Source organism: Mastigoproctus giganteus, chromosome 7, assembly GCF_048544385.1.
Source record: "Mastigoproctus giganteus isolate SK-2022 chromosome 7, ASM4854438v1, whole genome shotgun sequence".
Taxonomy (NCBI): Eukaryota; Metazoa; Arthropoda; class Arachnida; order Uropygi; family Thelyphonidae; genus Mastigoproctus; species Mastigoproctus giganteus.
Window position 1 is genome coordinate 5057596 of NC_143581.1, and position 60948 is coordinate 5118543.

Here is a 60948-nt window from a genome sequence, read left to right on the forward strand (position 1 = left end):
AGGCAATGGACGAAATCTTAAGGTGGAGTGTGGAATAAAGTATTTCATCACCATGAGAATAATTTGGCCCACGCGATCTGAGCGAACATAGACACCAGAAGAGTTAAACCAGTAATCCGGCCAAGGAAAAGAAGAATGGAAATCTCACATATCATTCTATTTCGCAATTCAAACAGAACGAGGTTGAAAGCGCGCCACAAGAGAAAGGCTCCATTGGACAGGAGACCATCACTAAACTGCGATTTATGCCTAGACCTGTTGACCATGCTCTGCGTTTCCCCATTCCCGAGAGTTTTATAGAAAAAAATTTCAGAAACTTTTCTGAATGTACATTTAAAGAGATTAAGGACTCGCTCCAACGTCAATGTCCGAATATCTTTTTATGCTGTTTGATCGACAACAACCCAATGAAAGACGAGTGTATTTTATGCAGAACAGTCTGTGCGGCCCTTAGCTCTCTATTTATGCTGGAAGCACTGAATAGATTCTTTTTTAATTCCATTAATCAATCAGATTCATTTTTCTCACTCTCAAACTGAGTGTTGCGACTTACCTAAAAAAATATTTATTTATATTTTGTAGCGTAATGATTCTCAAGTTAGATAAGAAATGTATTCAACTGGGAAAACAAAATGAAACAGGCCTACCTAAAAATACTAAAAACATCATGGAAACAGGCAGCCTATGTTGAAGGCTGGAGTGTATAGATACATGACACGAAGAACATAATTCAGTGTTTCCTCTGAGTGGAGAGTGCAGAGGTGCTTTGCTGTTCCAAAGGCCAACGGTTCGTCTCCTCTTTTAGCAACACCCTAACATATTTTGTTGTTGTGTCTCGGATGCTGACGTACGTGAAGTGACAAGGTCCTTTTACTTATGCTGCCTTAGTGTATTTACAATGACTTGTCAAAAGTATCTTTTGTGTTATTAGCTGCCATGTGTCGGCATCTAAGTACATACCAGGAAGAAATAGGTTAGTGAGTGTGTTACAAAATCACTTCCGCCAACTCCAGTGGCTCTTGTTATCTTCATATCTGTCATACGAGCTGTCCGGCCGTTCCAAATTACCCCTTTCTCTCGCTCCTATTGGTATAACGGTCGACAGCACTCACACGGCTGACATCACCCAGCTGGGAGCAAATTAATTGGGATTTCTCGCTGACCCTGTGTTCAAGTAGCGTGCAGTTCCTTCTCCGAAGCTCCTACGTGCAGTCCCAGCGTCTGATTTCCAGAAACCATACATGGATGTGACATATACGATACTCTCCTTGTCTTATGAAAGAGAAAGAAAAGGAATTTTTATTGCTCATAGTTTTACAGATGCCCATGTCGGCACAGTGGCTTCGTCACTTGCAGGAGTTTTGAAAGGTGTGGATTCGTAAACAAGTCAACTGGTATACAAGTTGCGAGGTTTTCATCCCGCAAATATGCAACCTGACTATTGAACTTGAAATTTAGAGAAAACTTAGCTAGACCGTGTCCATTAACTAGACCGTTCAACGATGGTGCTGTCAGTCTCAAATAGTTTTAGGCCTACTACAGAACTCGACTTTAATAAACTTTTACAAAACTCGCATTTGGGATCAGTGCGCATTTGAGGGAAGCAATTGTTTTTCTCTACAGACAAGGAATCGAACATTGTTCTTTAAAACAAGTTTTTTTTTTTTTTTTTGTAGTCCTTAGACAACTTACGCGGATATGGGTACGTCACATTACGAGTTCAAGTCTGTACGTTGCCTTTAAAATTGCATAACCCGTTGTTAACTGTGTGATTGATCGACTGCAATGAAGCATTTACAAAGAATTTTGGAAAAGCATACCAAAGGAACCTCGTGAGGTACAGAAATGATGAAGGAAACAACACCGACACAACAACCCAAACAAAACGGAACAGAGGGATTTTATTCAAAAATGGCAACATAGCACTGGCTGCCATGATACAGATGCATCACTACCAAAGATGGCACAAAGGGAAGGGGTGGTCCTCAGTAGGATATATGGCCACCCCTAACGTCGATGCAGGCTGTGCACCTCCTGTCCATACTTAGCACAATGTTGTTGATAAGTTCTGCGGTAACATCGTCCATTCCTCTGTGAGGGCCATCTTCAGCTGGTGAACATTTTCTGGTGGGTGTGGACGTACCGCTAGGCGTCTCCCCAAAGCGTCCCGTATGAGTTTGATGGGATTTACATCTGTGGAATGGGCAGGCTAATCCATACGAACAATGTCCCCACTTTCCAAAAGATATCAATAGTTGCAGTGCGATGGAGTGTCACATTATCATCCATAAACACGAACTCGGGGCCAATGGCACCTCGGAACAGACGCACATGGGGAAGGATTACCTCAGTACAGTAGCATTGTGTACGTCCATCCAAGATAACGCCTCCCCTGACGAGAACACCCCGACCGCCATATCGATCTCTTTCAGTGATGTCTGCTGAGTGATACCGTGTGGCAACCTCTCGCCAGATTAGCTGACGTCCAGAATCGCTGCTGAGACTGAATCTATTCTCACCAGTAAAGAATACCTAACCCCATTGCGCTGCCATTCAGTCCTTGTGTTCGATGCACCACTGTAAACGGTGTCTCCGATGGGCAGGTGTTAAAGGGACACAGCGTAGTGGCCGTCGGGCAAACAGTCCACCTTTGTGGAGTTACCTGGTCACAGTAAACCGCGATATTTTGTGTCCTGTGCTATTGTGCAGCTGATTTGCAATGGATCCGACTGTCTGGTGTCGGTCCCTCTTGGCCTGTAGGAGTTGGGCGTTGTTTTTGTTGGATGACCATCACTGATCCTTCGAACAGCTTTACCTGTCGTTCTGAAGGCGGACCATGCACCTGAGACGATGCTATGCTCGACAAGCGTAAGACGCAGAGGGAGACAGGAGTCGGGGTGCTCCCGTCTTTCCCTCTTTGGGCCTGAGATTAATGTGGATACCAATGAGCATCAATTCGCCCCGTTAGAAGCCGTTCAAGTGTGAAGACATTTTTTGTCATGATGATATGTCTCCAGGGAGTGGCGCCCAGATTTGCTTGTAAGCTCGATCTGGAGATAGTTAGATGGTGGCCTACCACCCTGTTCATCCGTCTAAGCAACCAGTATTCTAAATTGAGATACTTGTGAAGGTATGAATCAGAGGCAGATGGGCAAATTTCTGATGTACAGACAGTGATCGGCGAAATACATCTCAGGATGTGCCGAACAAGGAGCGCTGACTGAGGTACATCAACGAGCTCCTGACGCACTGCCCAAAGGGCCGCGTATGTCTTCTGCCTCATCCGGACAAAGTGAGGCTGAAGGGTAAGTCCAAAATCGCAGGTGATGCCAAGGTCAGTATGGGAAGTCACTTTTTGCACCGGCTCCCCACTAACAAAGATTTGGATATTATTTTTGAATCTCTTCTTGGTTATCGGCAGTTGTGCTGATTTCGAAGGGCTCACATGTAATGGATCCTCTCATCTAGGGAAAGAGATGTCACTATCCCTTTGTATAAGATAGTGAGAACGCATTTAGAATACTGCAAAGACAGAGAACTTCTAGAATGGATTCAAAGAAGAGCAACGATTAGTGAGGATCTCTGCCCGACGTCCATATGAAGAACGTCATTAAAAATACCGGCCATATAGTGTTAAATTAACAGCTTAGGGCGGATCTGATATAAGGTCCTTAAGAGAATCATTAAAATGATTTTCACTGACAAAAGCGAGAAGAAGCAGAGGAAACAAATACAACATTTTGGGCAGTAACAGGTTGGATTTCATGAAAGTTAGGGTTCGAGGAAAGGTTCGTAACCTTACCTCGAATGCCATAGAACCTTATAGAAACCCTTATATGGTTCACGCTATGAGGCCCGTTTATCCTTTGGATCATTCGCCATACTGATGTCATGTGAGCATGTTTTCGAGCATCTTGTATCTACTTGTGTAATGTGACCTTTTTGGTAATTCTCATACAACCCCTACGAAGTTTCTCGCTGTTTCCTCCTTTCATCGTTATTCTTTGGCACACCACAATACCAAATTTTTTCCAGCTTCATCGCAAGTTACACCACGTTTTCTACGTGTGCTGTTAATTTTGTCCAGCAGTGTATTAGAAAGTGCCTGTGTGATGCGAATTCGGAGGAGGGCAGGCTCTCTGCATAAAGCACACTCATACTTCTAAAAAGAAATTTTAAAACTGAAATGAAATACAAGCCAAGGAATATAAACAGAGTGACGAATGCAGAGACAGTGGACAAATAAGGAATAAATATATATTTATTGTGACAGCGGAGAAAGGACAGCAGTTTATGACTTAAGAGTGTGCTGAGAGAAGTATGAGTCAACAGAGAAGTGTGGAGAAATATCCGCTTTCGCAGAAACGATCTTAAAAAGAGTGCAATAAGGCAATTGGAACAGGAAATTCCACGTAATTATCACATCAGCTGAGAGACATTCAGAACGACATTAACTGAAGCAGCGAGAAGACGGAACTAAAGAGTTCCAGTTTTAGCGACATTGGTAACTCGTTAAATTATTGTTTTTTAAACCATCTTACTTGCAACATCCATAGGATTTCCAGTTACCTGGCATTGGCACGAGTTTTGAGTGTTCACTGAGATAACAAATTCCAGAACGTATTTCAATTTTGCGTTGTGACCTTTGACATGGGAGCCTGTCGTGATAATCAAAATTTTTAATTAGCCAGCTTTGTATAGCTTCTGGGCAAAAATACCTTCTGTCATCAGTGAAGACGGATATCTAGCCTTGACAAACCCTAGAAATGGCGAAGAGACTCAGGCATAGAGCCAAAAGGTAGTAGTGCTTAACGAGATAAGAGTCCAAGTCCTACAGCAATCAAAATAAACAAATTAAAGTATCGCGAGCAGTTAATCAATATATATTAAATCGATTACTTGCTTATGGTTACAGTTAATAGATATATATATATATAATCGATTAATTGTAAGTTTAATTCACCATTCACTTTCAAATCTTTAATTGAGTCGTGTAGAATGCTGTTTAATTACGAGGAATCCATTTTTCTTTACAAGGAAAGTCTGCAAAATTGAATTCGTGAAACCATTAAAATAGGACCAACTTGTTTACCAATTTTTATTAAAATATTTTCTATTATGTATGTAAAAATCAAAATACTGAAATAATATTTAAGAATTTTATAGAATATTCTGGAAAGGTACAGACGATTCCTATATGTGGTAGAACTTTGTAGATTATTCTAGAATATTCTATAAAGTGGGAGTATTATTTCAATATTATGGAAGATTGTAGATGACTCTAGTGTCTTGCAATAATATAAATTGAGGAGTAAAAACTATAACTTATAAAATCGAACAGCTGCCATTCAGAAAGAGTGTTTGGTGTAAGTTTTATGTGTTTCGAGTAACATGGTAAGAAATAAGGAACTGAGTGCTGAAAGAAGAAGAAGTGCTATTACAACTCTGTATAAAGAAAGTTATTCCATGAGAAGTATTGTCAAAAAATCAGGTGTTTCATTTCAGGGAGTAGAAACGGCGATTGAAAGGGACTGGCAGATTAAAGGACAGACCAGGATCAGGTTTACCTCGGGTAACAACGGAAGCACCAGTTAAGGCCATAGCATTTGTAAACTCAATCGACGATTCACTCCACTTAAACAAGCAGGACTTCATGGTCGTGTAGCAGTCCGGAAACACTTATTTAAACAGAAAAATTGAAAGAAACAGTGGGCTTGGACTGAGAGCTATCAGCATTGGACAAGTGAAGAGTGACAATACGTACTGTGGAGAGATGAATCCAAATTTGAAATTTTTGGATCTAAGCGTAGTTTGTGTGAGATGACCAACTGAAGAAAAAATGGTGCCACATCGTTAAGTGTCTACAGTTAAGCATGGTGGTGGTGCCATCATGATATTGAGTTGCTTCTGTTTTTTGGAGTGGGTGACAACGTCAGAATTGAAGGAATTTTAAGAAAAGAAGATTATAAAAACATTGAACATAATGCAATATCCTCTGGACTTTTGTGTAATAAATTTTATATTACAAGACAATGACCCGAAGCAAAGCACTACGCTGTGCAGAGACTTTCAAACAACTAAACAACAGGGAGGGGATATTGCAAATTATGGTGTGGTCACTCCAATCGTCTGAATTAAATAGGGACTTTATTGGGTCATCTAGGGCGTCAAGTTCACAAAATGTATGAGAAAACTTGCAGTTCGCTTTGAATAATGTTAGCGAAGACACTGTTATAAAATTAATCGCCAGAGTTCCACGTCTGTATAAGGTAGCGATAAAATCTCGTGGAGGATATTTTGATGAAAAATCAGTACAGTATATTAATCATTTCAATATTTTTTGCTGTAAATTTTTCAGTGCTTAATAAAAAATCTTAAAATATTTTGTACGGTGTTTTTAGCAATTATTCTTTCCCTTCTTCGAGTAGTAATTGAATATAGCCATCTGCTTATCACCAGAAGTACCTTGTTAGCATTTTGTCATTACGGAAAGTAGAACTTGACCCTGAATAGGTTGGAGGCCAGTGCAGTGTATATATAGAAGTATAGGTCGAAGATAAGCTTCACTTGACCGATAAGCCAAGCACAGTCCGATTGGTCTTTGATTTCTGAGTTGTCCACTTAACAAATGAATTATGGGCACACATTTCATTTGTTAAGTACACCATTATCTATGAAAAATTGGAAGAACTTATGTTCATATAATGAGCTGCGAGACAACCAGTTCTGTTTTAGGAGAGTTAATAAAAGTTCTTGATTTTTTATGAATAATTACGAAGATCATTTGGAGTCACTTTCCTGGCATCGTTACAAATTACGGCAATAAATATGTTTTTTTATCTTACTTTCATCTAAGGAAAGACGAGTTCTCAGCATGACCTTAATGACATCTCGGAAAAACATTCCCCAAAACTTTTCTCCGAAAACGTTTCCCTGATCAGTTGATTACGTCAGAAAAAGTGGTAAATCTGCAAGCTTGTCTCAGTGGTTTCTGATGACCCAGTTGATGAAATGACAAACACTGTGACGGAAGAAAAGCTTGTGAAAGTAAATTTTTATCACGTAATAACTGTGCCTCCAAAGGACAATTTGTTTGTATAAAAATTTGGACAATTTCCGATATCCGGTTTTTGTTATGGTAACCAAACGAAGATGAAGTTATAGAAACTACAAACAAAGGTCTTTTCAGAGGTCTTCTTGTAGGGTTTTATGCGTATCTGTAAATTGCTGTGTTCTGTGGCTGATTTGCTTATTTGCCGAATGAAAAACCCCAGTTTTTGGAAGGAAAACCGTGCTGCCCTCTCCCAAGAACAACTAACTCAGCCAGGTTGTGAAAATGGCACATAAAAATTCTTAAAGGGCTTTTTAATCACAGCTGGGAAGCCGATCTCAGATAGAGGGAGTAGGCAATCCCAAGACTTATTTTATTTTATTTTTCATACCCCAAACATTTCATTATTCATTATTTATTATTATTATTGTTGATTATCTTATATTATTTCTCCCTGATTGGGTGGATTCCACTCCGTGATGGGTACTGCTACCAACTACACAGGGTGGTTGTAATGTCTGGTGTTACTGTCGGTCGAGGAAATCTCTGACTATCCTACAGGTGTTAAGGATTGCTACTTTCTGAAGTTCCTTGTAGGTATTCTCTGGGAGACCTATTGTTGCTAGGCTGCTATGTAGAGTCTTTGACACGATGATTGGGTTGGTTGATACTTCTTCCATATGCCACATGTCCTTGATCTCATGTCTCAAGTTCGTGTACTTCCTAATTTTTTCCTCATTGGTTTTCTGGACATTGCTAGTGTTCGGCACCGCTATGTCAATCAGGTAGGTAGCCTTTTTCATCTTGTCCACAAGGGTTATGTCCGGTCTGTTGTGCGGGATGGTCTTATCCGTTATTATGGCTCGGTCCCCGTACAGCTTGTGGATTCGGGTCTCTAGTACTGCCTGGGGTTCGTGTTTGTAGTATGGTACAGTTTCTTTGGTCAACTGGTATTTCCTCGCTAGCTTCTGATGTATTATCGTGGTTATCTGGTCGTGTCAATGAGTGTACTCAGTCTGGGTGACCTTGCACTCCGCGATGATGTGTTGGATCGTTTCTGAGACCAGGTGGCATCGTCGACATGTGTCATCTGATATTCCGGGCTCCTTTGCGATGTATTTTCTATAGTTTCTGGTGTTGATTACCTGGTCTTGGATGGTCAGCATGAATCCTTCAGTCTCGGGGAAGAGCGTCCCGCTTGTGAGCTATGCATTGGAAGCACTATTATCGATGTGATGTTGATGGAAGTCATTGTAGTGTCTGCCATGGAGTGTCTTCTTTGCCCATCTTTCTAACTTAGTTTCTTGTACCGTCTGGGCGGGAGGGATTTCCTCGCTTAGGTTGAGTGGGGCATACCACTTATCTATCTTCCTATGGACTGATGGAGTTGTGCTGTGTTGTTCTCGAAGTAATCCTTCAGATTAACTATCGCTATTTTCTGTTGTTCTATCATGGCTATCAGGCCCTTTCCTCCCTCTTTCCGAGGTATTGTTATTCTCTCCACTGCTGACTTCGGGTGGTGTTGGCGACTCTTGGTCATCATTGTCCTTTTCTTTCGCATGATATCTTCCAACTCGGTGTTAGTCCAATCTATGACCCCGAATGTGTATGTTAGTACTAGAGCTGCATAGGTGTTTATGGCTTTAATGGCTTTAGTGTACTTGGTAGCAGTACCCATCACGGAGTGGAATTCCCCAATCAGGGAGAAATAATATAAGAGAAACAACATGTACATCAGGTGGGTGAGGGTGTACAGGTTCTTTCTTCCTTCTTTGATGTTATATCCATACTTGCTGCCGTTGAGCATGGTGTATAGCGGGTTGAGTACTAGACAGAACCATAGTGGGCTCAGAGCATCTCCCTGAAAGATTCCTCTTCTAATGGGGATTGGCCTGGTTGTGAAGTTCTCGACCTGAATGGTGGTACTCCATTTCGCCATTGTTGCTCCTAGGAAGTTTGTCACTATCGGATTGACCTTGTAGATCTTCAGGTTCTCTATTAGCCAGCTATGAGGAACGGAGTGGAAGGGCTTGCGGTAATCGATGTAGGCCATGTATAGGTTGCAGTGCTTCTTGAAGGCTTGCTCCATAACTGCAGCACCTATGGTTAATTGCTCCTTGCATCCTTTGCCCCTCCGCTTGCATCCTTTCTGCTGTTCGGCCATTATGTTCTGACTCTCTAAGTGGTCTGATATCTTCTTAGTTACGCAACTGGTCAGGATCTTGTACATCGTTGGGAGGCATGTGATTGGCCTGTATTTCGCCGGGTTTCTTGTATCTTCATCTTTAGGCTTCAGATATGTGACTCCTTCAGTGAGAAACTTCGGGATAATCTCCGGGTGCCTTATCATTCGAGTGAACTGCTCTGCTAGGTGCATGGGTGTGCAGGTGAGCTTCTTGTACCAGTAGTTGTGGATGTTATTAATTCCTATTATTATTATTATTAGCTATATAGTGCAAGGAAGCCTGAGGCTTATGCTGCACCAGCCAAAAAAAATTTCTGTGTTACCCAGAGAGAGAGAGAGAGAGAGAGAGAGAGAAAGAGAGAGAGAGAGAGAGAGAGAGAGAGAGAGAGAGAGAGAGAGAGAGAACAAGAGTCAGAAGTAGAAGGGAATCACCAAGAAAGAATGATGATATCCAGCTCAGGACCCTGGGTGTGCCAAGCCTATACTCACCGGATGTGAGCCCCTGGGGTTAAATCAAATGGAAGTGCACAAGTGGATGCATCCATTGCATGTAGTGCAATACCAATGGATGCAATTACTTCCACAGGCTGCCCAACCTGCAGAATAAAAAAAATATATATATAATAATAATAATAAAATAAAAAAATAAAAATAAATAAATAAATTAATTAATTAAAAAAAAAAAACTAGTGTTGAACATCTCTCGCAAATAATACACATCTATCAATAGCAAGTCCTATACATTATTAGATTAAACAACAATAACATCCCCAGAACCAAGGGAAGGCCAAAACATGCAGGTCTCTATCTGAAATAGTTTAAGATATATTTAAGCTGAAACTAACATAATCTCAAATTAAAATAATAATAATAAATAAATAAATAAAAATTAACAAGATAACTCTAGTTTAATTAGACTCTAGTCTAATTATACAACTACTTTCAAAGAAGTTGAAAAACAGATACATATCGAGAAATAGACAAAAAATAAATAAATAAAATAAAAAAGCCTTGCGGCATCCTTGAAAAGTAAATTTTCGATTTATACCTGAACAAGATCGAAATTCTGGAGAATATATACCTGAGTTGGCATTGCGTTAGCAACGCCTGCCTAACACCTCGTGGGGATAGCTTTTGCTCATAATATAGCCGTACACTTTGGCATGAACTCCACAAGGTACTGAAGAGTATCCTGTGGTAGTGTTACTCATGCTTTGCACAATATTTTCATTAATGTTTACACATTGTCCAGTGAATGGTCGTAGCATAGAATGTCCTTTTCCAGCTGGTTCTACACTTGCTCTATTGGGTTGTCATCGGATGAGCTGGGTGGCCATGGGGACACAAAGAATTCATTGTCATATTTCTGAAACCAATTAGCAATCTTCCGTGGTTTGTGGCATGACGCGTTGTCCTTTTGATAAACGCCGGAGTTGTCTGGTTACAGTCATCATGAAAGGGTGTACTTGGTCGTCGACGATAGAAAGGTAGGCGTTTCCATCGAGTCGTTGATTAATGGTGATCACAGGACCTAGTTGCTGCTGTGGATAAAGGTATTATTGAGTAGGAGAAGACAGAAAGTGGTGATCAAAGGACACTGTTCTTCGTTGTCTAATATTATCAGTGGAGTCCCCCAGGATTCGATGTTACGCCCATTGTTGTTTTCTATATTTATCAAGGCATTTTATCAGGCTTAATGTCCAAGTTTGCAGATGATACAAAGGTTGCCAGGGAGGTATGCTACTGTAACAGAATCGAGAAAAGTTAGGCAGATTGGCTGAGAAATGGCAATTGAAGTAGCAGTAACTCAAGAGTAACGTACCATTTTCTGCACCCTGAGTGTGGAACTACGCTCAGGGTAGCAGAAAATGAAAAAGACCTGGGCATGGTTGTGCAGTCAGATCCGCCAATCGACTTTGAAGTTCTCTGAGAGTGTAAACAGGCTGCCAGAGCCAGCCGGTCATGGGATTTTGTCAATGATATTCAGCAATTTTTCTTGTAGGGATAATGAGATGATTACCCCCTTTGTATAAGGCCATGGTCAGGCCACACCTTGAGTACTGTATACAGGTCTGGAGGACTCATTTTATGAAGTATGTAGGGCTGCTGGAAGGAGTACAGAGAAGAGCAATGAGATTGGTGAGGTGACAAAAGGCCGTTCTTACTAAGAAAGGCTTCAATTCTTCAAATTGCAGCGTCTGAAGACTGGGCACCTGCGAGGTGATCTGATTGAGGTGTCGAAAGCTTTGCATGGATTGATAAAGCTCAATGCCGATGACATTCTTGTTCTTTCTTAGACTATACACATGAGAGGACATAAATTCAAATGGAGGAAGACCGGTTGCACAATAGGTTTGCATAAGCTTGCCTTTAGCTATCGGACTGATTGGCAGAAGAAACATTCATCTGTTGTTGTTGTTGTTGTTGTTGTGGAAGTTGACTGTTTAAATAAATCCAAGGAAGAAGTGAAGAAACTATTAAAGGCTATGAATAGGTGAAATGAGAAATGTCGGTTTTTTTCTTTTTTTTCTTTTTTTTTTTTTTTTGCCGGTTCTGTTTAAGTTTGCTTTCTTGCATCATTTGCCACTACTAATGATAATGTCTCCTGCATGTTCCATGTCGATATTGGGCCACCGTGCTGAGTAGCTGCTGTTACAAGATGAGACAAGACAAGCGACGCTCAGTTCGGACGTCAACCACACGGTTCCTACATGTGACCTTTGGCTGCCTGTTTGACCGCTGTTGAACCAGTCATGGTAGATTCCTGACACCACAAAAAGAGAGCACTTAACCTGTTGGGAATTGTTCGAAATTTGAAAGATCTCACGCCCACCTATTCTTCCTCACACACGCACTCAAATAGTGATTGCCAAGTGTGCAAAGTACAATCTTTTATCAGCCGTTTCCGACTTTGAACCCTCATCAGCGTCACAGTCAATTCCTACACAAGGGGGGGGGGGGTTGTAAATGCAACGTCAACTCAATGTATATATATATATATATACGTCTACAATCCATGAAAATATTCAGGGATCTAGCTGATGGCTAATTGTGGAGAATAAATGAAATGCGACTTGTTTAAAAAATGAAATAATGCAGAAGAAAAGAAACAGTAGGCCGGATTTTAGTAGGTATTGATAGTGAGTCAAGAGATACGCAGGTGTATTCCCAGTAGGCTCGCAGACTTAAAGATTAGCGATAGTCCAAGAGTTATAACACCCCTCCCCCTTTCTTGGGTAGCACAATTGGTAAAATCACCCTCTTTCCTACATCGGGTATAAAAGACCTGGGTTCGAATGCCGTCAATGAAGCGAAGAATTTTTATGAGCCTTTTCCTGCTTATAAAAAGCCTTTTTCGCAACGTGGTTCAGTTAGTTGGTCTCAGGCGAGGGCGGTATGGTTATTTTCTTCCGGAAACTCCGTTTTTTTTTTTTTTTTTTTTATTTCCAGCAAAGCAAATCAACCACAGAACAAGCGAAATTTACAGACATATTATATACGGAGCAATATCGCCTCACTTTCTGATATGCCTAAAACTTTTCAGCAACAAGAACATAAAAATACTTCGAAACGCCCTTCAGGTTATCCGCGTGGGGATAATAATCTTCACATTATCAATGGGAGCGCCATGGTGTTGCACCTTCCGATGTTGGTTATGTCAACAGATCACCAAGAGCAAGGGTGGATCGCCCTCTCTCCCTATTGATAATTGTGCTCAGGGAACAGAAGTCGAAGGTGGAGGATTTCGATTCCTACACACAAAGAAATACGCCGGAAGTTGCACCATTCCCTCCCTGGGGCTGCTCTGATATATGCGCGTGATGTTCACGAGGGCGCTGCGGTGTGAACGGTTTAAAGAGGTTACGAGGTAAGGTCATACGCTACTTAAAAGGCACGTGGCAAAATTTCTCGTCTACTCCGATAGAAAGTGTTGTTCCTTCAGTCTACTCAGTGCACCAAGTAAGTATCTTTCACTTACGTGGGTTTCCAGTGATTTGCGATTAACCTGTTGAACTTAAATGCGGGCAATCTGCACGGGTTTGACAAGTACGCTCCCGTTGTGCCCTAAACAACAGGGATATGATTTCAATACATATTTCGCTGTTTTTTTGTATATGAATTTTGTGTGTGTCTCATTTTCTTTTCCCTAGTATCAAGGTTTTATGCTTTTATGAGCTTTTCACCCACCGTGGCCGAGTTAGTGGGTCTCGTTGAGGGCAGTAATATATATATATATATAAAAAATTTTTTTATCCCCTCAGTTGTTGTAGTAGAGTTTTAGGAGCATTAGCGACTAAGGATATATTGCTCCGTGTATACTATCTGCGAACTGCGGGTGTTCTGAGGTCGATTTTCTGTTTGCTGGACGAAGAACACGAGTTTCCGGGAGAAAAAACCATGCTGCCATCGCCTAAGACCGACTAACTCAGCCAACCACGTGTGTGAAAAGGCCCATAAAAATTCCTCCCGTCATCGATGGAACTCGAACTCAGGTCTTTTCCACCCGATGTGGGGATGACGACGATCCACCAACTGTGCTATTCATTTTTTCTCAGAAATTCTCGGTTTTCTTCTAGAAAAACAGGTAAACTACCAGAGAATACACGCAATTTATAGATCTAATATATCTAAAACTAATATGACTAATTTTTTTTTGTTTTTTATGACTACCAAAAGAGGTGCAATTTATCTCCAGACTCATATGCATAAAAATGAAGCATAAAAATCTTTTGCACTGCAAAACTTCATTTGCTCCATCTTTTGTGTTCTTAGTATGAAGATACTCTTCACTGCGACGTCTTGCTACATTATATCAAACATTTTAAAATGCCTTTGATTTAAATTTTTTTTTGTTGTTTTTAAACAATTCGAAAGCGTTTTTATACATTTGAAGTTATACACCCACCTGTTGTGCGCTATATTCATATTAAGAAAGACAACGGAAATGTGGAGCACATATTAATGTTCAAGTGCGATCAGTAAAAATGGAATGTTTGTGGGAATAAAAACTTCTCTGCTTGCAAGGATGTATATTCAATAAGTTCTCTTTCTGTATCAGCTACCGGAACAAGAACATGGTCTCCGAGAATTCAGTTACAGCTTGGTTCACACAATATAGTAAACAGTCCCTTGTTTCCGAGGGAAAAAGGCCTCGTGGGTTGCACAGTTGGTATAATCATCATGTTATCCACATCGGGTAGAAAAGACATTTTATCAAACATTTTAAAATGCCTTTAATTCAAATATATATATTTTTTCTTTTTAAAAAATTCGAAAGCGTTTTTATGCATTTGAAGTTATACACCCACCAATACACCCATTCACTGGTTAAAGAAGCATTGCAAAATAATCTAAACAAGACTGCAGTAATAGTCAAGACACAGCATGGGTTTGTTAAAGGGAGGTCTTTTCTGCCAATTTCATTGGATACTATGATATGGTCATAAAGGAACTGAATGCAAAAAATAATTTTGATATCATTTACTGTACTTGGATTTCAGGAAAGCTTTTGATACTGTTGCACATGGAAGACTGCTGTACAAATTGGAGAGGTATAGCATTAAGGGTAAGTTGCTACAATGGATAAAGGGACGGCTGAGTGGGAGAAGACAGAGAATGGTAATCAATGGACACTGCTTTTCGTGGATAAATGTTATTATTGGAATTCCCCAGGGTTCGGTGTTGGGCCCATTGTTGTTTTATATATTTATAAATGATATTGATGAAGGTGTATCAGATTTATTGTCTAAGTTTGCAGATGATACAAAGGTTGGCAGGGTTGTTAACGACGGTAAAGACAGTATGCTACTCCAACTGGATCTAGATAAGTTGGGTAAATGGGCTGAGAAGTGGCAACTGAAGTTTAACATTAACAAATGCAAAGTACTGCATCTGGGTAGCAATAACCGAAGAGAAACGTACCAGCTGTGTGGTACTACACTTAGGGAAGTGGAAAGTGAAAAAGACCTGGGGGTAATTGTGCAATCAAATATCAAGTTCGATGAGCAGTGCAGATGGGCTGCCAGGGCAGGTCATGGAATCTTGTCAATGATAAATACGAATTTTGCTAGAAGGGACAGGGAGGTAGTTATCCCGTTATACAAGGCAATGGTCAGGCCACACCTAGAGTACCATGTACAGGTCTGGAGGCTTCATTTTAGGAAGATGTAGAGTTGCTAGAACGAGTACAAAGAGCAACAAGATTGGCGAGAAGAACAAGATCCTTTTACCAAGAAAGACTTAAGTTCTGAAAATTGCAGCGCCTGGAGAATAGGTACCTGTCAGGTGATCTGATTGGTGTATACGGCCTTGAATGCGTTGAGCAAGCTGAATGCTGATGGGTGGGATTCTTCCTCTTGCTCAGATTAAGCACCTGAGGGGGCACAGTTTCAACTTGAGGAAAGACAGTTGTAGAATAAATGTACGGAAATTTGCCTTTAGCCAGCGGGTAGTTAATTGGTGGAACAGACTTCCATCTTTCGTTGTGGAAGTTGATAGCCTAAATAAATTTAAGGCTGAGCTGGACAGGCATTTGGAACGAATGGAGGGTTTTTTTTTTTTTTTTTTTTGGCTGATGCTGCATGAGCTTGCTTTCTTGCATCTTATGCCTCTACTAATGCTAATGCTAAGACCTGATTTCGAATCCAGTCAGTGATGCGAACCATTTTATGGATATTTCTTACAATGATTTTTTTTATGCACTTGGACGAAAACTCGGGTTTTTATCCAGAAAATAGAAAACTGACCATAGAACACACATAATTTACAGACATTTTATATGGCCTAAGTTGCTAATACGCCTAAAACGCTACAACAACCAACCAAGAAACAATAGTCTTGTTTCCCCTCTGCATCAAGTTGGAACTGGTCTAGCAATTTGTTGAAGTATAGGAATCTCCAGCTAACAATTTCAGGCACATAAAATCCATGTTTTCAAAATTGTCTGATGCAAAATCCCTCGCAGATAAGAAATAGATATATCTATATATCTTACACGCACCATGTGGAAAATGCCTATGTTCGAATCCCATCCATGACGTGACGAATTTTTATGGGTTTCTTTCATAACGAGGATGAGAAGATCTTATATTTGATATGTCAAAAACTCTGGTTTTTCGTCCATCAAACAAGCAAATAGACGAGAGAATACACGCAATTCACTAACACAATACACCATTGCCCCCCATAGTTACTTTGGCGCTTTATGCACACTAACGCACACTGTGAAAAGAGGCGTGTTTATTCACACACTTACGCACAAAAGTGAAAAGAAGCAATAATTAAGTAATATTTATTCTTAAAGAATTTAAGCTGCTGTTGCTGCGCGCCTCAGTAACTTAGGCCATATTGCACCGTACTTATGCCTGTAAATTGCGTACTGTGTTCGGTTTTCTGGAGGAGAAACCCAATTTTCTGGGAGAAAAACCGTGCTACCCTCATCTGAGACCGACTCACTCAGCCACATTGTGAAAAAGATCCATAAAAATTGCTCTCCTCATTGATGGGTATTCGAACTCAGGTCTTTCCCACGCGGTGTAGTGATGATGGCGATTATGCTAACTGTGCTACCCACGAGGATAACAGTTAGCATTAGCATTAGCATTAGTAGAGGCATATGATGCAAGAAAGCAAGCCAATGCAGCATCACCCAAAAAATAAAAAATAAAAATAAAGCTCAGCTGGACAGGTGTTTCGTTCGAAACACCTGTCCAGCTGAGCCTTAAATTTATTTAGGCTATCAACTTCCACAACAAGGGATGGAAGTCTGTTCCACCAACCAACTACCCGCGGGCTAAAGGCAAATTTCCGTACATCTATCCTACATCTGTCTTTCCTCGATCGGAATTTATGCCCTTTCAGGTGATGTGGACATGTGGACATGTGTTTTTGTAAAGGGCGACTCCTAGAACGTCAGTTCATCTCCGCCTCGTATCTCTGTGAAGAACAGTATCACTACAAACGGGCCAGATGTGTGTGTGTGACGTCGGTTTGTGTGTATTATGTGTGTGTTCTGTTCTTCTGTTCTGGCCTCTTGGCTACCCAGAAGCATGTCACCTGGACAGATGATTCTGGGTACTCGCCCACACCGGAATCACCTGTCAGGTGATTATTCTGAGCAAGAGGAAGAATCCCATCGGCATTGAGCATGCTCAAACCATTCAAGGCTTTATACACCTCTATCAGATCACCTCGCCAGTGCCTAGTTTCCAGACACTGTAATTTGCAAAATTTAAGCCTTTCTTCGTAAGAGCAACCCTTTGTTCCATTCACTAATCTTGTTGCCCTTCTCTGTACTCGTTCCAGTAGCTCTACATCCTTCTTGAAATGAGGCCTCCAGACCTGCATACAGTACTTAAGGTGTGGCCTGACCATTTCCTTATACAAGGGAATAATCACTCCTTATCCCTGCTAGAAAAATTCCTGTATATCATTGATAAGACACCATGAGCTATTCTTGCAGCCCGTCTGCACTGTCAGAGAACTTCATATCTGCCTGCACAATTACCTCCAGGTCCTTTTCATTCTCTACCATTATCAGTGTAGTAGCACAGAGTTGATACGTTGCTCTGAAGTTGCTGTTTTCCATATGTAATACTTTACATTTGTCAACGTTAAACTTCATTTGCCACCTCTCAGCCCATCTGCTCCTTTCCAGATCCTGTTGCAGCAGCATAGCGTCAGTAGTGTCCTTAACAACCCTACCAACCTTTGTATCGTCTGCAAACTTGGACATTAAGCTTGACATACCATCATCAATATCATTTATAAATACAGAAAATAATAATGGACCCAACACTGAACCCTGAGGGACTTCACTAATAACACTAGTCCACGATGCAGTGTCCATTGATTACCACTCTCTGTCTTCTCCCTCTTAACCATCCCTTTATCCATAGCAGCAATTTGCCTCCGATGCCACACTGCTCCAATTTGTGCAGCACGTCTTCCATGTGCAACAGTATCAAACCCTTTCTAAGATCCAAATATATATTCCCTGCATCCAATTCCCTACATCCAATTCCTTTGTGACCACATCATAGTATACAATCAAATTGGTCAGGCAAGACTTTTCCTTAAAAAAACCATGCTGTGTCCGAGCTATAACTGAAGTCTCATCTAGATGATCCTGCAGTGCTTCGTTAACCAGTGCCTCCATTAATTTTCCTGGGACAGAAGTTAAACTAACAGGTATATAATTATTTGTGTTGCCTTTTGATCCTTCTTTGTGAATTGGGGTCACATTTGCACATCTCCAATCTATGGGTATCTCCCCTGAGTCCAAAGAAGCTCTCATAATTATGGATAAGGGTTTGCTTACTTCCTTTGCCGCCTCCTTTAATATAACTGGATAGATCCCATCCACCCCAGGTGCGTGTTTTATGTTTAAAAAATTTTCTCCTCCGCCTCCTCTCAGTTATTACAAAATCATCTAGCTCACTGCCAGAGTTTACTTCACCTCTGGCATTCCCCTTCCTGAATAAATCCTCATGTGTGAATGTAGATGCAAAATACTCGTTTAATTTGTTAGCCACCTGAGCAGGATCCTCAACAGTTGAACCATCAATATCCAGTGGACCAATCTGATTCATCCCTTTCCTTCTAGAGTTTACATAGGTAAAGAACTCTTTTTTGTGCATCCTTTGTCAAGGTTTTCTCATAATCTGCCTTTGCCTGCCTAGTCTCCTTTGTGACTTGGTTACAGACCAGCTTATATCTATCATAGGCTTCCATGTTACCCATTAATTTATATGTATCCCATGCATTTTTCTTCTCTGCCATATGTCTCATTAGTTCATCTGACATCCATTTAGGCCTAAACCTTGAACAATATTTCTTAGTTGGTATGTAAAGCCTAGTAGCTTCCAAGTTTTAAGCGGATGGTGGCGTATCTTGAACTAGAAGATAAAATAACTGATAACTGATAAAAAAAAAAAAGCAAAATGCCTGAAAATTGTTCACCTTGTAGTGCGCGATTTCCTTGGTAATATTAACAGCGAAAATTACAAAGAATTAGTTCACAAAAAACATGATTGAAAATTACGGAGAATGGGATGGAAACTGGCAATTAAGCTCTGTCATCTGGATTTTTTCAGACCAAATATTAGATGAAATTAGTGAAGATCCCGGAGAAGGGATAGCAACGGTAGTTTTGAAGCAATGATGGGCGATTACATCTGGCTCTTGGTTTTGGGAAGATTACATTGAAAAAGACGTTCAAATGTACGTTTTTAAGGAAATATTCTTTGATTATCCCGAGGATGTCTTCTTTTAAATTTGTGATTTTTTCAGATCATTATTTACTTGTAGTAAAGATTTTTAATTATCCCGAGATAGTATTATTGAATATTTATTTTTTGTCGCATATCTGAGCAAATCATTGATATCATGCAAAAACTAAGGTCATATTCAACTTTGCCATATTAGTAAACACCAAGCAATGCAGACCAGCAGAACCTTTCTTTGAAAATTCGTGGTATAGCCTTATTCTGTTGATTATACTCCTCATAAAAGCTCCCCTCTCTACTTAATTTCCACTCTATGACTGTTTATTAAAAAAATCTTTTAGCAATCATTTCATAATTGCCTTAATTTAATTGAGAGCCTGCAATTTTTTTCTTCTTTTAATGTTTTATTTCTGCTTTTATAAGGAGAGTGGCATACAGCGAAAGAAAGGGGATAGAAACCATTAGCAAGTGATCATTGTATAGTCTTTTTCGCCTGTAAAATGGGTTTTTCACCCCTCAAATAAGAAAATTGACCAAGAATACACTCAATTAAAGTTAATGCCGACGCGGTCAGTTAATTCGTCGATATTCATTTTTAAGTCTAATCGAGAAGTTCCCGAACTTTTTAACCTTGTGCCCCTTAAAACATTTCATAAATTTAACATCCCTTTTCCAGAACAAGTGCAAATAAACAGATTGAACATAAAATTTTGCCCCTTAACGAGTATGCATATTTTTAAAATTAATATACAATACAGTAATACCCCGAAGTTACGCGATAGGTGGGTCCGACTAAAATCGCGTAAGTCGAATTCGCGTAAGTCGGGGTACAACTTTGCATATAAATACATATAAATTTTGCTTAATTGGGACCAAGGACTAACATAAACACTAGTTTAGAAGAAAAATATTAATAAAATTGCAGTTCTTTGTACATATTAATACAAAATATGTATTAAAAAAACAAATTACTTACGTTAAAAAGTTATTTCGATGTCGATGGCTTCATAAAATCTAACAAATTCGTCTGACGACACAGCGCGTTCTTTTTTTCACGCAGAATTTCTTCGTAGCAAGCTAATAATTTTTTTTATTCCTTGCTTTGTAGCTATAACGCGTTCTACGTTGGAGTCTATGTTTTCTAAAATTTTTAAGCCCTTTACAATTGAGCCCTTTTCAATTTTCAACCTGTCAAGTTTGCAATTGTCATGTGCTTTTCGCCGTTGCTTCATTTAGGCCTGTAGCACGTGCAATATCACATGGTCTTTCATTTTGCTCAAAGCGTTTCACAATTTCATATTTTTTCTCTCGACAGAGGCGGACTGGCCATAAGCCTTACCGGGGAAACCCCGGTGGGCCAGTGTGATTTTGGCCATAAACAATAGTATGAGGCCACTATAAATTTTCCCGGGTAAGAATTTTTGATCCAGTCCGCCTCTGTTTATCGATAATTGCTTTTCTTTTTCTCTCTGAATCTGCAGTGTCTTCACCAGGATGCTTCCTTTTCACACCTTTTAATTAAGTATTTTACTCATTTTTAGGGAATAAAGCACAATTACAAAACGAGGAGGCACGCTTGATACGCATAAACAAAGCTGCGCGCATGTAGCAACTGAATAAACAACACCATAAAGGCAGAGATACACTATTAACACCTCACATTTCTAGGGGTTACTACCATAAAACAATAAAAATCCAGTTGCGTTTCTGCTAGTGAAATCTGTTATAAACTGGTAGTAAACTCGATCTAATTGCATTTGCGATTATACCGATAGCTGGAATTGTGTTGTTTTTTACGTTATTATGGTGAAATGTGTTTCCCCTTCACTGATGTAAAAAACATAAAAGCAGCAAAGTTGAATTTTGTTCATCTTTCGCTCTCATTCTCCGCCGTCGCACCGTATATCGATAACATATGAAAAACGACCTTGAAGATAGTGGGCGGCAGCGTTGCCAAACGAAAGAACCGCGTAACTCCGAGTTCGCGTAAGTCGGGGTAGCGTAAGTCGGGGTATTACTGTATACTTAATCTCGAAGATTGACGAAATAAAATTACACTGCAACAAAACCTCACGCCCCCCCCCCAAGCGCTCCTCTTTAGGAGCACGCTCCACACTGAAAACCTGTGATGTAATTTAAATAAACGAACCCTCTTAGCATTGTACAAAGGCGTGCTTGAAAATTGCGAAGCATGGCCGGGTACGATTACCCACCTCCAGCAAGGTTTCTTGTAACAATTTAATAAATATTGCCTGGGTGTTCACCCACTGCACACCCCTTGTTTAGCTCGAAGACGAGGGACACAGTGGCGATTTTTATGGGGGAACTACTTCTGATTCCCCATGGTTATGTGAAATTATGTAGGAGTGCCTAAACGCTATATGGACTATACGTCTTCGCTATAGGTCTGCTGTCAGCTGTGACCTTGTTTCGTAACAAGGAAACTTTGAGACACGCACGCGGTATCCGGGCCTCAGTGATTGAAGGTCAACTTTTTAGAAGAGTGTCGGGTTACGTAAACTCCGTCGGCTGCACTTGAAACCACGTGGGACGTTAAATTGTACCACTTTTTAAAACAAACTTGGCTTAAAGTTACGGTAACTTCGTTCTCAGTTACAATAACTTGGCTTTGCATTACCAATAATGTAAACAGATATAAAATGAGGGGCGTTTCCAAATCAATCATGACTTCATTTTTTATTGCACAAGGGCCAATTCAAAAGTAAGTCCCACCCACTCGATGTAGCCAAATGAGTGGACAGAAGGTGATATATTTTCTGTTTTATTACGTCATGTCAAAATATACTTGCGAGTTTCTCTCTTTTCAGCATTAGTTGCTGTGATGGCCATGAGTCAGGGAAGTATTTTTGGGACTGTCGAATAAACATTCTATTTTAAAGATTTTTCTAACATAGTTGATTAAAATTGAAAAGAAAAATCTTAGTAATGCTTAAAGGGAACCAATTTTGGATGAAGGCTAGATTTGGACCTCCTGCTGATGGTCACTGCTCTATGATATTTAGAGATACTTCAACATGACTCGAGATTTTTTGGATCACTTTACCAAGAGGACAATCCACCAAAAGTAAAGTTAACTCTGTCTGTCGATTGCAGGTGTGGCAGGAATAAAGAAAAACCCCTGATGTGAGATTAAGAGGGAAGTCCTTGACAATCTTTTCAGGAGGAGTGGAATTCATGCCGTAAACACAAGTACTCGGATTTCCAGTTTCCGCCCGCCGATCAAGGTTCAAGTGAAAGTCCGTGCCGCTTGGTATGTGTAGGGTGGACACTTGGAACTACCACTTGGGTAAAACATGCACCTTAATGATGATACTTACCGTGATGAAGTTATGGTAGTTTCTAAGGACGGCTGCCAACTCCCAGGAAATTACTCTTAAGGAAGTTCTCAAGTAATTAGCGGAGAAAGCAAACATCCCTGCGACGTAGTTTTTCATTTATAGGAGAATAAAAGACGAGTAGGCATAAATGTGCCTAAATCAGAGATATTGCTGCAGCAGAATACTTCTTATTGAAAGAAACGAATTGAACAACTAGCAATACAAATAAAGTATAAAATTGGTTGTCTGGTTACTAGAGTGAAAAGGTGCTTTTTCTTTTTTTCCTTAATAAATGAGTGGTCGTTTTATTTAAAGAACACGAAAGGAAAGATTTCTGGCCAACTCGACAATAAACATTTCACCACGACACTGAACCATCTCACAACTAATTTTCTCTAAGATTATATAAAAAAATAATAATAAAATAAAATAAAAGGACTTCTCTAGAAAATTTTGTAGGAATGAAACACCTTGTGGAGTGAGACATGGCGCTTTTCTTTTAGAAATGTTTTTGTGCAAGGTTTTTAATGTATCTTATTGCGCATGTATCGTATTTTGTACGGTGTTGTGCAAGAATTTTAATTATAATTAAAAATCTTGCACAGCACCATACAATATATGGTACTCCGTTGCTTAAAGACAAGGTTATTTAAAAAAAAAAAGTATGAAAAAAGCAATCCTGGTCGTACAATCGTTAAGGGAATGATCATCCTCCCCACATCGAGTGGAAAAAACTAGTTCGAATCCCTTTCATTACGCAGGTCCATTTTAAATCTTTTAAATACAGTAACGTATTTGATATTTCGCGTAGTCAACCAGCACGACCCCTAGTACAAATACTAGTCGTTGAAGAGTTTTTTCTTGGCTTATTAAATTACTGTATTTTGATTAAAATTCGATTTATTTATTTATTTACACAATCATCTTCAACCAGGAATTACATACCTACCTTTTTTCCTCTTTTTTTAAAATTTTTTATAATTTATATAATCGTCTCCTACAAATAGGAAGTGACGTCAAAAAAATTTAAGCTCTGTTACCTCTGAAATTATGATTTTCACCTGAAAATTGCCTACCAAATCATCCTTTCAGGTTACGTAAAAGATCAAACCTGTAACTGTTTCAAAGTTTACAAACTGTTCAAAACCACTGTGTATAAATTAACTAGTACAAATCACGCGCGCTTTGATCATAAAATATATTTTGATTTACAGATTTTGAGTCTCTTTTTATCTGTCGCCATTACATAAAAATAGCTAAAAATGAAAGACAAACCAGGACCGATTACCATTATCCTATCGTACCTGGACACTTATTACATATCAGGAAAACTAATTTCAGTAGCAGAACTTGTTAATTAAAACAATATAAAATTAACGAAATGTCAGACTTGCTCGTTTACGTTTCTTCTCAGGTCCATTTTAAGCCTTTCATGTAGTCAACCAGCACGCCCCCTAGTACAAATAGAAGTCATGAAAGTTTTTTTTTTTTTTTGGCTTATAAAATTATAAAATTAAATTATAATTAATCATTAAAAAATAAGGATAAATTTTTAATTAAAATTAATAATTAAATTAATATTTTTATTAAAATTTAATTAATTAATTTATTTATTTACACGATCATCTTCAGCCAGGAATCACACACCTATCTTTTATGTTTATAATTTATACAATCGTCTCAGACAAATAGGAAGTGACGTCATAAAACTTTAAGCTCTATTATCTCTGAAATTATGATTCAAAGACATACGGATCAGGAATTTTCATCTCAAAATTGCCTACCAAATCATCTTTTCAGGTTACGTAAAAGATCTGTAGATCTGAAAAAAATGTTTAAAACCACTGTGTATAAATTAATGAGTATAAATCATGCGACCTTCTTAGACTATAAAGTAGATTTTGATTTACCGATTTATTCTGTAAGAGTCTCTTTTTATCTGTCACCATTACATAAAAATACGAGGCAAACCGAGACAGATTACCATTGTCCTGTTGTACCTAGACACTTATTATATCTCAGTAAAACTAGTTTCAGTAGCATACCTCGTTAGTAAAAACAATGTAAGGTAGTCGTTTACGAAATGTCAGATCTACTCAGTGGGAATATATAGGTTTACGTCTAAAGACAATTCAAATGAAATCTGAAGAGAGTTAAAATGTTTTTTTTCATTTTTTGTGTGCAAAACCTGTTTTCTTTGACATGTAGTACTCAAGCAATTATGCATTGCTTGATTACTGTCCAGTCGAGTTATTTAGTTTTCCTGTTCCAACAATGCCTATTGTTGAATGAATTCCTAATATGGAAACACACGATCTTGTAATGGAACTTTTAATTGTGATAGATGGTTGGATGCTTACCCAGGGATGCGTTCCCCACCACAGAAATGGGTGATTAAAATCTCATTTTTTTCTCCCTCTCTTGTACCAAGGTCAGTACACAGACAACGATACATGATTGAATATGGTTGGATTCTTCCTCAAGGATGCGTTCCCCACCACAGAAATGGGTGATTAAAATCTCATTTTTTCTCCCTCTCGTGTACCAAGGTCAGTACACAGACAACGATACACGTGCTTATGATGTTTGGGTAAAGGAACATGCGGTCATGCGAAGGTACAGAAGTAAACTGAGCTTGAGTGACCGTGGTTCAAGTCTATTTCACTTTTAAATGCGGGGATGTCCTTGTGTTCTCTCTATTTTGTGTGAACTTCTCTGACATTTTGTGATAATCCCGGAGTATAAACAGAAAATTTATGATCTGACTTTTTTTCAGACTTACAAGTTGCAACAGTACGAGCTGGGTATCCATGACTGCGCCACCAAGTGTCAGTTATTTGCCTCCAGTAGAAGTTAGTTTTTTTTTAGGCGTGGGTGGAAAAAAAAAAACCCGTTGAAAGTTTCAACTGAATATTTTGGTTTCAACAAAGTGAAGAGCCTCGTGTGCCTCATTTGTTCGGAATCAGATTCGCTTCATGAAAAGTTCAGTTCCCAATATTATTGTTCCACAATGAATTTTCGTAGTTTTCAGATGGACTGTAGATCGTCCGTACTATCCATTCTGTGGGCATTTTTTTTTCTTTCAATGGAGTTGTTGTAGGGGTCGTGACTCAGCGATGCCTTTATAACTTAGGGTGATATTGGTGAGTTGTGCTCGCTCTGTCTGACTGAGAGATCCTTTTATTTCCCGAAGGAAAAGCTACTCGAGTGACATCATAGAATTACGATCGCTTTCATTTCCGTTCACGAGTCATTTTATTTTATGTCCCATTCCAAATAGGTGTTGGCAGCTGTAACCAACCTCCCAGAAACTCCAGGAAGGTTTTAACACGATGAGTTTACATTCCTCTTTCGTCTCTAGAGGTCAGAGTTGAAGGAGAGCGACTCAGAGGGCTTGGTCTTCAGCGTACAGAAAGAGTTACACTGAGGTCGGAGAGTCTGTTCATAATTAATTTTTCATTCCGATGTCCTTTGCAAAAAGAAAGAAAAGAGTTCCCTACTGTAGTTACATAAAATTGATTATCTAACTAATAGTGGCAACCAGCCACATTTAGTGATTTATGGGACTTGATTCTATAGTGATAAATTTTGTTTTTGTGGGTTTGTGCTTTGAGGAAATTCATTATTCTAAAATTTTCATAAAGTCTCGCTTCAAGGCACAGAACACTGCTGAAATGTGTCACTGTCTTAAATGGGAAATCCCCTCCAAATAGCACGCGGACTATTTTCTTATAAGGAGAAGTTTGTTGTAAGCGCCATTCTGTCGTATTCTTGAATGCGATTAGATCTTATTTAATTCATATCCGCCCTGCCACGTGTATCACATATGATGAGACGTGACTGTAGAAATGGCATTGCACAATACCCTTTCAATGCGTCGTAATACGATATCTTCTATCACCTTGCTGATCTAACAGTTTTTATGATTTGTCCCCACTGTACAAATCAACGGTAAATGGAAAAACAGACATTCTTATTGGAGGAGGTTTTTTTTCATTTCCGAAAAGCGAAAACGTTTGGAAATTTTTCGTGTTGGGATTTAATAGACGTGATTCGGGTGATGTGGAGATCTGATGGAAATACGAAAGGGGAGGGAATTAGTAAATTTAATGGGGAATCAATATTTTCTCTTTCTGGGATAATGCAAACAAGAGTTGTTCGCTTTTGTTTGGATCATCCGTCCAAGAGGACGGATTCAAATTAAGGAAATGTAACTATAAGATAGACATAAGAAAAATTTTCTTTACTTAAGGGTAATCAAATATTGCAACAAGTTGTCATGTAGCTGTAGAGAGTGGGAGTTTTACCTAGATTTAACAGTGCGATAGTTTGAGTCTGCTGGATGAAACACCAAAATTTTTGACAAAAAAAAGTAATTGTTACCTTATCCAATATCGATTAAGTAGGCCACATTGTGAAAAGTCCATAAAAATTCCTTCCGTCTAGCAGTGATTCGGAATAAACCTTGGTAGACTGTTGTTGTGATTTTTTCTTAGCCGCATCAGGGACTAAGGCCATAATGCCCATATATATTATGTCTGAAAATTACGTGTGTTTTGTGGTCGCTTTGCTGGAAAAATATCCCAGTTCTGGGAGAAAAAACCAAGCTACCCTCGCCTGAGACCGAATAACTCAATTACGTTATGAAAAAGACCCATAAAATTTTCTCCCGTTATAGATGGGATATGAACTTAGGTGTTTTCCACCCGGAGTGGGGAAGATGGCGAGTCTACCAAATGTGCTACCGCAAGGGCTCTATATGAAGTGAAAGGTCGTAACCCCTGCACCAACCGCGAGGCCAGATTTCAAGAGGAATTAAACAAATATCCCGAAGAAGTAATACCAAATAAAACTTCTGAGACATTTTTTTTTGTTGTTGTAAGATGCTTTTAAGCTTTAGCAAAAGTTCATCCTGTAAAGCAAATCTCGATGCTTGATAATCACTAAATGCTACCATAAATTAAAACTAACATAAAAAACCCCATCTTCTTAATTAATTAATAATAAGATACAAGGCACTTTAGCAAACTCCAGAAGCATAGTAGCATCACACCACTGGTGAAATCATTTACTTTTTCCCCTAGCACAGTTGGTGGAATCGCCGTCCTCCCCTCACCGGGTGGAAGAGACCTGAGTTAGTCGTTCTCAGGAGAGGGTTTGTTTTTTTCTCCCCAAAATTAGGTTTTTTTCCAGCAAACAGAAAATCGATCCCAGAACACACGCAATTTACAGACAATATACATTGAACAATATGTCCTTAGTCACTGTTGCTCCTAAATCCTAGTAGTACAACAACTTTTCTATTTTATTTTCCATTAACATTTTTTCTTTTTGCTTTCTCCAGCAGGTGGCGCTACTCACGAGTGACTTTCTCTGACTACAACACACTCGCTTTTAAAGTTGTTGACATCTTTTCCACCCCGCACTTCAATCTGCAGGATGAACAGCCACGCACCACCTACGGCCCACGATGGGGGTCGGTACGCCCGACACATGTCCGTCGGCGACGATGCATACCGTCGGAGGATGAACGCCAATTTGAGAAACGAATGGGAACGCAGGCGAAGGGTAGGCGGAGACATACGACGTGGAGGACGACCAGGTCAGTATTATTCAACACTGTGTCAGTGTTACGTGAAAGTTGCATTTCAACTTTTTTTTTTTTTTTATGTGAAATGAATGCTACAGTTTGGAGAAAGCTTTCTGGGGATACGTTTGAAAGCGATGCTTATTTAGGCCGCATCCCTCAGTGGGTTCATTATGTGTCGGGAAGGCTGGGTACGAAATAGGGCCTGGATTAAAGTTGAAGAATGAATAATTCTGGGTACGGTTGGTCCTGTTAAGTTGTACCCATCAAGAACATTACTAGTGCTTAAATTCATTTTGAATTGAATATTCCACTAACTATTGAACATTCTATTAACCATCGAAAGCACTTATAAAGGAACCTGCAAACAACTTATCTCAATTCTTTGATTTAGACTCGAGGATTTTAGCCTAAATGCATTGAAGCAGAGACTATTTCAAGACAGTTCATACGGGATTTATTTAAATATATAACTACTGTCAAGGGTAAAGGGAAGGGCTTTGCTTTCTTAAGGGTGACTACCGTGGTCTCAGACAGTTTATTTTAATTCTATGCAGTGGGACAAACTGATGATGTTACCAACAGCAAATTCCAAATGGGAAGCATTCAGGAACGTAATTGTAGAAGCCACGAGGTTTTTATACCAACTAAGAAATACTGTTCAAGGTTTAGACCTAAATGGATGTCTGATGAACTACTGAGACACAAATTTCAGAGAAAAAAAATGTATGGGATGCATATAAATTATCAGGCGACACAGAAGCCTGTGGTAGATATAAGCTAGTATGCAATCAAATCACAAAGGAGGTTAGGTAAGCGAAGGCTGATTACGAGAAATCTTTGGTAAAGGATGCAAAGACTTCTTTACTTGTGTAAACTCTAGAAGAAAGGGGGGTGAATCAGATTTGTCTACTTGATTTCTTTGGTTCGACTGTCGATGATGCTGCTCAGGTAGCTGACAAATTGAACGAGTATTTTGCTTCTACATTCACACATGAGAAATTTTGTCGGGAAGTGGAGGCCGGAAGCTTATCAAACTCTAACAAGGGCTAAATGAATTTGTAATAACTCAGAGCAAAGTGGAAGAGAGATTGTTGAAGTTAAACATACGAGAAACACCTGCGGTGGATATTGAAACAGCGAAGGAAATAAGCAAATCCTTAGCCATAATTATTAGAGCATCCTTGGATTCAGGGGAGGAGCCCGAGAACTGCAACGTGCAGTCCTCGGGCATTGAGCAAAGTGGGGTCAAAGGGTGATACCAGTAATTAAAGACCTGTTAATTTTACTTCTGTTCCGAGAAAAATAATGGAGTCACTGGTTAAAGAGGTCATACAGGTAATAGTTCGGACACAGCATGAATTTGTTAAGGGGAAATCTTGTCTGACCAATTTGATCCGATATTACGATCTGCTCACAAAGGAACTGGGTGCAAAAAGTCATTTTTATATCTTATGCTTGTATTTGAGGAAAGTTTTTGATACTGTTACGCATAAGAGGCTGTTGTACAAATTGAAGCAGTGTGAAGTTAAGGGCACGTTACTGCTATGGATAAAGGAATGGTTAGCGGGAGAAGAAAGAGAATGGTTATTAATGAACACTTCCCTTCTGGACCAAAGTGCTGACATATTGTTGTTTCCTACATTTATTAATGATATTGATGAAGGCTTACTAGACTTAATGTCTGTTTCTATATGATTAAAGAATGGTTAACAGAGTAGTTAATGACAGTAATCAAGACACTACTGCAAAAAGTTCTAGAAGATTTAGGCCGGTTGACTGCGAAGTGCCATGCTCGAAGATTAGCATTGACAAATGCAAGGTTTTAAATATGGGCAGCAGTACTCCTAGATTAATTTGCCAATGTGGTAATACACTCAGGATAGTGGTTAATGAAAAAGACGTATGCGTAAATGTGCAGTCGGATATGAAATTCTCTGAGCAATGCACAACAGCTCTGCCTGAACAGCTCAAAGGTTTTTTTTTTCAATGATATGCAGTAACTTTGCTAGCAGGGAAAAGGAGGTGATTATCTGTTTGTTCAATGCAATAGTCAGGCCACATCTTGAGTACCGCATGTAGGTCTGTAGGCCTCATTTTAGGAAGGATGTAGAACTGCTGAAACGGGCGTGGAGAAGGGTGATGCGATTGGTGAAGGGAAGAAAAAGATGATCTTATCAAGAAAGGCTTCAGTTCTGCAAATTGAGCGTCTGGACTAGGCTTTGAATGGATTTAGGAAGCTCAATGGTGATATCATTCTTTATCTAGCTGAGATTACACACATGATGGGGCGTAAATTGAAATTGAGGAAGGATGATGGCAAAATAGATGTGCGGAAATTTGTTCATCAGTTGGCGGTGGTTGATTGTTGGAACAAACTTCCATTTGTTGTGGAATTGGGTAGTTTGGATAAATTAAAGGAAGAACTAGACAAATTAATTTAAGGGATAGACCAGTGATGGGATTTTTTTGCCTGATGCTTTATAACCTTGCTAATACTAATATGTATAACGTAGTGAAAGTACGTCTTGGCTGTGACTTCGCAAATGAAACAAGTGGGGTTAAAAACAAAAAGGACGTGATGAACTTCGAAAACAGCATGACTAAACCAGGCCAAAATTTTTTTTTGTAGAAATGGAGCATTGTTACGAAGGAAGTTATTTAGTATGCAAGTAGTCATTTAGGTTACGAAATGATTTGGATATAAAACGAAAGCGGTGTCAACTTTCCCAAAGAAACCTGTCTGTGTTTGCCCACACCCACTCATCGATCAAACATGTCTGAAAGGTCATATGCTTTTAACGAAGCAAATTTTCAAACAGCTGAGGCTCCGTTTAGTCATTCGTCTCTTTTTAACCCTGTCTTCCTCTGTTTCTACGTCTGTCTCTGTTTCTTTCTCTTTCTATGTTTGTTTCTTTTTTCTTTCAAATGTTCAATGACACTGCTTTAGTCGAAACGACTAAAGCAGTGTCATTGAACAGGGTTCTGATGCTGGTCGTACTTGATAGACAATAAACAGATAACATGCCTTTAATTCTACGCTACTAGCCAAATGATTAGAAAACCTTTGTAATTGCTGTCAACAGATAATTAAACGTACAATATATAAATGCAAGTTGTCACCTGATGTGATCACGAGTTCCTTAGTATCAGAAAAATACTTTACTCTTTCTTGGGCTTCTTAGTCGATCCGATCATGAGGAAGACAGGTCATCTTACTGATTTTCAGAAAAGTGTTATAGTTGGAGCAAGTTTAGCAGGAGCCCCAACTTAAAAAACAAATGATATCGCTGCTGCGTCTTTAAATTTCCTGCGGTACTCCAAGAAGAGATCGCAGGAAATTTAAAGCGAATAGAAGGTTGGTTGAGCAGGAGTTGGCAGAAAAATTCAGTTTACTTAAAGAAAAATCCATTTCCAACCAAGCTGTGCAGCGGAAGCTAAAGAAACTGGGATTTGGTAGTCGAGTGCCTATTCGAAGGCCACTTTTTTTTTGTAAAAAATCGAAAGAATGAACTAAAGGGGTGCCACCAAGACTGGACTGTGGAACAGTAGAAAAAATATCATGTGGTCTGACGAGTCTCAATTTACATTTTTTTTCACCAGTGGTAGGTGGCGTGAACTTCATGAAGCCATGCATACAGACGGTCTCCTGTTCATTCAAGCGGCTGGAGGTAGTATCATGGGGTTTGTTGAGTTAGCTTTAGCATTAATAGAGGCATATGATGCAAGAAAGCAAGCTTATGCAGCATCATCTCCCCCCAAACCCTTCCCATTTCACCCATGCATTCGCTCCAAAAGTCTAGTTCTGCCTTAAATTTATTTAAGCTGTCAACTTCTATAACGACAGATGGAAGTTGGTTCTAGCAATCAATCACCCGCTGGCTAAAGGCAAATTTTCTCACATCTATTTTACAACTGTCTTTCCTCATTTTGAATTTATGTCCCCTCAGGCGATTAATCTGGGCAAGAGGAAGAATCCCATCAGCATTGTGCATGCTCAAACCATTTAACTTGCAGAGTCACAGTTTACAATCCCTTTCTTGCACGAATGTTTCCAATTCTGTCTGTATTATGAGAAATATTAATTTCTCAGATTGTGAAGATAAATCGATACTTCGATACCAAAAAGCTCATTGCAAAAAACTGGACTTAGAGAAATAGTTATCGTACTCACAACGTGATTGTGAGGATTTCCGTTGATCTTTTCAACCGGAAACAGTCTTTATGTCTAAATTAATGATTCACAAATCGCTTTCACTTCGAATTTCTCAGATGTTAAGACGGATTTCCACTTCTCCTGGCTATCTTCGAAGCAAAAGCAAGTTTTCTTTAGATAAGTTCAGTTCTAGTACAGTAGGTTTCGTTGAGTCCAGATAGCTTCTATCTCGCTTATTATGACCTGGCAGGTTTTTATTTTAATTTTTTATAATTATTTAACAATTTAGAAGAAGGGCAATATAATTAAATAACAATTAGTTGCTGGAAATTACGACTTAATTTCATTCTAAATTATGACGTGATTGCATCATAAAACGTGACCGAAATTAATTAGTGCTGCCGGTGAGAGAATTTTCCCACAGCTCTTAGAAAACAGTCCAGCGTCCTTCTATTTTTATTTTTCTGTCCTGCCTGGAGACATTTTTCGAAACTGGATCAGTTCTTAATGAAACCTATTAGAATTACACTATCGTGTGAACGGAAGAAGTTTAACCTTTTTTGTAAATACAGAACTGACCTCGTTTTTTTTTTGTGAGTGAGCTTTCAGACAAGATGGCCCTCTAGAAAATGGCACTACCATACTTTCAGCTGTAAAGAAAATTGCAACGCCTCCAATTAAATTTTGAACACCTGCGGTTTTGTTTTCATTCCACACGGTGTCTAATAATAAACAACTCTTTATTTTTATTTTGTTTTAGCTACAAAAATGCAGAGGAAGGTACCACATTCCTCATTGTCTCCAGATGAAATCTGGAGATAACTAGGAATGTGGTACCATCCCTCCAACATCAGAGAAAGGGATACTTACGTTGGAGGCGGTGTTTTCGCGTGGTGCGGAATAGTGATCAATCGCCGCACTCCTCTGCACGTGTTTGATAGGGGTACAGTACCTGCGCAGAGGTACCTAGAACAGATCCTCGAACCTTATGTGCAACTTTTTAGTGGTGCGGTTGGCCCTGATTTTTTTTTCCATGTACGACAACACCACTGCACATAGAGCTGAAGTGGTGGAGAATATCTTGAAACTGAAGATATCCAACGACGGCCGTGGCCAGTACGATCATCAGACTTAAATCCGATCGAACAAGTATGGGCTAATCATTGCACACCGACTGCCTACTCCTCGGTCACTTGGTAAGGTAGGGTCTGCGCTATTGGAAGTGTGATATATTACCACAGAACGTTATAGAAACGCTTATATCGAGCATGGTTCAAAAAAAAAAACGTTTCCCCCCCTCCTCCAACGGCTAAACTGGCCTGTTTAGCCGTTGGAGGGGATCGTGCGCCATACTGATGTCATGTGACCATATTTTCGAGCATCATGTATCAACTTGTATAATGTGATCGCTTTGGTAGTTTTTATACAACCCCTATAAATGTCCCTTATACTTATTTGAAGTTTCTCGCTGTCTCCTCATTTCATCGTTATTCTATGGTACACCACATTACCAAATTTTTTTCCTCTTCATCGCAAGCTGCACGAGTTACAACACGTTTTCAACGTGTTCTGTTAATTTTGCCAAGCAGTGTATTTATTTATTTATATATTTCATTCAGTTTCGAGACAGGGTTTCAACCGAGGACAGCAAACTGTGCTGGTGGTGTTCATATTTTGTTATTATTACAGATTACTTACGATACAGTTATATTCAGTGATCACTGAGTGATCACTGAATTATGACCACCTACCTATTACTTCGTAGGTCCTCCTTTTGCCCTCAGTACAGCAGCTATCCGACGTGGCATTCATTCAACAAGATGTCGGAAGCGTTCGGGAGGTATGGCCAAACAAGCTGTGTGTGTAATGCGGTCAGCAATGCAGGTATGGAGGTGATTGGTGTATCCAGACGCCTGATATGCCTTTCCATAGTGTCCCACAAGTGCTCTATGAGATTGATATTGAGGGAATGCTGGAAGTCAGAACTGTGTTCCTCAAACCATTCCTGCACAATAAGTGCCAGATGGCTCGGCGCATTGTCATCTTGGAAGGCACCATCCCCATTCGGGAAAAAGTGTAGCATAGCGGGGTGTACACAGTCAGCATGCAGTTGACGATAGCGGATACCACTGATACGTTGTTCCACATGCACCATGGGTCCAAGCTCTTGCCAGTGAAACATGCCCCACACCATACAACCGCCTCCACCGGCCTGCACTTTTGATACCATGCATGATGGATGAAGAGCCTCATGTTGTTGACGCGAAATCCGTACACGACCATCCAAGTGTGGAGTAAATAACGCGACTCATCCGACCAGCACACCTTCTTCTAGTCTTCCAACATCCAACTTGCATGCTCTTTGTACCAGGCGAGTCTTTTACGCCGATGAACTTTGGTTAGAGAGGATGCTGTAGGGGTCGTCTGCTGGTATAGCCCATACGCGCGATCGTGCGACACATGGCCATGCCAGATATTGTTCCGGGTTGGCCCATGTTGTATTGGGTAGTGAACTCTTCAACAGTGCTGCGCCTGTTCGCCTGTACGAGTCGTCCGACCCAGCGCTCGCATCTAACATCAACCTTTCGCTGACCTTTGCAGTTTTGCCGTCGGGTCGTTGTTTGACCATTTTGACGCCAGTCCTGGTACACTTTAAATACGGCGGCTCTCGAACACCGCGCCATTTCAACCATTTAGGAAATCAAGGCACCAGCTCGTCGAGCTCCTACACTCTGTCCTTTATCAAAGTCCGATAAATCCTTCCTTTTGCCCATCACGCTCGGAATTTTACTACCTCCTGAACCACTGACACCTTATCTATGCTACGTAGGTCAGCTAACTCCGCACTCTCGCAATTTACGTGGTCAACGGATCGCATTCAGTTTTTATAGGGGTGGTCATAATTCAGTGATCACTCAGTGTATATCGTGAACGTTCTGTTTTAATAAAATATAAAAAATTATCCACAATGCAACACTTTACAAATCACAACACATAAAAACATATAATGAACTTCGATTAACATCTAGTTAATGATGCATATTACTTAATAACATTAATTAATTTCTACAGGAATATCATTGAAGATATCCCAGATGACTCGTGTTAGCTTCTAGTAACACAGTTCCCTTTAATTTAAGTGGAACTCGACAAAGGGGAAGACGTTGGCCACGTTGCTGGCTTTGTGTCCTCTGCATTTTTGCTCTTGCATTGCCTTTCAGGATCAATTTACAGGTAGTTGTGTAGGACAATTCTATTAGTTGAAAAAATGAAGGAAATTAAGGCAGAATTTTTGATTTTGCAGGGTGGTACTGTGTTGCTGGTAGTCGCAGTATGGTGACCTCTTCTTACTGGTTGTGGCGACATATTCTATCTTTGAAGAAACAGGCGCAATCTTCTCCACCCACTTCTTCATATATTTTCGCTGTGATACTATGTATACATGGTTGGAGCCTGGCACAGTACGTATAAGCACCGTCTTCCACTGTATATTAGAAATCTAATATACAGAGAAAGTCTCATTTAACTGAAATAACCCCTTATTATATTATTACTGCAGGCCCTTATAAACCACAGCACTGTTGTTGTTGTTGTAGTAAGGTTCTAGGAGCATTGGCAATGAAAGCCATATTGCTCCGTGTACATTGTCTGTAAATTGCGTTTGTTTTGTGGTCGATTTTCTGGTTGCAGGACGAAAAACCAAGTTTCCGGGAGAAAAAAAAACATACTGCCCTTGCACGAGACCTACTAACTCAGCCACGTTGTGAAAAAGCCTATAAAAATTCCCTCCTCATCGACGGGACTCAAACACAGGTTTTTTCCACCTGGAGTGGGGAGGATGGCGATTCTACCAACTGTGCTACCCACGAGGGCACCACTCTACTGTTATGCCCTTATGTAATAGATACAAATGTCCCAAAAACAAAGCTTTCATTACCACCAAAATATTGACACTGGATCAAAATTGATGAGACCATTGGATTCAGCACAAAAATATACACAAGAAGCAGTTAAATATAAACATAATTATTTTGTTATGTAGTATTATTTAAAAAAATTTACTATTTCTCTTTGTAGCTGGAGATCGAGGCATTGAAGTGCAAACGATAGAACTTTATCCTCGGGAAAATGCCAAGGAACACCACACGTACATGTATGATCTGGTGGAAGGACCTGATCCCGCCATGGTTCTTCGGAGAGGTCAACCGTTTTACGTAGGTATCCGTTTCAAGAGGAACTACAATCCCGAGAAGGACAGAGTGAAACTGCAATTCACGTTTGGTGAGTTCAACCCCCAATTTCTCTTAACTTTTATAACGCGTGTTTTCCTTATTTCATTTTACCTCTATCTATTAAATACAAACAGGGTCTGCATTTTAAACAAAATCCTCACAAGTTTATGTTGGTAGCTGGAAGAAGAAGAAGGAAGAAAAAGAAAAACAATGAATATCAGCAAATCGAATGTTGTTCGGTAATCAAATTTTTGACCAAAGATGGCAGAAACGCTAAAGACTATCCTAATTATCTTTCTTGAAGTGTGTCCTCTAGATCTGAACACAATCTTCTAAATATTCTTTTTACATCGAATGAATAACAGCACCGCTGGATAAATGTAATAAAGCATAGTTTTGATCACTTGCAATTCCAATCAATGCAATCAACTGGAATTTGCATAATGTACACCCTTCTAGCCGGACCAGGCTGTTCCAAGGGTGCCCACTGATGTGGAAATAAAATGATAATAGTATAGCAATAGTTATTCCATTTTGTGCATCGATTAAATTTCGAAATAGTTGAACATAACTTAGTAAAAAAACTATAGATGGTTTCGAAATACTCGAAACCGAAAGGCTTCCTACCTTTTCAAAAACAACTTCTGGCCCTCGTAGCACGTTATCAGGGAAAGTCCAGAAAGTCTCTGTAACTCTCTGAATCAATCTAAATGATTAACCTATTGTTTCTCTTTTAGACTGATTCAGGAAGTTACAGAGAGACTTTGTGGACTTTCCCTGATACCGTGCTACCCACGGTCAGTGACATATTGTTCCCAACAAGTCTGAACGAGAAATCTGGTGATTTGAACAGATACCAATCAGTGTCTATTGAGGTCAACAAATTTCTTCTTGTACATCCGTACAATGTCAACATTTTTGCCCCCCCATAGATGAGATTCTTTTTTTGTTATATTCTCTTTCAAGTTTTGTTGAATCTCCAACGCTGTTAATATCTCCTTGAGCGTCAAGTTTCATCTTTGGGAACAAGAGGAATGGCAGGAAACAAGATTCGAATTTAAGAACAACAAAGGTTGTTTTTAACATGTCATATGCTTCTAAATGTTTTTCGAAACAGACAGCAAACAGGGGCAACTCCACCATAGAATACGATTAATTCTTATATTTAGTTGTTTTGTCTCAAGATTACTTAATAAACAAAAAAAAAAGTGGATTTTCTTTTCTGTCCAAATTTTATTTTGTCACTATTGACGTTTAACTAAGGTATAATTCATATAAAAATTTCTTAATAACAAGATGCTCACCTGTAAAGCCCATCTGGCTTTTTCCTGATTGTCTTGGAGATAATGAGTGATGATTTCATAAGTTTTGTTTTTATTCAAAAGAAACATCTTACTTTTTACTTGTATGTTGTTAGGGTGAAAGAAGAGAATGGAATTAACTTTCTTAAAAGAGAAATTTTCATTCCGTATTGTATTTCTGTTTGATATTAAACTGAAACATTCTAAATACAAATGTTAACAAACATTAAATTTAGCTCCCAAGTCTTTGCTTGCGAGTTATCTGGAAACAACATTCCTCACTGAAGTTGCTACACGCGTCCCATCTATCTCTAGAGGGAATGACATCTTGAGGTTGAGTGATTTAAGAATCTTTTTTTGTTGTACCCGTGTCTCTGATAAAGAAATGTGATATTAGGAGTTTCCAAAGTAGAAAAGATATTCTTGTTTACCGTCAGGAACACTTGGAACGAAATTATCACCAAGGTTAAGGAGGTTAATTGAGACACCTTCTTCTCCGCACTCTTTAGATGAAAATACGTTGCTTGAATACAGCATTTGTCCCCTCTCTCCTCTCATCCTAAGTAGCCACGTGAGAGCTCTTTGCAAGAAGTGTAAACGACCTAGCATTGCTTGCCAACGCTGGAAATAGGTCTGGAAATAGGCCGAAAAATTCTTAACACATTGTCTGAATGGCTACTGGTCACTGTACTCGAAACACTTTGTTAAATGGATCAACTTCAAGTACTTGTTGATGAATTACAATTGTCTACTTATTTACCCATTTAAAAGTATTTATTTAATGCTAAATATTGATGAAAAACAAATAAGACAGCTGGGTTATATTTCTGTAATCTCTTAACCAAAGTTCACAAGAATATATCTATACCATCAATTATTTACTTCAATTTGCATCTCTGACTTTTGTTTTAATTGTTCTTTTATTTTTCAGGGCCGGAACCTCACTCGATTAGCAAGGGAACGATGGTCATACTTCCTATCAATACAGAGCAGTCCTTCACCAAAGACAAACACCTATGGGACGTGCGCACACACCATCTGAGTGGAGCGATTGCCACAGTTCATATCCAGGTTCCAGCTGGAGCAGCTGTGGGTGTCTGGAAGATGCAAATTAATTCTTATTCGCCGGATTCCCCAGCAAATGCTGCACCAACTGATATAAGAAAATGTGATGACAATATTTACGTGCTCTTCAATCCGTGGTGCAAAGGTCAGTTTGGTGTTTGAAATTGAAATTATTTTGAGAGTTCGTTTTCTTAATTTAGACGTTTTTTAGATCATTTTATGCATCTGTGTTTCAGAGGATCTTGTATACATGGAAAATGAAGACTGGAGGCGAGAATACGTACTGAACGATGTGGGCAAGATCTTTTATGGCACAAAACGCCAACCGAAGGGTCGTCGGTGGATCTATGGACAGGTGAGACTAAATTTTCTTCATTTTAAAAGTTTCATCCAGGAAGGATTTGTTTATTATTATTGTTAAATCTAATATGCATTACAGGCATGCGCCTCAACTTGAAAATAAATTTAAAAGTGAATTTTACAATATACAATAATAGGATATGTACACTGATGATAGAGTTCTATCAGGAAATTAGTCCAGTACAGGGCGAGGAAAAGAATACAAAATATTCATGGCGCTTCTTTAATCCTATATTATGAAAAACATCACAAGAAACATCACATATAAACAAGCCATCAACCAGATATTCGGGTCCTGATAGCCCTGTGAAACAGTTTCCTGTCCAGAGAAAAATCTAAGTTATAATTGTTAATTAATGCCATAGTTGTTTTAAAGAAGATCTTGGTTAGTTTTAATCTCGTCTATTGATATGAAAGGTAATCTTGTCATGTAGTTGGCATGGAAGTGCTCTCGTGGATAGCATAGTTGGTATACTCGGCCTTCCTTTCCACTCCGGGTGGAAAAGACCTGAGCTCGAGTCCCATCGATGACGTGAGGGATTTTTATGGACCTTTTTCACAACGTGACTAAATTAGTCGGTCTCAGGAGAGGGTAGCATGTTTTTTTTTCACTTGGAAACTCAGCAGCTTAAGATCCATGATCAAAAATTGCACAAATTTGGATATAAAACATCGGTAGTAGAATGTGGGATAGCGTCTCCCATATTGGAGACGCAATCCTACAGTTGATTTATGGAAGCACGGAGAACTGAGGATCTTTGTATCAATGTGTTTCTCATTTCCTTAACTTCAAGAACTCTGGGAACAGGAATGCATTGATGGAGTATTGATTTTTCTAAAAACTTACTCTTCTTTATCCTGCAAAAGTAAATGAATAGCACCATTTTAAGCAACCTAACTCAATCAACAAAATAATTGGTTGCAGCCTGAAGGTTATTTGCATCAATTCGACTATTAATCGGTGAATAAAGTTTTACATCACCGTATACATTAATATTTTGATATCGATTTTTTTTTTGTTTTTGGCTTCTACATTTTATTTTACATTATATTTCTTCTTGTACATAAGCTTCCCCATCCCACCCACCGTTTTATAACTTCAATTCAGTATAGCGAAGTGGACCTTAGAGTATTTCTAGAGCAAATATGAGCCTTTTGTTAAAGAAATTGCAGAAGTATACAATATACACTCTGCTGCCACTTTATTAGTACACCTACCTAGTAGAGTGTTGAACATCCTTTATCTTTCAAAACAGCCAGAATTCGTCAAGACATGTATTGAACAATGTGCTGAAAACGCTGTGCAGGAATGGAGTATCATTCAGACATGGTACTCCACGCAGTTCCTTGAGATTCGACGGAAGTGTAGGCCTGCAGCAAACAGCCCTTTCCAGCTCATCCCAAAGATGTTCAATAGGATTGAGATCCGAGGAACTGAGCGGGTCATTGCAGCAAAGAAAAGTCATCGTCATGTTCCTGGAACCATTCCATAGTGATTCGGACTTTGTGCACCGGCACATTATCCTGCTGGAAGTAACCATCTGACTGAGGATGAACTGTCAACATGAACGGATGCACTTGGCCAGCAACGATTTTTAGGTACGATGTGGCATTCAAACGTGAATCTATGGGTATCAATGGACCCAACGTGTGCCAAGAAAACATTCCCCACACCATAACACTGCCCCCACCACCTTGCACAGTAGTCGTCAGACATGACAGGTCCATAGATTCATGTCGTTTTTGCCAAATTCTGAGCCTTCCATCAATATGATGCAGCAGAAACTTCGACTCGTCAGACCAAGCAATTGTTTTCCAATCCTCGATAGTTCAGTGCTGGTGTTGCTGTGCCCACAGGAGATGTGCTCTCTTCTTCTTCATTGATAACAAAAGGTAGGCGATGTGGCCGTCGGCTGTTGTAGCCCATTCGCGACTAGTGGTCCGTTGCGATATTTTGTTCTGCGCACCAAGGTTGAATTCAGACGTGATATGCGACATTGTGGCCGGTCTGTTTGCTTGCATAATTCTAGGCATCCTCCTCTGACCTCTCTCATCAACAAGCGATTTTCTTCCACAGGAGTGCCGTTGAGAGGATGTTTTCTGTTCGTTGCACCTTTCTCGATACACCCTTGAAAATGTGGTGCATTAAAAGTTCAGGAGAACTGCCGTTTTAGAGATGTTTTGTCCAGCACGTCTTGCACCTACTACCATGCCACGTTCGAAGTCCGTTAGATCACCCCTTTTCCCCATTCTTGCTACGGTTTGTACGCTTAACTGAAACTAGAAAGGTTGTTCTGCTGTATTTATATCCACAACTGTGGTCATGTCACTTGCAACGTTGTGGGATAAACCATTTGTGTGCCCAGCAGGGGTTTACCTAATAATTAGGGTTTACCTAATAAAGTGGCAGCACAGTCTAGTAAATATACAATATTGTGCGCGAAACAGAACGCTACAATTTAAAAAAAAAAGAAAAAAGCATGGTCTATTGTGCTGTAATGTCAGCTACGATCAACGATTACACTGAAATTGCAAACACTTCTAGTCGCTATCAGGACTAAAAATCAGGACTAGATTGTGCCTGAAACCGACTAACACAGCCACGGAGTGAAAAAAAGCCCATAAAAGTTCCTGGCGTCATCGATGGTATTGGAACCCGGGCCTCTTCCACCCAGTGTTGGGAAGACGATGAAGATACTACTGTGCAGACTACCGACACCACTGCAGTCTTTTTGTCTTTGTTTTTTGACAGTTCACTTCTGAAACAAACAGTATACAGGTTGACCTCCAACTGCTATAGTCCCGCTGAGCGGTCCTATCTCTGCAAAGACTGAATGTTTCTATGGAACATTCGGAGTCTTAGGTGACAGCACAACTGATTTATGCCTCCAGTGCAGGCCATCAATCAACTGCGATGACTTTTGACGATAGTTTGCTTGAACAATCCGTTCCAAACGTCGCATATCTCGGTCCATCATCCTAGATTTGCAGTTATTATTATCTCTTTCTTCTCCTAATAGGCTTTCCCATCCCGCGATGGGTACTGAGAAAAGGTGCGTGGGATGATTGTTATGTTCGGTTACTATTATTGGTCGAGGAACTCTCTAACTATCGTAGAGATGTTCAGGATCGCGACTTTTTGGAGTATTAGTATTAGTATTAGTAACGGCCGCATGGTGCAAGAAAGCCCACGGCTTATGCTGCACCAGCCAAAAAAAAAAAAAAAAAAAATCCGAACAAAACAATGATAAAAACAAAAAAAAAATAATAATAAATAAATAACTAAATAATAATAATTAATAAATAAAAAAATAAAATAAAAAGGAAATTAAACCTATCATCCTATGTGCTTCCCTTACCCGAAAGTACTATCCAGATGACCTTTGAATTTCCCCAAACTGTCGGCCTCTACCACCCATGAAGGCAACTTATTCCAGTAATTTATAACTCGCTGGCTAAAATAGAACTTCCTGCAATCCAATCTAAACATTTCCCCCCGTAACTTGAATTTATGTCCCCTAGTTCTAGCATCATTTATAATCTTGAAAATTTTGTCCTCATTCATTTTACTGATGCCTCTCAGAGCCTTAAACACCTCAATCAAATCTCCTCTAAGGTGTCTAGTTTCCAAACTCTGCAACCCACATATTCGAAGTCTTTCTTCATAAGGACGCCCTTTTGCCGATCTCACCAGGCGAGTTACCCTTCTTTGCACCCTTTCAAGAAGCTCGATGTCTTTCTTCAGGTGCGGTCTCCATACTTGAACACAGTATTCCAAGTGTGGTCTAACATAAGCCTTATATAATGGGATTATCACGTCCCTATCTCTACTTGCAAAAGTTCGATAGATCATCGATAGGACACCATGGGCCTTCCTTGCAACCTGTTTACAATGCTCAGAGAATTTCATGTCTGACCGTATCGTAACACCCAAGTCCCTTTCCTCCAGTACTGGCTTTAGTTGAACTCCACCAAGTGAATAAGTTTTTTTGGGATTACTGTTTCCCAGGTGTAATACCTTACACTTTGTTGGATTAAAGCACAGCTGCCATTTTTCTGACCATTCCTGAAGTCTATCTAGGTCTCTCTGAAGAAGCTCAGCTTGACAGTGATCATTAACTACTCTCCCAATTTTAACATCATCTGCAAATTTAGACATCACGCCCTCTATCCCTTCATCAATGTCGTTTATGAAAATTAAAAACAACAGTGGTCCTAATACTGATCCTTGGGGAACCGCACTTCTTACATCAACCCAATCTGAGGAATAGCCATTTATCACAACCCTCTGCCTCCTGCCCTGAAGCCATCCTTCTATCCATCTAAGGATTTTCCCAGTGATTCCAACCTGTTCCAGCTTATAAAGCAACCGCTCATGTGGGACTGAGTCAAAAGCTTTGCTGAAATCTAAATAAACAATGTCGAAATTATTCCCTAAATCCAGCTCGTGAGTGACCCTTTCGAAATAGCGAACCAGATTTGTTAAACATGATTTTCCCTTTACGAAACCATGCTGAGTATCCTTGAGAATTTCAATTCGATCCAAATGATCCTGAATTCCACCCTTGATCATTGCCTCCATGATTTTCCCTACTACTGAAGTCAGACTGACAGGTCGATAATTTCCAACTTCACTTTTAGAGCCACCCTTATGTATGGGAGATACATTTGCACTTTTCCAATCCAAGGGAATCTCCCCAGAGTCTAATGATGCTCGCATAATTAGCCTCAATGGTTCAATGCACTCGCTTGCTGCCTCTCTTAAGATTATAGGGTATATTCCATCAACTCCAGGAGCCTTACTGGTCTGTAGGCTCGAAAGTTTTTTCATTAAATAATCTTGCGAAATTTCAATATCATTAATTACATATTTTTTAACTTCGCTCCCACAATTTCCCTTTGCCACAAAAGGCTTTTCATTTGTAAATATCGATGCAAAATAACTGTTGAGTTCATCTGCAACGGCAGCTGGTGTATTTATTACTATCCCCTTTCCCTTACATAAAGGACCGATCTGGTTTGTCCTGCTCTTCTTGGCATTTATATATGTGAAGAATTCTTTATCCCCCCTCTTTGCTCTGTTTGCTAGTGATTTCTCATAAACTGCCTTTGCCTGTCGAACCTTTTCTGTGGCTCTATTACACATCACCTTGTAGCTGTTATAGGCTTCAGTACTTTTTATTGTTCTGTAACCTTTCCATGCCACCTTTTTCTGCTCAAGTAATGCGGCAACTTCACTAGTCATCCAACTTGGAACCCTCCTCGTGGAGTATTTTTTTAATGGTATATACGCATTCAAGGCATCTGTGATTAATGTTTTAAAAGCGTACCACAGTTCAATTGTATTCATTCTCTGCGCGATATCTACCCAGTTAATAGAGGCCATGTAGTACCTTAAGGCATCGTAATTTCCTTTTCTGAAATTAAAACCCATTCCTTTGCCTTTTACTTCTGCTACCTCTCTCGTCATCATCCACCGTAGAACTCCGTGATCACTTCCTGCTACTGGTTCCTCTACTGTCAGCCCTGTTATGTCATCTGATTCATGTGTGATGATGAGGTCTAGGATATTCTTTTCTCTAGTACTTTCCCTGACATGTTGATACAAATAACAGTCATCTAGTTGATTTAAAAATTTTGTTCCCCATGTCGAGTTTCCTTCCCATTTACTCCAATCAATTAGAGGCAAATTGAAATCACCCATAATAAGGCATTGACGCTTACTTGCCCATTCCATTTGCATGTAGAGGCTTTTGTCATAATCTTCACAATCACCTGGTCTGTAGATTACTCCTACTCGCATTATACCTTTGTTTCCAACTATCTCACACCATACAGACTCTATACTAGCATGTGAGACGTCTGAATCCGGGAAAGCTATCGTCGCACTCAGGCTGCTTCTGATAAGAAGCATTACCCCACCACCCCTTCTATCTAACCTATCCTTCCTAAATACATTATACAAGCCGTACTGAAACTCATCATCCCCAATTTCCGGGTGGCACCACGTCTCTGTAAGCCCTATTATGTCCGCGTTACTTGTTTTAACCAGCAGTTCGAATTCGCTCATTTTATTGACGACACTTCTAACGTTACTGTATAAACAATGAAGATTTACTGTTCTTGTATATTTAACAACCCTAACACAACCCTTGAAGTTTTTTAGGCTCTCTTCCCTGGCATTAGCTACCCGCCCACGTGAAACGTTTGTGCCCCCAGAACATCTAGATAATACGTCCAGTTGGGGTAACAGGTAAGAACTCTTGAGGTATGTGCAAGAGTTACTTTGACCAATATTATCAGATAAACGCGTGTCAGTATTACCCACATCCCCCCTAACTAGCAGTTTCCCTGAACCTTTAAGGTATCCTCAATAATACTGGCAAAAACTTTTGCACCACCTTTGTTTAAGTGTATCCCGTCTCTACAAAACAAATTCCTTCTACCTACAAGTGTGGGCCATGCTGATAGAAATTTACCCCCTAAAGCCTTGCAGATTCCTTCAAGTCTTGAGTTAATCCACAAGGCTCTTAATATATAATCCCTCCTATCGTGTCTGGGCAGAATTGCAGACACATAGACATTATGGCCTAGCTCGCGACATTTCCTCAGCATGGTCCTGTATTTTTCCAACAAATCGTCAGATCGTGTACGTTTAATATCGTTTGTCCCCACATGAATAATAATATTTTCTTTACCCCCTTTAAAATCTGACAGTCTGTTGGTGACATCATCAATAGTTGCTCCCGGCAGACATACCCTGGTTCTCCTCCACCTATCTTTATTACAAAAAATATTCCCCGTTTCCCTGACAATGGAGTCTCCTAATAATACAATGTCCTTTTTAACCAGAGTAGTTTGCACTTGGTTTTTCTGTTTTGAGGCTCGAATCGGGTGTGCATCACTTGGTAGATTGCTGGAGTTTTGAGTCCCTGACGAGCTCCCAGATGCATTATTTTCGAGGGCAAGCACTCGTTTTTTCAGGGACTCAAATTGTTCCCTCAGTGCACCAAATTGTAATTTAAGATCGGTGCACTCCTTACATCGATCACAAAGAAAAGAATCCCCAGGTGAGGTAGGATTAGTCACCAGGTCGACCTTGGAAAACATTCCACAGGTTCCACAATGGATTAAATCATGACTCACCCGTAAATCGCCATCTGCTATTTCCGTGTGACTCACGATACCCTGTGACGTGTTTAAGGCAGATCTCGTAACAACCATTATAAAATTAAATAAATATCAATGAAAGTAGCTTTAAAAAATTATATCTATAATATTATTAAAATCAAACAGTTACAGGAAAACCTATAACAAAATAATCCAACAATATCTAAATAAATCAAATATTTAAAAGCACTATCCAAAAGTAAACCACTTAACTGAGGAGCCCTGTCTAAGCACGTCCGCTCACCTCGAATGCCAACCTCGAAAAAAGTATGTATAACACTTGTATATGTTTTCATTAGTTTCAGATATCTGTATACTTTCTGCTGGTAAAATTTATTAAAATAAATGGCCAGATTATTTATGGCCATTGATTTCCGTATCGTATTTCCAGGAAATGCGTCTTAGACCGTTGAGGTTGTTAAAATTGTTTCTGAGCAAGAGCTTGGTTTCATCTTCTTATTATTATTATCTGATTAGCTTCATCCAGTAATTTGGGGAGTTTTAATCAGATCTATGATATCAGGGGCGTCGTGGCGTTCTGTGATTAGTCTGGCTAGCGCAAGTAGGTTGGCTGCCACAACCTACTGTTTCTATGGGGTGACTTCAAAACTGATGTAGAGTTTTGCCCAGAAATTATGTACTGGTTGCCAGACCTTAGGTTAAGCCATTTCAGGAACCAGTATTGAAGACGAAGGAACTTGTTGAAATGTGTTGTAGGGGCAGACATATGGTTTGGGACAGACAGCGGAGGATATTTCTTGTCCAGTTCAACATTACGTATCCCCGTTAGCTCCTGGTGGATTGCCTACATTGAAGAAAACATTTTTGGTTTGGTATTCAGGAGGTGAGCCCGGAATGTCAGCCCCTCATCCCATATTCACCCCAGATCTTTGTGCATTTTGACTTTTTGAATGGGTGACCCTTTAATGTTGATATTGATATCATTGCTAAACTTCTTTCAGGAATGACATTTGAGCTGTCTTTCCTTGGTTTACCTCTACTCCGATTGAGGCCAGATGTTGTTAAAGTTAATGGATTTTTTATTTGCTTGCGGAGAAGTGTAAAAACCTGATTTTGGTCAAAAGAGGTGAGGTAAAGTTTCAGGTCATCAGCGTATGACTGGAAGTCAGTTTGGAATACTAGGAAGGGCACTACTTCTGTTGGTGTCGCTTTTTCCTTTATTTCTCTATTTTTAGAATACTAACCTACACAAATAACAGCTATCTTGCAACACCAGACAAAAGAAACTGCTTTTTTTGCACCGTAACGTCTGCTAGACGGAAACCGATGAACACCTCATCTGAAGCTGGTGAGATACGCTGTGTTTCTCATGACGGGTAGTTCAGTTGGTACTCGTATAATCAACATCCTCCTCCGTCCCGGTGGACAAAAAAAAAAAAAAAAAAAAAGCTGAGTTCGAATCTCGTCAATGACACTAGGAATTTTTATAGGATTTTTTCACAATGTGCTAAGTTAGTAGATCTCAGCCAGGAGGGCGGCATGGCTTTTATACATGTATCACAAACTCAGATTTTTCGTCCAGCAAACCCGACCGAAGACTGCACACAATATACTGACGCCACATACCCTTATTTTCTTTGGAGCTTAAGACACAACCCCCCCCCCCCCACTGGATCGTTATTTGGGTATCTTGCATACATAACATACTACACTGGTGTGCAAAATTTAAGGACCAGTCAGGTTTTTACCTGTAGCTTCTTATAGGAGTGGCCTGGATAACCTCGCGAGGTACAGAAATGACGAAGGAAACAACACCGACATAACAACGGAAACAATTTTATTAAAAAATAGCAACACAGCACTAGCTGCCATAATTCAGATGCATCACTGCTAAAGATGGAACAAAGGGAAGAGGTGGTCCTCAGTAGGAGATATGGCCACCCGTAATGTCGATGCAGACTTTGCACCGCCTGTCCATACTTAGAACAATGTTGTTGATAAGTTCTTGCGTTAACATCGTCCATTCCTCTGTCAGAGCCATCTTCAACTGGTGAACATTTTCTGATGGGCGTGGACGTGCCGCTAGGCGTCTGCCCAGAGCGTCCCATATGTGTTCGATGGGATTTAGATCGATGGAACGGGCAGGCCAATCCATACGAACAATTTTAACGCTGTATTAATGTTAAATTTGATACTTAATAATATCACAAATTAAATGCAAGCATTATTACGAAAGGGTGCATAAATTTAGCCAGAAGTGAGTCCTCTCTTATTGAATTTTTTAATTTAAGCTATATAAAAAATATTTTATCAATTAATTTATTTATTTCAAGAATTTGTTAATTCAATGCGTCCAGAGGGCGCTAAAATACGAATCATTAGCCTGTTGCACATTCGTAGTTCATAAATAATATTTGTCCTAAATGTTTTATCGAGTCAATTATGCGATACGCGATGATCTTAATTATATAATGCACAATTGAGTAAATATTTACTCAAATTGTGCATTATATGATGTAAATATTTGATCAAAATACCTAGAATTGCAACTTATAAATTAATTAAAAATAAGCTTGCGTTGTAGAGTTTTATTTTCGTATTTATATTTTGTACTGAATAATTGTAGTCTATTATTTATTCCATTATTTTTTATGAATATAAAACTGAACGCTTGTGACCCTGCGTTGAATGTCACAAGCTAAAAAAAAAAAATAAATAATTAAATATAAAACATGGCTATTCGTACTTACTACAACTTTCTTTTGTGAATTTTTTATACATCACTGAAAACGAGTGTAGGAAGTGGCGCCATCTATTATTCAAATATTATTCACATAAAGAAACCTGACGCTTCTATCAGTTATTACTGTTTGAAGAAAATAAATTTAAATTAAAAGAAGCAGATTAACACAAATTTGGATTTTTTTTTTAATTTAATTTTCTCGGTAATTGCTGTGTTTAATCAGTGTTATCTTCCAGTAATTTTTTTTCTGAAAATAAAATAAATTCTAGTTTTACTTTCTAGTTCACGGATAGCGTCTTACCTGCATCTATGTTTCTTCTGGAGAACATGGGACTTGATAGCACTGGAAGGGCCAACCCGATTACTGTGGTTAGAGGCATATCAAAGTTGGTAAGTATAGCAGTCAGCTTTCGTTTGTTAGCACTTAATTCTAATGAAGCCCCAATCTCAGTTCACCTTTGTTGGATTCCGTGGAGAAGACAGATATTCCTTTTTTAGAGTTTCAATAGTCTATCTTTATCTAAGCCTCCTCCACAGACCGAGTGGTCAATTATTGTTCCGGCATGCATATTCAGCCAGTCTGTGGAGGCCTGGAAAGGTAAACATGGACTATTGAAACTCTAAGTACCACAAATACCTTATAACTGTATAAAGTATTTGTGGTATTTAGAACATGGATATCATATATCCATGTTCTAAATACCACAAAACATACATGATATCTTTAGACAAAACAAGAGCTTCTATTGTGTCATTTAATGTTTTGTGCTGAAATATTTTGCTTTTATGTCTTCAATCTTCGCGGAATACCCTCAACCAGCTTTTTATAAATGTCAGGTGATATGTTCCTCCACTCAGCCTTTAACGCAGCCACTAGTTCGGCCTTGTTCTTTGGGCCATCTCGACGTACAATCCAATACATCCCAAAGATGCTCGATAGGGTTCAGATCAATACTCTGGGCTAGCCAATCCAACTTTTCCACACACGTCCTCAAACCACTCTGTTAAACCCCGAGCAGTATGGTATGGCACGTTGTCTTGCTCATACAGGAATGGGCCTTCCCCGTTCATGGTATTGCACGGCATTCATGGTTTTATCGATAACGACTAATGGGCCCAAGCCAAACCACGAAAGGAGCCCATACCATGACACTACCTCCACTAGCCATCACTGGTAGAGTGCAAACATCGACTCCTCTGTTCATAGGACTGTTTTCAACTGCTCTACAGTCCACGATTCGCGCTCTTTACACCATGTTAATCGGCGTCCAGCATATGTTGAGGTGATTAATTCTGTTGAACTGTTGTGGTAATTCTGTTGAACGTGTTATCTTGGCATCTTTTTATTGGCATCCCTCATAAGTTTTATCAATTTTCAGGTCAACAGTATGGATGATAATGGCGTTCTGGTTGGTAATTGGTCCGGTGAATATGAAGACGGTGTTGCTCCCTGGATGTGGACTGGAAGTGCTGCAATACTGGAAAAGTATCTGTTAGGAGAAGGAATGGAACCTGTGAAATATGGACAGTGCTGGGTGTTTGCAGGTGTCACAACTACAGGTGAGTACTCCCCTGTCGATAAACGTAATCGAAAATAATACACTGTTTAAAAAAATGCAAGTAGAACAAGTGATTCCAATGTTCATCCATTAAATCGTCAATATGCATGAATAACTTCACGTAGATTCAGGGGCGCCCGGGTGACAACTGAAATCTGGGACCCCCTTTTAAAATTTTCTTCATATATAGGTTTCAGGTTTTCAGGCGCCCCTTGAACGTTGGCGTCTGGGTGCAGTGTACCCCTTACACCCTCGGGACGGCCCGCCCCTGAGTAGAATATCAAAAATTCATAGTAACCGTAAGGATTTAATAATATTTCTATAGTTATTCTGAAAAAGTATTTTATAAAATATGGCAATTTTAAAACATGATATATTTTTAATTTAATACTTTCATGAAAATAGGGACAATTTATGAAATTGGCTTGAAATTTAGCCAGGACTGAATAAAAATTAAAATGTTAATTTATTTAAGTTTATTTATATCAGAGACGTGCAAACTTTTGCAGAGAGGGACCAAAACATAAACTTGGGGGTGACGGACGGTATGGGTTCTCATGGACAGTGAGTTCTGGCTTCAAATATAGTGCCTATAATTAATTTTTCAAAATAAGATTTAATTTCTGTTAATCAGCATTTAATAATTAACTAAAAAAATCAAACAATAATCGATTATTATTTTATTTTTAGTGTGTCGTGCCTTGGGACTTCCTTGCCGAACTGTCACCAATTTTGTCTCTGCTCACGACACCGATCGAAGTTTGACTATAGACAAATACTTCGATGAATCGAATGAAGAACTCGATGAGATGACTGGAGATTCCATCTGGTGAGTAAACAATAAATTACAAATTTTGTTATTATAATGTAAAACTTTTCCTTGTTATTTTGAATGAAAGAATGTCATATTTACGAAAATATTTTCAAACGGGAAGAAATGAACCAAATAATTTTGTTCAATTAATTTTGTTCAATAATTTGTCCAAATATTTTTGTTCAAAGGAAATATTGATACATGGTTAGGTATTTCATCAGGGGGGCTACACCTGACCATGTATCAGGAACTGCGTTTCTATACTTGTCTATAACAGTGGAAGAGAAGAGAAATAAAGCATAAAAGAATAAAATTACAAGGGATAAAGCAGAAGGTTCTCTAGTAAATTTTAAAGCGAAATTTGAAAACAACAAACAGTAATAACAAATGGAGAAATAGCAGTTCTTGAATCGCAAAATAGCGCCATGAAAAAGAAGAATTTTAGATAGAAAAAGCTTAAATAAAATAATTTTATTCTCAGAATGGTTTCGGTTGAAACGTTATTTTTTTTTGAAAAGGGGGCTTTATTAAGTAGTGAAAATTTTACCTTTTGAATCATCCTACTTCGACAACAACAGATCGAAGCCTGTTCCAACATTCAACCACCCACTGGCTAAAGCAAATTTCTGAACATTTTTCCCGCAACCACCCTTCCTCAACTTCAATTAATGCCCCCTCGTGTGTAGTCTCAGCAGGTGGAAGAATACCATTAATATTCAGTTTACTCAATCTAGTCAAGGCTTTAAACGCCTCACTCAGATCTCTCCGCGGGTGCCTGGTCTCGAGACGCTGCAATTTGCAGAACTGAAGCCTTTTAGGTAAGGGTACCTAGAAGGGGTACCTTTTGTTCCTTTCACCAGTCTAGTTGTTCTTCTCTGCACCCACTCCAGCAAATCTACTTCCTAAAGTGAGGCCTCCAGATCTGCATGCAGTACTCAAGATGCGGCTCAACCATGACTATACAATGGAATAATTACCTCCTTTTCCCTCCCTAATAGTGATGTTTCTATTTATTGTTGTATTGACAAAACCCCATGAGCTGTCCTGCCTAGCAGCATGTCTGCACTGCTCAGAGAATTTCATGTCTGACTGCACAATTACCCCAAATTCTTTTTCATTTTCCACTAACCTGAGTGTAGTACCACACATTTGATAAGTTACTCTTATCAAATACCTTGAAATAGTGGGACAGTGAACAATTAATTTATGATAATAATAACCAGTTATGATTTGAACAAGCGATTCTTTCCAAATTTTGGATAATGACACAATATAATATTGATAATGATGCAATGATAATTGATTATTGGTTAATTACAGGAACTTTCATGTGTGGAATGATTGTTGGATGGCTAGACCTGATCTTCCTAAGGGATACGGAGGGTGGCAAGCAGTCGACGCAACTCCTCAAGAAACTAGTGGTGGTAAGAAAGTGATATTAACTGCAATAGTCTGACTCTTTTTCTCTTTTTTTGTCTTTTATCTTTTTCTTTCTCTCTCTCTCTCTTTTCTCGCTCTTATTTCCTTGTGAAGAAAAAGATAAACTTCCCTTCTCTCTTCCTCCCCAATCTTGCCCAAAAAACGCACGTGCTCGTGACCCACCATGTTTTATTTTCATTGCAGAAGTGTTTCAGATGGGTCCCGCATCTCTGGAGGCCATTCGTCGTGGGGAAATCGGACATCAATACGATTGTCCCTTTGTGTTTGCCGAAGTGAATGCTGACATCGTGCATTGGAAAGTCGACGACAGTGTTGAGGGTGGTCTGGTGAAGTTGAAGAGTGAGAAATACAGGTAATAGACACTGCTAAGGTAATTCTTCTTCGTTCAATTTTCAATGTACCCATGCAGATTGTACTATCAGGTCCTTTTAAGGCCTCAGTGGCTAGCACTAAATAAATTTTAGTGTAAATATTTTAGTAGCATCCATTCGAAGTTTATTTTTTCCACCAATCTTCATTGGATTATTAAAATTTTCTTTAGCTTCACTACTTACCATTTGATAAAGTTATTTTTTAATACAAGCGTTGTTCAAAAAGTAGTAGTAACGCAGCTGTTATAAGGAACTTTATTTTGCTCGAAATGGAGCCATTATTTGGCTATCATTTCAGTTCTGCTGTTAAGGTCAAACCTAGGTTTTTATCCAGTGCAATTATGCTCTGAATCTTGCTTGAAACCAGCTCAGAACACCTTCACGCATTTACATCTCTCTCTCTCTCTCTCTCTCTCTTTATTCATTGGAACAACTTTCCCATTCAATTAAACTGTTGCTGTACAATTGTCCTCTTTTCTTTTATAGTAGCCTGTATATCATGATTTCTGCTCACGAGCACACTACTTTTTCAGCAGCCCTCTTATTAAACTTATCTGTTGTGTTATCGCAAAATACGAGGATTTCTCGACCTTCAAACCATTTAAAAAGATTTCTCATTTCATTTTGTTTAATTTTATTGTTTTAAATTATGTGACCAACTGAATAGTTTTCTTATTTTGTAATCTCCAGTGTTGGCCCCTTTATCCTAACTAAGCGGGCGGGGATGGATGATGACGATGGAGACAGGGATGCTGAAAATATCGTCTCCGAATATAAGAACCAAGAAGGTGAGTTGGCTGGTCATACTGTTAGAACCTAAATATCATCATATTCAAACTAAACTCCACTGTATTAAAGTCTTATTAAGGGTAAAGGAAAATGTGTGCTGAAATGCTTTGTTTCTCATGCAATGGACGGACAAAATTGCATTTGCAATAGGCTGATCGTTGTTGTTTATTGTAGGAACCGTAGAAGAAAGACTCGCTGTATTGAATGCTGCTCGTGTAGGAGGAAATGATACCACTCGCAGCGCTATCTACAACCTTCCAGCACCTGAAGCTGAAGATGTGTTATTCGACTTGCTGGAGATCGACAAGATCATGATCGGACAACCCTTCAACGTAACCGTCAAAGTGCAAAATAAGTCATCGGCCATAAGAAGTATCTCCGCAGTTCTGTCTGCCAGTACTGTCTACTACACTGGAGTATTGGCCCGGAAAGTGAGGAGACAGCGTGGGTCTTTCTCTTTGAAACCAGGACAAGGTAAGATCTATACATGTGCACATTGATATGAGAGAGAAAGAGATAATTATCAAACTGTAAAATGGGAATGATTGTGTTGTATATTTCTGTGCAGTGGAGGAGTTGGCCATCAGGGTGACTGCAGATGATTATTATGACAAGCTAGTCGACTATTCCATGATGAAGATCTACGCTATAGCTACGGTTCAAGAAACACAACAGACTTGGGCAGAAGAAGATGACTTTGCAGTGGAGAAACCCACTTTACGGTTGGAGGTAAGCGTCATTTCTAGTTTGGTGGAAGTCTTGAGTTCATTGTGATCCATGAAGTGAGTTAATAATAATTCGCCTTTTTTTACAGGCACCACCTTCTCTTCGTGTAGGACAAATGTTCGAATTAGGCATCTACTTCACCAACCCCCTGCAAAGAACATTAAAGGGCTGCTTGTTCGTTACTGAGGGACCAGGGCTGACCGAACCACGAAGGACAAATTTCAGGTGAGCTACGATCGCAAAATTTAAAATATAATGTAAAGGTTTGGTATTGGCATTCCACAACTTCATATTTCCCCTAAGTTTAGCCAAAGATTAAAATTGTGAACTGTGTCCCAAAAGTCCCTTCTTAGATTTAGCACCTCCCTGTTCATTATATTGCATTTTGCAAAAGTGAACCAACATCCAATTTCCTATTCACTCGCCATAAAATTCTCCATTACTTCTGAAGAGTTGTGATCTTGCCAAAGTTTCTCAATAGTCGATTTGCCTATTAGTTGGACAACCAGCTAGTTTTTTGGAGAAAAACATGCCATCCTCGCCTGGGACCGACTAACTCAGCCGCGTTGCGAAAAAGGTCCATAAATTCCTCAAATCGAAAGGACTAGAACTCAGGTTTTTTCCACCGGTGATGGGAGGACAGCGAGCTTACCAACTGTGCTACCCACGAAGGAGTCGGAGATTGTCTTAGTGACTTCACCTTTCATTCCCAAAGTCCGCTTCTTGGCCAACTCTCCCACTTTCACGAAAAGTAAGGCATTTCTGTGTAACTAAGTTGTGGCCGAGTAGTAGACCAACAATTTTAAAATTCCCAAACCAAGCCAACCATGATCCTTGTACTATTTTTTTTTTTTTTCCAAAAGAAAGCTTAATGTGTTTGAAGTTTTCTTTTAAGTGTGATGAATGAGCTACAGGAGCGGATGCATATCTGTTTCCATTTATGAAAAAGAACTGCTTTGAGGCTTTGCTTCAGTGAGTTAATAAGCAACCTCCATTCTGCTGGCTCGTATGTGTGTGTGTGTGTGTGTTATAACTGCATTGAGATATAAGTTTAGGGTTATTTTTGTATTGATATTGAATCGAAATCATGACTCAGATCAGAGCAGCAAAGCAAAAGGCTAAAGCTAATGTAATGGGAGTGCTGTGGCTCAGGGAAGAACTGAGGGAGGAGGTTTCCCTTGGATCAGAGCCTTTTGAAATGTACTGCTTGATTGATGTTTGTGGAGCGTCAGGAACGGGTCATGATATTGCCAAGGGGATTGTGTTTGTGTGTGTGTGTGTGCGCGATGTAAGGAGCGTGACGAAATCAGGCGCCAACTCACCATTGTTATGGGCCTATATGAGAGTTTGAAGGACAGGGGGGATGCCCTCGAAGGATTTAAATTGAGGGGCACATCAAGCTCTCTGCTGCCCACATCAACGCCAGAGCTTGCATTTGAACGTCATGCAACACAGCGGCAACCCCCAAAGCAGAATGCGCTGGTCTCACAGGAACTAGTAGTTGTTGGTAACTCTATTGTCAGGGAAACGGGGAACATGCTTTGTAAAAAGGATAGGTGGAACAGGACCAGGGTATGTCTGCCAGGGGCAAAGGTTGATGACGTTGTAGAGCGGATATCATCTTTTAAGGGCACAAAAGGTGATATAGTTGTACACGTTGGCACTAATGATATTAAGAGTAGGAGACCGACAGAACTACTTAACAAGTACAGGTCACTGTTGAAAAAAAGCCGTGAATTAGGATTGAATTTGAAAGTGTCTGCAATTCTGCCCAGACACGATAGAAGGGAGTATATGATAAGAGCCTTGTCGATCAAGTCGGCCTTTGAGAGATTGTGCAAGGCTCATGGTGTAGAATTTTTCTCAGCCTGGTCTATGCTTGTTAACAACAAAGACTGTTTTTACAGGGATGGGATACACTTAAATAGAAAGGGTAAAAGAATATTTGCTGATGCTATCGAGGCAGTGTTAGGTGGTCGGAAAACTGCATGCTTGGGAGGGGGGGTACACGGACTAATAGATTAACAGTAGTCGCTGGCAGAGGTGAAAGTGATTCTTGTACTGCTTCTATTGGAATGAGCAGCAGCCTGGAAAACAAGGTGTGGGGGATTTCAGACGCCAATGCTAGGAGTTTGGTAAATAAATTTGATGAATTTGAGGTATTGCTCAAAACATCAAAGGCAGATATTGTTGAGATATCAGAGACGTGGTGTCACACAGATATAAGGGATGCAGAACTGCAATTTGGGGAGTACAACGTCTACAGAAAGGATAGACAGGATAGGAAGGGAGGAGGGGTTATGTTATTAGTTAAGAAACACATAAAATCCAATGAAGTACAGCCAGTCGACATGGCTGGACAGTGCAGTGTCGAGTCAGTTTGGTGTGACATAAGCACTAGGAAAGCAAAATCGAGAGTAGGAGTGTGTTATACGCCTAATGACTCTAATGAGTATAATGAACAACTGTACAGAGAAATAGTGCGCTAGTAAATCAGAGTGCCTTATAATGGGGAATTTTAATTTCCCAGAGATTGAATGGAATTTTTGGGTTGATCACTTGCACACTAGCAAGGCTTTTGTGAATTTATTGGCTGATTGTTTTCTGCAGCAGCATGTTTGGGAGGCAACAAGAGGGAGTAATACTCTTGATTTGATTATCAGCAGTGATTCTTCATGCATTAAGAACCTGCAGATAAATGAACCACTAGGTGGCAGTGATCACAGTGTGCTGAAGTGGGATTTACTCAAAGAGGTAACTACCATCAGGGGTGAAGGGAAGGGTTATTGCTTTCGTAAAGGCGACTACGATGGACTGAGACAGTATTTAAATTCTATGCTGTGGGACCAACTGATGATGTTACCAACAGGAAATTCAAAATGGGAAGCATTCAAAGAATTAATCTTGGAAGCTACTAGGCTTTTCATACTAACTAAGAAATATTGTTCAAGGTTTAGGCCTAAATGGATGCCAGCTCAACTAATTAGACATGTGGCAGAGAAGAAAAATGCATGGGATGCATATAAATTAACAGGTGAAAGTCTACGATAGATGGTCTGTAACCAAGTCACAAAGCAGGTTAGGCAGGCAGATTATGAGAAATCTTTAGCAAAGGATGCAAAGAAAAACAGATTTGTTTTTCTGATGCAAAGAAAAAAACAGATGCAAAGATGAATCAGATTTGTCCAATTGATATCGATGGTTATCCTGCTCAGGTAGCTAACAAACTAAATGAGTATTTTGCATCTACATTCACACGTGAGGAGTTATTCAGGGAGGGGAATGCCAGAGGTAAATTAAACTCTGGCAGTGAGGTAGATGATTTTGTAATAACTGAGGGCAAAGTGTAGGAGAAATTGTTAAAGATATACATAAGAAAGGCACCTGGGGTGGATGGGATCTATCCAGTTATATTAAAGGAGGAAGCAAAGGAAGTAAGCAAATCCTTAGCCATAATTATGAGAGCTTCTTTGGGCTCAGGGGAGGTACCCATGACTGGAGATGTGCAAACGTGACCCCAATTCACAGAGGATCAATGGACGACACAAGTAATTACAGGCCTGTTAGTTTAACTTCTGTTCGAGGGAAATTAATGGAGGCACTGGTTAAAGAAGCACTGCAGAATAATCTAGACAAGACTTCAGTTATAGCTTGGACACAGCATGGTTTTTTTAAGGGAAAGTCTTGTCTGACCAATTTGATTACATGCTATGATGTGGTCACAAAGGAACTGGATGCCAAGAATAATTTTCATATGATATATTTGGATCTTAGAAAGGTTTTTGATACTGTTGCACATAGAAGACTGCTGCACAAATTGGAGCAGTGTGGCATTAGGGGCAAATTGCTGCTATGGATAAAGGGATGGTTGAGTGGGAGATGAGAGGGAGTGGTTATCAATGGACACTGCTCATCGTGGACTAATGTTATTAGTGGAGTCCCCCAGGGTTCAGTGTTGGGTCCATTGTTGATTCTGTATTAATGAAATTGATGATGGTATATCAGGCTTAATGCCCAAGTTTCCAAACGAAACGAAGGTCGGCAGGGTTGGTAATGACTCTAATGACAGTACGCTGCTGCAACAGGATCTACAAAAGTTGAGAAGATGAGCTGAGAGCTGGCAACTGATGTTTAACATTGATGTTTAACTGCTTCCCATACTGCATATGGGAAGCAGTAATCCCAGAGTAACTTATCAACTGTGTGGTACTACACTGACAGTGGTAGAGAATGAAAAGGATCTGGGGGCAATTGTGCAGGCAGATATGAAATTTTCTGAGCACTGCAGACGGTCTGCAAGAGTAGCTGTTGGTGTCTTGTCAATGATATACAGGAGGATTTTTAGCAGGGATAAGGATGTGATTATCTCCTTGTATGAGGCAATGGTCAGGCCACACCTTGATTACTGTATAAAGGTCTGGAGGTCTTATTTTAAGAATGATGTAGAGCTGTTGGAACGAGTACTGGAAGGGTAACAAGATTAGCAAATGGAACAAAGGTTTTCACTTACGAAGAAAGGCTTAAGTTTTGCAAATTACAGTGTGTGGAGACTAGGCACCTGCGAGGTGATCTGACTGAGGTGTATAAAGCCTTAAATGGTTTGAACATGCTCAATGCTGATGGGATAAGCTTTAATAAGCTTCTTCCTCTGCTCAAAATAATCGCCCGAGAGAATTTGGAGCGATTGGACGGGTGAAACGAGTAGTTTTTTTTTTTTTGTTTGGCTGATGCTACATAAGCTTGCATTCTTTCATCATGTGCCTATGCTAATATTTAATAATGATGTGATAGGCATTGAAATTCTCTCTTGATTTAAGGAATGGATGATTTACTTATTCATTGTTTTCGTTGCAGGGATATCCGTCCAGGAGAAAGTATTTTGCACACAGAACGTTTGATACCATTGCGTCCTGGTACAAGGAAGCTGTTGGTCAATTTTAGCTCCAGAGAGTTGGTGGAAGTTCTCGGATCAAAACAGATGGAAGTCGCTGCTTAAATACTCCAATCGCTTTCGCAATACAATTGTATTTTTAAAAAAATAAATTTCGCGATATATAACATTTATTTTTAAGTACACCCAGCAATAACTGGCAGCTCTGCGATAACGTTCTTGTTGCCATGAAAACGTCCATACGTGGTAATTTTGTATAGTAATGTGCAGATTTTTATTACGATTAAATGTGTTAAATTTTATAACTTGTAATGCGTTTTTAATTTGTTAATAAACCCTTTAATAAGCTTATGTGGCAAATGTTAAATAGTTTTTAACGAAAATATTCCAAAATTTTTATTTTTCTTTAAAAAGCCTTTGAAACGTTCGTGAATAATAATAATCCTTGTCACAAACAATAACAGAAAAATGCAATTTATTAGCTATAACAAAATAATATTTTATAAGGTATTAAAACATGTTTTATTTTATATAATAAATTGCGTAACTATTGGAATTAAACATTATTATTTCGTGCCATGTTAATGAAAGAAAATCTTTTATTAATAGTCCCAGACAAGTACCTACTGTTTTCTAAACGTGTTATTTGAATGATGACCAATGATATTTTGTTACTATAAACAAAATTAAAATTTCTCACAGAATAAAGTGCCTTCAGGTGTGACCTACTTTGATTCTTCTGTGATTATTTTAAACCAGGTGTTCGTGAAGTCTATTTAAAATGGATAGTAGTTTTTCCTAATCCTGAATGTGCAGAATATACATAATTTAGACCAACAAGAAGTAGTCAAAATGAAACACATTGCTAAAAGAAAGAAAAAAGAAATATCTTATATTAAAATGGTCCTTTATTGGAGCAAACAAAATTATTTGTTCCCAATTTTGAACACCGCAGATTATTGACTTCTTATGATAGGTTTGCC

General features: G+C 39.3%; 1 protein-coding gene across 1 annotated transcript; it reads left to right on the forward strand.

Moving 5' to 3' along the window:
* The first annotated feature begins 28168 nt into the window (after positions 1–28168).
* Positions 28169–60271, forward strand: LOC150082447 (hemocyte protein-glutamine gamma-glutamyltransferase-like). Its single transcript, XM_090377508.1, has 14 exons — positions 28169–28402; positions 36621–36824; positions 39008–39286; positions 39378–39496; positions 49658–49765; positions 50755–50935; positions 51625–51763; positions 53069–53172; positions 53372–53540; positions 54250–54347; positions 54523–54822; positions 54917–55077; positions 55163–55299; positions 59929–60271. Exons 1-14 carry the CDS (start codon positions 28240–28242, stop codon positions 60068–60070), a joined length of 2304 nt encoding a protein of 767 aa, XP_090233634.1. The 5' UTR covers positions 28169–28239; the 3' UTR covers positions 60071–60271.
* Positions 60272–60948: the final 677 nt, after the last annotated feature.

Coding starts and splice junctions, on each gene's coding strand:
- LOC150082447 (XM_090377508.1), top strand. CDS start 28,240: ATGAACAGCCACGCACCACCTACGGCCCACGATGGGGGTCGGTACGCC. Junction 39,287..39,377: donor CTTCAATCCGTGGTGCAAAG/GTCAGTTTGGTG, acceptor TCTGTGTTTCAG/AGGATCTTGTATACATGGAA. Junction 39,497..49,657: donor GTCGGTGGATCTATGGACAG/GTGAGACTAAAT, acceptor TTTACTTTCTAG/TTCACGGATAGCGTCTTACC.